Here is a 70,459-nt window from a genome sequence, read left to right on the forward strand (position 1 = left end):
CTCAAAAGACAAACGACTTAACTCACCTTTAATGCTAACACAGAAATATGGAAAGACTCCTAAACTGCTTAGGAACTAAACTGCTTAGGAACTAAACTGCTTAGGAACTTAAACAAAAGGTCAAAAGATTAATGCAAGATAATGATCATAACTTAGACTAGAAAACATGTGCTAATGTAAATCAAAAGTCAGCTGACTTTTGACCGCCATCATTCTCCCCTGCTTGAGAAAAACTCGTCCTCGAGTTAGAAGTCACTTCTTTCCAAATTGCCTCATCAATTTTCTTCAATTCTTGCTCTGAAATCCACGCATCTTCTAATTCCGTCTTTCCGTCCCAATGGACAAGGTATTGAGTGTATGTTCCTCTACGAGTAGTAATCGAACGCACATCCAAAATATCGATCACTTCCTTAGGAGTGTTTGATGTAATTTCAGAAAAGTCCCCAACTTTTCCTTGTGTATCTTCCTCATCACCATAATAAGGATATAAATCACTTACATTAAATACAGGGCTGATTGATAAACCATCGGGCAGTTCCAAACGGTAAGCATTTGGACCTAGTTTCTTTAGTACTCGACAAGGACCAAATTTCTTTGGTTTGAGTTTGTTGTAAGTAGCAGTTGGGAATCTTTCTTTTCGGAGATAAACCATCACCGAATCTCCTTCATTGAACTCTTGAACTCTTCTACGAACATCCGCCTTTGATTTGTAAAGTTGAGAAGATTGTTTGAGGTTTTCACGAACATGTTCATGAAGGTTCTTGATGTGAATAGCAAACTCCTCAGCTTCCATGCTAATTCGTGCATGTTCGTTTAAGGGCAAAAGATCTAGCACTTGGTGGGGTTTTCTTCCATAAATAATCTCAAATGGTGCTTTCTTTGTTGATCGATTGAATGAGCTGTTATACGCAAACTCTGCCTGAGGGATAATGACGTCCCACTTTTTTGGATGGTCGCCAACCAAACTTCTAAGTAAATTCCCAAGCGACCTATTAACCACTTCTGTTTGACCATCCGTTTGTGGATGATAGGCACTAGAAAATTGTAGACGAGTTCCCAAAAGCTTCCAGAGTGTTTTCCAAAAGTGACTCATGAATCTAACATCACGATCAGATGTAATAGTCCTTGGGATACCATGTAAACGAACAATTTCTTTAAAAAACAGGGCAGCAACATGTGAGGCATCAATTGAATTTTTGCATGGCAAAAAATGAGCCATTTTGGAGAACCGATCAACAACCACAAAGATACAATCATACCCTTGTTTTGTCTTCGGCAGTCCTAAAACAAAATCCATAGAAATATCTTCCCAAGGATAATTAGGAGTAGGTAAAGGTTGGTACAAACCTATGTTTTGGACAGCTCCCTTGGCCCTTTGACAAACGTAACATCTTTGAACAAAACGAGCAACATCACGCTTTAAACATGGCCAGAAATATCTTTCTTTCACGAGTGTTTCTGTTTTGTCCCTGCCAAAGTGGCCACTTAGTCCTCCACTATGCAGTTCTCTAATAACAAACAACCTCAACGACCCCTCTGGTAAACATAATTGGTTGCCCTTGAAGAGAAAACCATTCATAATCATAAAATTGCTAGGTTCCCCATCCTCCAGCCCTCGGATTATCTTTGAAAAGAAGGGATCACTGCTATAGCTTTCAGGCAAAAGATCAAAACCAACAATGTCATATGAAAGAGTGGTTAACAAACAGAATCTCCTACTTAAAGCATCAGCAACTTTGTTAGAAGTACCAGATTTGTGCTTCAAAACAAAGGTGAACTTCTCCATATAAGCAACCCATTTAGCATGTCGCGAGTTCAGCTTCTTTTGAGCTTTTAGGAATCTTAACGCTTCATGGTCGGAAAATAAAACAAACTCCACGCCTATAAGATAATCTTCCCAATGTCGCAAAGCTTGGACAACTGCATAAAGCTCTTTGTCATAAGTTGAGTATGTAACCTTTGCTTCATTTAGCTTCTCGCTGAAATAGGCAATTGGCCTTCCTTCTTGCATAAGGACAGCACCTATTCCCACCTTTGATGCATCACACTCAACTTGAAATGTCTTAGAAAAATCAGGCAAAGTTAATACCGGGGCTTCAACAAGTCTAGTCTTTAAGAGTTCAAAACTTTCCTCCGCATCTTTGGTCCATCGGAAATCTTTTTGTTTAATAACATCCAACAATGGAGCAGTAATGGAGCTGAAGTGTTTAATAAATCGTCGATAAAATGACGCTAGCCCATGGAAACTCCGGACTTCCTTAAAGCTTTTAGGTGTAGGCCAATCAAGAATTGCCCTGACTTTGTCTTCATCCATTTGCAATCCTCCAGCAGTGATTACATACCCCAAGAAGACAACTTTATCAACCAGAAAACAACACTTCTTAAGGTTAATAAATAACTTGTTGTCATACAAAACCCCAAATACTTTTTCCAAGTGTTCGAGGTGTTGAGTTTTGTCTTGACTGTACACCAAGATGTCATCAAAATACACAACAACAAATTTGCCCATAAAGTCTTTCAAGACTTGAGTCATAAGCCTCATGAATGTGCTAGGCGCATTTGAAAGCCCAAATGGCATAACAAGCCATTCAAACAACCCATCCTTGGTTTTGAAAGCCGTCTTCCATTCGTCACCCGGTTTTAGTCGAATCTGATGATACCCACTACGAAGGTCAATTTTGGAGAAAATCTTTGCTCCACATAGCATGTCAAACAAATCATCCAACCTAGGTATAGGAAACCTATACTTAATAGTAATCTTGTTTATAGCCCTACTATCAATGCACATTCTCCAAGTCCCATCTTTCTTTGGGGTTAAAAGAGCTGGGACTGCACAAGGGCTTAAGGACTCTTTAATAAGTCCCTTATGGAGTAACTCATCCACCTGTCTCTTTAATTCAGCATGTTCCATAGGAGACATTCGATAATGTGGTAAGTTTGGGAGAATAGCACCTGGAACAAAGTCAATTTGGTGTTGGATGTTACGAAGTGGGGGTAAGCCGAACGGAAGTTCTTCGGGAGCTAGACCACCAAATCTGTCCAACAACGCAGAGACTTCATTAGGGACAGCGACTGCATGGTCTTTCTGATCTCCAATCGCTACTAATGCATAAGTTACTTCTTCTTCTTTGCAAACTTGTTCAAAACCCTTGTAGGACAGTAAATTAACAAGCTGTCCACTTGGAACACTTCTGGGAACATCTTTTGCAGGAGCTAAAACATACTTTGTGCCGCCCGTTATTAGAGAGTAAGTATTCTTTCTCCCATCATGATGAACATGCTTCTCAAACTGCCATGGTCTTCCAAGAAGCAAGTGACAAGCATCCATGGGTAAAACATCGAAATAAAACTTATCTTCATACTTGCCAATAGAAAATTTGATTTGACACCGCTGATTTACCATAATTTCTCCCCCTTTTTTGAACCATGACACCTTGTAAGGGTTTGGGTGACTCTCACAACTTAGCTTCAGTTTATCAATCAAGGTTTTTGATACCATATTCTCAACACTACCAGAATCAATCATTAGGATGCATTTCTTACCGTAACATAAGCAATATGTCCGAAAGATGTTGTGTTTCAGCCATTGATCATCTTCTTGGACAGTCATTACGCGTCGAATTACAAGACTTTCAGCATCATAATCAGGTTCACAATATTCTTCTTCTACATCTTTTGATGAGTTGTCATGGATTGGGTCACAATCATTGTCTACTTGTTCATCTTCAACGATGTGAACTTCTGCTTTCTTTGTGGGGCATTCATAAGCACGATGACCATATTCTCCACATCTAAAACACTTCGAGTTGGACGATGAGATACCTTTACCCTTATCTTGCATACTTTCTCCCATTCGTGAGTTCTGTGCGAGTGACCCTTTGTCTCGATATCCAGATTTTTCAGCTGAAACTTTAGAATTTTCTCCCTTCTTGAAGGCTCCCCACTTTATCTTTTGCTCCGCCTTAAGTGACATTTGATATGCTTCTTCGAGGGAATGAATGGAATGCATTGTCAACTCTGCACGTAATGAATTCTTCAGTCCGCTTGTGTATCGTGCTACAAGATGATTGTCACTCTCATTCAGATTTAAGCGACTCAATAGTTTATAAAACTCTTCAGTGTAATCAGCAACACTTTGGTCGTTCCGTTGACGAAGTTGATGGAATTTTTGGTACAACGATTGAAAGTAGTCCAATGGAAGGAACTTCTCATCAAGCTTGAGTTTCATCTCTGCCCAAGTGTTGACTCTTGGAACTCCCCTTGTATCCCGACCCCGCTGGTATTGTTGCCACCAAACAAGAGCATGACCCCTCAACTTTGTTGCTACGAGACGAACCTTACGTTCATCAGAGAGGTTCTTCCATTCAAAAAAAGCTTCAAGTGCGGCAATCCAGTCGCAATATCCATCGGGGTTGAGTTTACCTTCAAAATCAGGCACATTTACTTGGATAGTTCTGTCCGCACCTTCAAGAACCCTAGCCAAGCGTTCCAAGCCCCCATGGCCAACCCGTACTTCTGCACCTTCATTCAAACTCGAAGAATCATCGTCCCTTCCAAGAGTATCATTAGCAAAGACGTTTGAAAACATGGAAGCATTTGAGTTACTTCTTCGGCTTCGCACGGGCGAGGTTGAAAGTCTTTGAAGCAACTCAGTCACTTGTTGTTGCAAAGCTTGATTAGCATTACGCATTTCGTTGATCTGATCTTGCAGACCAACTTGTTCAACATTCCTCCTCCTTCTTGGTGGCATTTTGAAAGGTTGCAACAGCAAAAACACACGACAACTATCTCCTTAAACAGAAAAAAAAAGGAACCTTTAGCTCTGATACCAATTTGGTGCAGGCTGTATCCTGCAATTAGGAAGGTAGTTGACAATAAAAGAGACTAAGAGAGGCAACGGATCTCACTCTACGTTGCTAATCGCGGATGCTCTCACGCGACCAAGCCACACACTTGATTGTAGAGGAATCACTCACTCGAAACAAGATAATTCTTGCAGAAAATAAAACCCAGAAAAAACTTCCTTCCATTGATTAAGAATTACAGATATATAGAGAGAGTAGAACTCAAAAGACAAACGACTTAACTCACCTTTAATGCTAACACAGAAATATGGAAAGACTCCTAAACTGCTTAGGAACTAAACTGCTTAGGAACTAAACTGCTTAGGAACTTAAACAAAAGGTCAAAAGATTAATGCAAGATAATGATCATAACTTAGACTAGAAAACATGTGCTAATGTAAATCAAAAGTCAGCTGACTTTTGACCGCCATCATCATCCATTGATGAATTGACGAAGAAAGAACCCTAGACTAACTTGGGGAGAGGGAGAACCCTAGACTAACTTTCGCTAGTGGTTATGCTTTCTTTCTGTATACTATCTGACTAGTAATTCATAGTATCTGATGATCAATACATCAACCGACTTTTAGTTTCGTTCTGCGAAAGTAATCAACTGTTATGGATGAGAAGTTTTGTTTGTGACAGCTTTGTAATTAAACTGATATAGATGGGTTAACTTTTCTGGTTTTTTAGAGACTCTTTGATAAAGGAGAAAAAGACGGGATATATTTTGTCCTGGAAAGATCTTTAGAAATTCAACGGACATCAGTTCACGCTCGTACTTCCCTCCATGAGCTTGAGCTCATTGAAAAAACTAAACGATTTTTTACCATTCTTTTTTTCTCTCTCTCTCTCTCTCTCTCTGAGGCAATTCTCTGAGAAGACTACCTTCTCGTCGGAAGTCATTACTAGGGATTGATAGACCGGCTTCACTTGATTGCAAAGTAGGTGATTAAGAACTATGGAAAAAGATAATGAAACTAAAACTATCGGAGGAAGATACAATATCCGATGAGGAGGGAAGAAGAAGCTTGGCGTTCAAGTTAATATCAGGAAAGACAATGAACTAAACATAATGCTGGAGATTCTGTTGAGATCCTGGAAACCATCAGGGAAATTATGGTTAAAAGAGTTTTATGGCACTTCATATATTTGCACCTTTGTACTAACAACTGATACAGAGAAGGTAGAAGAAGAAGGTCATTGGTAAATTCAAGATGAACTTTTGATTTATAAAAGATGTGAGAGAAACAAACTACCTGCTGAATATTCATTCACAAAGGTAGATTTCTACATACAAATTCATGGACTACAAATCGATTATCTAACAAGAGAAATGGTAAAGAAAATTAGTGATATGGTTGGCAAAACTAGATTCATTCCTGAAGAAGAAGAACAAAAGTAGTGGGGGGAAGTATGCCAGAACCAGGGTGTGTTTAGATGTTACAAAACCTCTGAAAGCAGAGATTGAGGTAGCATTGTCGAACTTGATCTAATGCACCTTGAAGATCAAATACGAGAAGTTGATAAAATGCCGTCACTGTTGTGGTAAGGTTGGACGGAGAAGATGGTGATAGTCGGAATCTGGCTAGAAGATCTAGGAAGGATCCGGGAAAATGGTGAGAAGATATTAATGAAATCGACTAATTCTAGCAAGTTGCCCAACTTATATTTTGGCACCGAACCCCCAAATTCTCACACACGGCTCTGATGAGAATAATGTAGAAAGGTTCCAAAATACTTAATTGTCGAAAGTAATCTAGTAATTACTAAAAATCAGCAATCGAGAGAAGGCAATCAGAGGAGTTTAATTTCCCAAAAATTGATAGTTGGGGAGGAGCAAAATAAGAAAAAATGTTGAACTTACCGAATCAGTTATGGAACTGTTACAGGTAGATATCTCCATGCAAGATAATAAGGTAACGGAGCATGCGCCTATGGAAATTAAAGTGGGGCGACCCCAATTACTTTGCCGGCCTATTTCCGTTGTCGACAAATAAACCCAAGTTGAAGAACAGATTTTATAAGCAGTACGCCTACGGACCCGTCTAATGGGACTCCCAAATAAACCGTGTAACCCCTTTGGAGAAAAAGACAAAACCCAATCCACTTTCTTTCTCTAGAATTGGGTTTTGTCTTTTTGTCTAAATGGGTTGGACAGTTCATTTGGAAGTCCCAAATGACGGGCTCCCAAGACTTATTCTTTTATAAGGAATAGTGCAAAGGGATACAACAGTGGTGTCACCACATGTGCAAAAGTAAGCAATACCCGAGTTCATTTGGTAGTACCACAAGTTCAACATGAGATCAAGACTCAAAGTCCAACTACGCCTTTAAATGAAGAGAATGAAGGATTGAATGACGAGGTGAATAAAGTTTCGGGAACAAAACAATTTAACCGTATAAAGCATGTAAATGGTTGTGGCGCATGGAGGAAGATGGCGAGAGAAATTAATAACTAGCAAAAAGGGATGAAAAAGTCAATTGGAGCACCTACAGAACGTGGAAAGAGTTACGAGTACCATTGATGATGAAGAGGAGCTTGTAGATGATGGAAATAAAAGAAATATATTAATGGAACACACAGATGATGTAAGGGTGAAGGCGGTCAGCCTAATAAGGTCGCTAACCCAATGATAATACAAAGTTGGAATTGTCGGAGAGCGGGGAATGCTTCGAAAATTCTGTCCTTGAATTCATTCCTCCAGAAAGTGAAACCTTCAATTATTTTTTTGTCTGAAACAAAATTATCACAAAATTCATCAGAAATCTTGATTCGTAAATTGTTATACAAGAATTATTTATTTGTTCTAGCTATTGGATTGAGCGGAGTGCTATGGTTGTTATAAGATGACGAGGTTGATATTGAGATTGTTTCTTCTTCGATGAATCACATCCATTCTAGAACCAGAGAAATTGAAAAAAGGCAGAAATGGAGTTTATTATCAATTTACGGACCTGGGACTGTTCAAGGAACTTTGGAACACAAATAGGTGAACCTTGGTGTGTCATGGGTGATTTCAATGCTATTGCAGAAGAGCTGAAAAATGGGGAGGGGACAGTCTAAATAGAAAAGTTGCGGACAATTCAGAAGTATGGTTAATGATTGCAATCTGATTGATCTTCGGTACTCTGGACCGGCTTATACTTGGGTGAATGGACGTGGAATTAATCATCATATTGGTGAAAGATTAGACAGAGTTCTTGTTAGCCCAGATTGACTTATTAGATTCCCTTATATAATAGTTAGACATTTGCCTAGGATTAATAGTGATCATGCTCTGATTTTCTTGAATACGTCAAGAGCAAAAATTAAGGGACCCATCCCTTTCCGATTTGAGGCACGACAAGTTGGACTATTCACAGCGAATTCGCAGATGTTATGAGAGAAAATTGGCAACAAACTAGTGGCAGTTTCACTCATAAACTCACACAAATGGCTAGTAAACTTTCAAACTGGAGTAAGAATTGAGTCGACCAACTCTTCACACAACTAAACGAAAACGAAAATCTTCTCTTAGAGATTCGGAATCGAACACCAATGGTGGAGAATTTAGAAGAAGAAAATCATATACTAGCCAATTTGGAGAAACTTAGAAAATTAGAAGAGGCTTTCTGGAAACAAAGAGCTAAGAAGCATTGGGTTGAAGATAATGACAAGAAAAGATTTTTCCATTTATGCGTATTGAGTAGGAGGGAAAAAAAGAATATACGTGCGATTAAATTGGCAGATCATAGTTGGTCTTCGGATCCAACAAAAATTACTAATGAGTTTTTGAATCACTTTTACAGGGCATCAAGAGCAGAGCAAATTGAAGAGTTCCCCTCGACAATTGAATTATCTGATCGAACGCTATTAGCAACATAAAACATGATGATTAGCACTGTACTTTCAAAGGAAGAAATTTGGCAAGTAATCAAGAAGATGAAATCATTTAAAGCACCAAGACCTGATGGATATTCTGCTAGCTTTTATAAACGGTGTTGGAGTATTATTGGCGATGAGGTGACGTCTCAAATCAAAACCATTTTTGAATCATGCTAACTTATAGGTAACTTGAATCATACCTTTATAGCATTAATCCCCAAAGTGCACGCAGGCACCCGAAACTCCAGTTGATTTCAGACCAATTGCTCTATGTAATGTTCTCTACCGAATCATCACCAAAATCATCACCAATCGGATTCGAACATTGCTTGGAAATTTAGTACCCGAGGTCCAAAACGCTTTTGTACCAGGTCGTTAGATATGTGATAATATAATAGTTGCTCAGGAGATATTTCTATCTATCGCTAATACGTCGGCTAAAGATGGATCTTTTGCACTTAAAGTTGATATGGCAAAGACTTAAGATAGGGTAGATTGGAATTCTCTCAGTGAGGTTCTCAAGTGGTTTGGAATAATTGCAAACACCCACTTGCTTATAATGAACGGTGTAACTACGACGTCTTTCTCAATATTATTAAACAGAAGACAGAAAGGTCATTTCTTCAGTAAAAGGGGGCTCAGACAAAGATGCCCACTTAGCCCATATTTATTCATTCTTTGTTCAGAGACTCTTACAAAATTGGTGCTTCAGGTAGAAAATAGTGGTCTTTACAATGGGCTTAAAGTAACTCGTTATGCACCAAGTATTAATCATCTTATGTTCGCGGATGACTTATTCTTCTTCGGTGGAGCCTCGGATTTCAATGTAGAGAAATTGAAAATTATATTGGATAGATATACGAATTGCTCAGCTCAGTTAATAAATTACCACAGATCTTCTACCCAATTTAGTTCTAATTGTGATCCAGTTAGAAGGGGGAAAAGCTTAAGCATAGTGAGAGTTAAGGAGGTGAAGAAAGACGATGTTTACTTGGGCAATTATTTATTGAAGTCGAAGCACAATTAGCCTCCTATGGTTTTATTGTGAACAAATAGAGAAGAAATTATCGGGATGGAAACATAGCTCTTTATCTCATGCCAGCCGAACTGTACTACTCAAAAGTGAGATCGCATCTATACCTATATACTTCCTATCAACCAATATAGTGCCTAAAGGAGTTATTGAAAAAATTGAGCAATGTCAACGAAACTTTTGGTGGGGACACAATATGTAGAAATCCAAGATGCATTACATAAATTTGAAGAAGATGTAAAAAAGTAAAAAAGAAGGGGGATTAGGCATTAGAGATATGGGAATGGCCAATCAATCAATGGTAGGAAAACGGACTTGGCACTTCATACAAGAACCAAGAGCACTATGGGTTCGACTGTTGAAGGCCAAATACCTAAAAAAAACGGAAGCTTTTGGACCCATAAAGCAAAACAGTCCAGTACCTCTACTTGGAAAAGCATGCTAGAAATGATAAAAAATTTAGAAGATGGAACTTGTTATTTTGTGGGTGATGGTCCAGTAGCTCGAATTTGGGGAGGATCCGTGGGTACCGAACGTAAGAGGCTTTAAGCCAAGTAAAAGACTACGAAATCAAGTAGTCCCAAACCTCTTTTTTGTTGGGGATCTTATACACCAACAATGAGAGTGGAAGAAGGGTATCATTGATGATATTTTTGATGAGATCTCGGTCAGAGCAATATTGCAAATACCTTTAAATAAAACAGGCATGAGCGACAAATTGATACAGGTACATACGGCGAAAGAGGAGTTTACTTCAAAATCCCTCTATACCACTATTAATCAAGAGAAACCATCTTCATCAGCTAGAATGGACCTAAGTATGGATTGTCTTGGATTGTGATATGGAAGAAGATTGACTTAGTACCAAGAGTTAAAATGTTTTTATGGAGGCTCTTACATGATGCATTACCAACTAAGATGAGATCACTAAAATTCAATCTACAAGCCTCGAAAACATGTATAATGTGCAAAGAAGAAGATGAGGATTTGGACCATTTATTTCGAAAGTGTAGAGTGGCTAGAGAAACTTGGCTGGCCTATCCGCTAAATCTGCGAGTTGACGGTGATGAAAGCTTCCCGTAGTTACAATGCCAATGGATAGTAGGTAATGAAGAAGAGGAGATTATTGCACTCCGAATTTATATAGCCTAGTGGTTACGGAAAACTCGTAATAAATGTGCGTTCGAAGGCACATTTTCAAATAACTATAAAATTATTCAAGAGGCTCTGACTTTATTAAAGGATTTCTCATGCTCGAATTCAAATCTAGAGGCACTCAATGAAGAGAGCTCTCATCAGAAAACACAGAATTGGATCCCCCCAGATCAAGGTAAACTTAAAATTAACTTGGACGTTGCTTTCATGGTTGGAAGAGCATCTCTGGCTACGGTTTGTTGGAATGGTGATGGTGAATTCATTCTCATATTTTATAGTTGTTGGAATCGAAGCCGATTTTGGATCAGTTCAAGTCATCAAACTCAGAGACGAAGCACACCACTGTGTTCGTCTCGTCGAGCTCTTAAGTTTAGAGCCAAGAATCACTCAAATCCGATTTCAGATGAATGAGATATTCAAGTTTGAAGTTTGATCGATTTTTGGTTAATTTAGGGACTAAATAGCAATAAAGAAAAGTTGGTTTGGGGGCCATTTACGCAAAGGGAACACGTCCAGATCGGACGGCACGCGTTCACTCCGCGCAAATGCACCAGATCCAACGGATCGCATTAAGCCTATGTCGGGCACGAGGTGGGATCATCCCGAAACCCCATTCAACGGCGGATCTCCTTCAGATTTCGGTATGGTTTCGGTATAAGCCCATCAGATCTAACAGAGGGCGTTTTCTCCGCGCTTTTGAGCGAGATCTGACGGTCAAAATCTCAGCCGGCAGTAACTGTTGGAACTAAGTGATCCGTCACCTCTTTCTTCCAACAGATGCGTCTCTAAAAACCAACAGAAGTGTCCCTTATGAATGCATCTATTCGAAACCTATTTATAAAACCCAAATGAACTCCAAATTTCAATCCGTTTTTTCCAGAGTGTCAAGCATTGTAAGAAGATCATATTAGAGTGTCTAAGAGAAATATTTAGTAGATTTTTCAAGGAGTTTCATAAGCAAGAAGTTTGGTCCATTTGCATTAAGTTAGTGGTTAGTATACTTTCAAGTTCGACTGCTTTCTGATTCGAAGTACCCTGGGAGACAAACGCCGGTAACTGTTTGGTACTATACAAGGCGTCAATTGTCTTAAGGAAAGAGGAATACCTCGCCTCGATTAAAAATTATTCTTCTTCTTATCCTCCGATTTTTCTTTTTCTTTTTAGTCTATCTGATTTCTTAATCAAAGACATTCTGATTTTCCAAATCAGAAGTGTGTTGATTTTTTAAAGTAATAAATCAGTAAACACAGAAGGATACAATTCCTCTTTCCGATCTTAAATCGATAGTGAGATTCGACTACGAATCATCTGTTCTGGATAACAGACATTATCGGTTAGAAATACGAAAGATATTGAGTTGTTTTATTCCTTAGTTTTTCTCCATTAATTTGGAAAGAAAGTGTTTTGATTGATTTACAAATAAAATCAAAGTAGTAACCAGTTTCACCAGTGATCCGGTTAGAGACTCATTGAGTCAACTCGTTTAATCGGTACACCGAAACCAATAATATTAAGACAATTGAAGTTTACTTCGGTATACTGAACTAATTTTCTGTGTAAGACAGAAAGAGATGGCAAGTACTGGTGAAGTTACAGTAAAAAGTGTTGGTCCTACCCATGCCGAAAACTTTCAGAATATGAACCTATGTGTGGTTGTTTCTAAAGTTAACCTAGTCGGAGATTCAAATAAATGGTGGATCGACACTGGGGCCACGAGGCACGTTTGTGCAGATAGAGCCATGTTCTCCACTTATACCAAACTTGAAGAAGGCGAGACACTGTTTATGAGAAACGCCGCAACAAGTCAAGTTCAGGGTAAAGGGAAAGTGATCCTGAATTTCACTTCAAGAAAAGAAGTAACCCTAAATGACGTCTTGCATGCACCAGACATTCGAAAGAATCTCGTGTTTGGATCTCTCCTTAGCAAGAACGGATTCAAACTTGTATTTGTTTCCGATAATTTTGTTTTATCCAAAAATGGGATGTATGTGGGAAAAGGGTACTTATGTGGGGGGCTCTTTAAATTGAATGTTGCAACTGTAACTCCAAATATTATTAATAAAGAAAAAGCATTAGCTTATGTTGTGATTCTTGTAATATTTGGCATGAGAGACTAGGTCATGTTCATTATAACTCTTTGAGAAAGTTAATGCACATGGACTTAATCCCAAAGTTTGATATTAATTCTTCGGAAAAATGTCAAACGTGTGTAGAGTCTAAATTGACAAAGACTCATTTTCATTCTGTTGAAAGAAGTAAAGAACCATTAGAGTTCATTCACAGTGACATGTGATTTAAAAATGGTTCAGACTAGAGGAGGTAAAAAGTATTTTATCACCATCATAGACGATAGTACAAGGTACTGTCACGTTTACTTGCTAAGAAGTAAAGATGAAGCAATAGAGAAATTCAAAATCTATAAGAATGAAGTTAAAAATCAACTTAATCAAAAAATTAAGATTTTGAGAAGTGATAGGGGCGGAGAGTATGAATCCCCTTTCGCTGAAATTTGTGTCGAAAGTGGCATCATTCATCGGACTACTGCTCCTTATACACCTCAACAAAATGGTGTAGCAGAGCGAAAGAATCGAACTCTGAAAGAGATGACGAATGCGTTATTACTCAGTTCTGGGTTACCTCAGAACTTGTGGGGGGAGGCAATATTGTCTGCCAACTACTTATTAAATAAGTTACCTCACAAGAAAATAGGTAAGATACCTTATGAGTTGTGGAACGGCAGAAAACCATCCTTTAAATTCATTAAAGTGTGGGGGTGTCTAGCCAAAGTCCTGGTGCCTTTACCTAAACGGGTCAAAATAGGACCAAGGACAATAGACTGTATTTTCGTTGGATATGCAGAAAATAGTAGTGCATATAGATTCCTGGTTCACAAGTCTGATATAGAAGATATACATATAAATACAATCTTAGAATCACGGGATGCCGAATTCTTTGAAAACATATTTCCATGTAAATCTATATTAGAGGAAAATCTCTAAAGAGAGTCAGAAATGAAGAAAATAAAGAAATCTCTGAAAGAGATAAAAATCTAGTAGAGGACAAGTCGGAAGAGCCTCGAAAGAGTAAAAGGACAAGGGTAGAAAAAAACCTTTGGTCCTGATTTTCTAACTTATATGTTAGAAAGTGAGCCTCAGACATACAAAGAAGCTTTGTCAACTTCAGAAGCTCCTTTTTGAAAAGAGGCAGTGAACAGTGAGATCGAGTCCATCATGAATAACCATACATGGGAGTTAGTAGATCTCCCGATAGGTTGCAAACCATTAGGTTGCAAATGGATCTTCAAAAGGAAATTGAAGACAGATGGATCAATCGACAAGTACAAAGCCAGACTTGTGGCTCAAGGATTCAGACAGAGAGAAGGTCTAGATTATTTCGACACTTACTCTCTTGTTACTCGAATCACGTCAATAAGATTGCTAATTGCGGTAACATCTATCCACAATCTAGAAATACATCAAATGGATGTAAAGACAGCTTTCTTAAATGGACAACTGGAAGAAGAGATCTATATGACTCAACCCGAAGGGTTTGTGGTACCCGGCCAAGAGAAGAAAGTGTGTAAGTTAGTGAAGTCGCTTTATGGTTTAAAGCAGGATCCTAAGCAGTGGCACTTGAAATTTGATCAAGCAATGTTATCAAATGGGTTCAAAATAAATGAGTGTATCAAGTGCGTCTACACTAAGGTCACTGCTAAAGGATGTGTAATCCTATGTCTGTACGTAGATGACATGCTTATTATGGGAGATAATATAGATGTCATAAAAACAACTAAGCAAATGTTGTCGAAGAATTTCGACATGAAAGACTTAGGTAGGGCTGAAGTCATTCTCGGAATAAAAATCTCTAGATGCTCTTCTGGGATAAAATTATCTCAGACTCACTACGTTGAGAAAGTTCTAGAAAAATTCAACAAGAATGATATGAGTTTAGCTCGGACGCCGATAGATCCGATCGTGCATTTGATGAAAAATCGTGGTCAAGGAGTAAACCAGTTAATGTACTCACAGATTATTGGAAGTCTAATGTACTTGATGAATTGTACACGTCCAGACATAGCCTATTCTGTTAGTAAATTGAGTAGGTTTACTAGCAATCCAAGTAAAGAACATTGGACGGCTATAGTAAGGGTACTCAGGTATTTGAGACAGACAAAAGAGTATGGACTATTATATACCAAATATCCAGAAGTATTAGAGGGATGTGCGGATGCCAACTGGATCTCAGATACTGATGATACCAAGTCAACCAGTGGATACGTATTCACACTGGGTGGGGCTGCCATATCATGGAAATCCTCATAGCAAACATGCATAGCTTGATCGACAATGGATTCCGAATTCATTGCTCTGGATAAAGCAGGAGAAGAGGCAGAGTGGCTGCGACACTTCCTGGAGGACATTCCTATATGGACTAAGCCGGTGCTTGCAATAAAAATACACTGCGATTATAAGGCAGCTATTGCAAGAGCACATAGTAAAATGTATAACGGTAAGTCACGACATATTCGTCGACGACATAACACTGTAAAGCAATTACTCTCAGAAGGAGTCATAACAGTAGATTATGTCAAATCTAAGGATAACCTAGCGGATCCATTTACAAAAGGGTTACCTAGAGAGTTAGTAATTGTTTCATCAAGGGGAATGGGACTTTGGCATAAAGTAAATGAGTAAAGTCATAACGTAAACCCAACCTATGTGACTGGAGATCCCAAGATGTAGGTTTAACGGGAAAACAGAAGTTATATACTGACTCGAACGGAACACTGAAAGAGATTTATCTCTTACACATTCCTAGGATGACATCAGTGTTGCTGCAATGAGAGGTTAAGCGTTAAGCTTTTAATGAATCTGAAAACTTAGAACTTGAGTCTAACGTGAGGTATAGTAGAATACCTTATTACGGATAACCTATATATGTGCGAACTGATGCCGGTTCTATGAGAAGGTCGTAATGGCCGACTTCTCTAGAGCACACATGAAAACCAGGTTGTTCAGGGCCGAAATGAACACAACCGAGAACTTTTGAAAGTAAGGAACTAGCTGTGTGATAGTTACTCGTTGGTTTACAACTCATGGGACCCAGTTCAAGACATAGTTCACTAAGGTCTTTGTAAACCCGATGGCTACTCACTACGGAAGATTCAAAGCCGCAAGCTATCTATCCCAATGCAGCGAAATTCCGCCTCTAACCTCTGTCACTGTCAGTGTGTCAGTCTAGTAAGTCTGTATGATAGGAAATCTCGAATATTCATTCATGTGGGGGATTGTTGGAATCGGAGATGATTTTGGATAGGTTCAAGTCGTCAAACTCGGAAACGAAGCACAACATTGTGTTCGTCTCGTCGAGCTCTTAAGTTTAGATCCAAGAATCACTCAAATCCGATTCCGGATGAATGAGATATTCAAGTTTGAAGTTTGATCGATTTTTGGTTAATTAGGGACTAAATCGCAATAAGGAAAAGTTGGTTTGGGGACCATTTACGCAAAGGGAACACGTCCAGATCGGACGGCCCGCGTTCACTCCGCGCAAATGCACCAGATCCAACGGATCGCATTAAGCCCGTGTCGGGCACGAGGTGGGATCATCCCGAAACCCCATCCAACGGCGGATCTCCTTCAGATTTCGGTATGGTTTCGATATAAGTCCATCAGATCTAACGGAGGGCGTTTTCTCCGCGCTTTTGAGCGAGATCAGACGGTCAAAATCTCAGCCGACAGTAACTGTTGGAACTAAGTGATCTGTCACCTCTTTCTTCCAACAGATGCGTCTCTAAAACCCAATAGAAGTGTCCCTTATGAATGCATCTATTCGAAACCTATTTATAGGACCCAAATGAACTCCAAATTTCAATCCGTTTTTTCCAGAGTGTCAAGCATTGTTATAAGATCATATTAGAGTGTCTAAGAGAAAGATTTAGCAGAGTTTTCAAGGAGTTTCATAAGCAAGAAGTTTGGTCCATTTGCATTAAGTCAGAGGTTAGTATACTTTCAAGTTCGACTGCTTTCTGATTCGAAGTACCATTGAATCGAAAGGTTAATCGTTGTATCCTGGGAGACAAACGCCGGTAACTGTTTGGTACTATACAGGGCATCAATTGTCTTAAGGAAAGAGGAATACCTCGCCTCGATTAAAAATTATTCTTCTTCTTATCCTCCGATTTTTCTTTTTAGTCTATCTGATTTCTTAATGAAAGACATTCTGATTTTCCAAATCAGAAGTGTGTTGATTTTTTAAAGTAATAAATCAGTAAACACAGAAGGATACAATTCCTCTTTCCGATCTTAAATCGATATTGAGATTCGACTACGAATCATCTGTTATGGATAACAGACATTATCGGTTAGAAATACGAAAGATATTGAGTTGTTTTATTCCTTAGTTTTTCTCCATTAATTTGGAAAGAAAGTGTTTTTAATTGATTTACAAATAAAATTAAAGTAGTAACCAGTTTCACCAGTGATCCGGTTAGAGACTCATTGAGTCAACTCGTTGACTCGGTACACCGAAACCAACAATAGTTACTTCGCAAACTTCAAAATATATATGGAATATTTGGGTCATACCTTCTTGAATTACTGTGGATTGTGGTAAGTTTCTTTGTGTACATGAATACATGATAGAAATCCCAAGCATTGAGGCATATTAGGTTTGTCCTTACCAATTACCATGCATGAGTTTTTTCTTTCTTGTCTTAAAAATGGATAAGCTGCGTATGGATATTGTGCAAATATATTCTCCTTCCCATAAATAAGGAAATGCTTTTAGGGTTTTAAATATTTCCTTATTAGTTATTTGTACATATATCTAGCTACCTATGACCATGGGCTACTATCTCAAAACCACCCATTAGAACATTTCTCATGGAGATTAAAGAAAAACCAGCAGGTTCATCTCTCTCTCTCTCTCTCTCTCTCTCTCTCTCTCTCTCTCTCTCTCTCTCTCTCTCTCTCACACACACACACACACACATACACACTAAGTAGCTAACTTACTAAGTGACTTAGAATGGTTGGTATTTTGCAGATGAAGATGATATGAATGACTCACCAATTGAGCAAGTCAGGCTAACTGTTCCAACCACAGATGATCCAACATTACCAGTCTTAACATTTAGAACATGGCTATTAGGTCCATTTCTATGCATTTTCATAGCTTTCTTCACACAATTCTTGGGATTTCGTCAAACCCCAGCCTTTATCGATCCAACATGTTTCACAATCCTCACCCTAGCAGCTGGGAGACTAATGGCAGCAGTACTTCCAACAAAACCCATTAAAATACCAATCACAAATTGGACATTTTCCATGAATCCAGGTCCTTTCAATATCAAAGAGCATTTTGTGTTGACTACTCTTGCTGTGTCAGGCTATGCAAACCCTTATGCTCTAATCATTGTTACGATAGCCAAAGCTTTCTACCACAAAAACATAAGTTTTTGGGGGTCGTTTGTGTTAGTTCAATCTACTCAGGTAAGTCACAGAATCACAATGTTAGAACAGGCTAAAAGTCAAAGTCTACCTCAGACCTAAACGAAATCAACGACTCTAATTTCAAGGTCAACTTTGTCTCTCTCTTGAGTCTTGATTACCTTTTTTACTCTCTTGATGGACGGTTGGTTCTTGTTTAGGTCTTGAGTAGGTATATTGTTTTAGCCTTTTCTACTATTTTTCTTTATTTATTTACATTACCAAAATATAAGACATCGACAACAATGGCTGAGGATTCTAGGTCAACTCTATCATTTTCAGAAATCTGCTAAAGAGTCTGAAAACCAAATGTCTAGGACCTCTGTCCATAGAGTTCATCAAACAGTTGCTTAACCACTCCAATCGAGGATTATTGGCAAACTCTTTAGTTTTATAATTATTTAGAGTTTGTAATAGAAATAGAATGACTTTTTCTTTTATAATTAGATAGACATGATTTTCAACAAAAAATAAGAAGAAGAAGAAAGGATAGACATGATCCTTAGGAATATGCATAAGATTCATTTGTTCTTAGTTTTTATGGCCATGGACTAAAATTCTAGCAATTGTTTAGGGTTTGAAGTCCTAGCTTTTCTCTTCATGTGCATAAACTTTTAATATAAAAGTCATGTTCGACACGAATGAGTCATCTGTGATTGGTAGAAATTTTTTGCTTGCGACATCAGGCCCAAGTCCATCAGTACGGGTTTTTGTTCTGGCAAAGGCTCTATGAGCCTACTTAATAGGCTTCGACACTTGCTAAACTTGTGAACGTAGATATAACCCAGGCTAAAAAGTTACCCGTTATAGATAGTGTCTTTGCTTGCGACACCAGGCCCAAGTCCATCAGTACGGGGTTTTGTTCCTGACAAAGGCTTTATGAGCCTACTTAATAGGCTTCGACAGTTGCTAAACTTGTGAACGTAGATATAACCAGGCTAAAAAGTTACCCGTTATAGATAGTGTCTTTGCTTGCGACATCAGGCCCAAGTCCATCAGTACGGGGTTTTGTTCCTGGCAAAGGCTCTATGAGCCTACTTAATAGGCTTCCACACTTGCTAAACTTGTGAACGTAGATATAAACCAGGCTCCGGGACTGGGAGCTTCCCAGACTATCACATGCATGCCCTATAGTGTGTGAACTAACTCCTTTGCTTATCCATGTTCTTTCACCAGATGGTTGGTTATGGGTTTGCTGGACTATTCATGAACTTCCTTGTCAATTCTCCTCATATGTGGTGGCCTTATAATCTTCCTGTGATCTCTATGTATAGGTCTCTCTCTCTCTCTCTCTCTCTCTCTCTCTCTCTCTCTCTCTCTCTCTCTCTCTCTCTCATCGAAAACACGAATCACGTCAATCGGTATAGGATGTCTACTTAGTTTTTCTTGTTCCCTAGCATTTTTCTTACTTACATGTTCTCTATGTAGGTTGTTACACGAAAAGGACACTAGAAGAGCGAAAAGACAACTAAAAGGACTACAATTTTTCATCATCATAGCTGTCTTAAGCTTTGCCTACCATATCATTCCAAACCATTTCTTTCCTTCTATTAGTTCTATTTCGCTTCTCTGTTTGGTATGGAAAAATTCTGTCACTGCCCAACAAATTGGTTCTGGTCTTCATGGTCTTGGGATTGGTTCATTTTCACTAGACTGGAATACTATAACCGCCTTCTTATCTAATCCCTTAGTTCTTCCTATGTTCTCGATCGTTAATACAATGGTCGGTTTCATTCTAGTCGCGTACATAGTGATTCCTATCTCATATTGGACGAATTTATACGATGCGAAAAAATTCCCTTTATTCTCTAGTGATCTATTTGATTTTAATGGACAAACTTATAATGTCTCCCGAGTTGTTAATCAAGATTTGACTCTTAACAAAAATGCTTATGATAACTACTCAAATATCAATATGGGTATCTTCCTTATCTTCTCCAATGGATTTAATTTTGCGTCTGAAACAGCTGCTTTCACTTACTTCATTCTTCACTATGCAAGGTGATTAATTACAATATCACAATTCTTTCTTGTTATTTGTTTTCTGTGTTGCATGGCTTGATTTAGTAGTATGTTTATACTGTGAAATTTCGTATCTAAAGGACCTAAGACAAGAAAATGTGAGTGTGCACTGATAGTCCTAGATTGATTGGGAGAGAGTTTGTGGCCTGGGTTATAGGTGTACGCTCAAGCTTTATAAGTGTCAAGGCATTTTGGTGGGCTCGTGGAGCCTTTGCTAAGAACAAAGCCTGATACCTGTTGTGCTTGGGCATGGGTGTCTAAAGTGGGAACAAAACCCCATATCTATTCACTTGTTTCTTGTCCCTTTAGTCATATGTCGTAGTTGAAAGGCTATACTTCGAGGTCTTAATATCCATGTGGCACAACTTTATTTACTTAAAGAAAATGCTAAAATCACAAAAGATTTTGAAAAAGAAGTTACCCAGCTTATGTGGCGGTTGTGGTTTGAAAGTTTGACTAAATCCTGAACCGTTGAGAGATGAATATCACAACTTCCACAAGTTTAGCAAGTGTCGGAGCCTATTAAGTCACAAATGTCGGAGCCACAAGTTTAGCAACCCGCCACAAGTTTAGCACGACATCAGACCCAAGTCCATCAGTAATTTCTTTTGTCAAAATCTTTTGTGTTTCTAGCACTTCCGTTTACTTAATGGATCACTTAACTTGGATGAACTTTATATGCAGAGAGAGTTGGAATGTATTAGAGCAGGCATTGAAAGGCAAAAGCCAATTTAATGATGTTCACAATAGGCTGATGAAGTCCTATAAACCGATTCCGAAATGGTGGTTTTATATAATCATAGTTGTCATGATACCTCTTGCCATAGTCAATTCAATCTATTCTGGCAAAGATTTTCAACTCCCATATTGGGGAGTTCTATTGGGATACTTACTCCCTTTCATTCTAACTCTTCCTTCAGGTGTGATTGCTGCTACCACAGGCCAAGTGAGAACTATTATCATTTTATGTGAAGTAGTTTATGCTAATTGACTTATCTTGAAATCTAAGAGTTGGTATTCTTATTCGAGTGCAGGGAATCCTTGATATTTCCTCGCTTTCGGAGTTGATAATGGGTTCACTATATCCAGGCCACCCTCTTGCAAATTTGACTTTTAAAAGTTATTGTTATTGCACCATTAGTACAACCATGACGATCATTCCCGAACTTAAAATTGGTCATTACATGAAGATTCCTCCAAGGTCATTATTCTTAGCTCAGGTAAACAAATTTACATTGCATAATCAACTAAGAAAAATGATAGAGGACAAGAAAATCCAGACATACTCTAGACATACATCCTACGTGGCTTGTTGTGATTCGTGTTTTTGATTATTCTAATTCACTAGACAACGAATCACGGCAAGCCACATATAATCTATGTCTAGAGTATGTCTGGATTTTCTTGTTCTCAATCATTTCTCATCAACTAATCCATTTTAAGTTAAAGAGAGTCAACGAATTATCAAATGACGTGTTTAAGTTTGGAATGCACTTGGTGTACTCCCTAGTACTCTGCACTTAGTATGACCGGTTGAAGTTTGACAAAATTTCTATTCAGTTTAAAAGAACGAGAGTTTCAGAAACAAATATTATGTGGAAGGTCGTTGATAACAACCCTTTTATGCTAGTAAGAAAATATAGAGATGAGAAGACTTTTGAAATAAGGTAAATATTTGATTGTTAAGTTGGACTAACAAAATATAGTGTTTGGGGCTAAGTTCTAATTATTAATTAACATATTTGTTGCTAGGCTACTTTTTTTTGTTGTTGAAGTTGTTGCTAGGCTACTTGTTAAAACAAAAAGCAATTCATTAAAAAAAAGAGTAAAAAGGCTAAGTCGCTAATTCTCAGTAGTCGACTGACCAACATTTTGTTCTGTTTTAAAAACGTTGATAGCATGTTTTATGTCTTGTATCATGACTTATATAGTCTGTATATGGTTCTGACATCTACAGGTTGTGGGCTCATTCCTCGCATATTCAACAAGCGTTAGTACAGCATGGTGGATTTTGGGCAGTGTAGACAACATTTGCGACAAAAGCAAACTTCCAATAGGAAGCCCATGGACATGTCCAGCTGAGCATAGAATGTTTAGCAACACCATGATTTGGGGTGGAGTTGGGCCGGCCCATGTTTTTGCACCTTATGGGCAATACAGGAATCTTTATTACTTTTTCGCAGTTGGAGTGGTTGTAACAGTGCTAGCTTGGTTTCTAGGGTATAAGTACCCTGAGAAGAAGTGGATTAGACTTATTAACGTTCCTCTTATTTTAGGCGCAATAGGAAACTCACCTCCTGCTGCTGCTATCCATTTCTGGTCTTGGTTCACGGTTGCTGTCATCTTTAACTGGTTTGTGTATAGAAAACGCAAAGATTGGTGGGCTAAGTACAACTACGATTTGTGTAATGGGCTTTCTGTTGGGGCTGCTCTTGTGGCCCTTTTAACAACTTTTACGCTTGGTATAGAAGGTATATATGGAGTGAATTGGTGGGGATTAGATTGGGATGATCATTGTCCTCTTGCTACGTGCCCTACTGCACCCGGTATTAACGTAGATGGTTGTCCGATCGTTCGCTAGAACATTTATAGGAACAAGATGTGCTTTGAGTTTTCAAGTTCTAACTTATGAATAGACATTTATTTCTTTTGAGGAGATGAATTTGAAGGGTTTACTTTGGAAGAGACCCACTCAGTGTATAACACAAAATGCAAGATAGGATCTCATGTGATCCTGCCATAAGGTTCTCTTTGTTAAACTTTACTTTTTTTTTTTTTTGATGAAGTTGTTAAACTTTACTTTGAATTTCAAAGATTGTGGTTCTATTTGTTAGATAAAAATTCATTTAGATGCTTCTTTAATGTTAAAGACTATTCTAATGTACTTATATATGCATGTAGTTATCGATTGACGGGGTCGCACATCGCCTAAGCAGGGTGTAACAGACTATGGTAGTGTTTGTGTTTTTACTAAGTCCGACATCATCAAATATGACTCTAGGTCGACTGGATTGACTCGAGTCAGATTTATAGTGGTGATTTTTGTCTGACTCATGAGGTTTGAGCTATCTGAATGGTTGATATAGACTGATTATAGGTCCATTTGTGTCAGAAGAAAGAGACTCCTGCAAAAATAACAAACACAACCTAAAACAATTCGGTCGGTCTAATTTTTTACTCGAAATCTAAATTAGTTCGAATTTGATTTCAAAATATTTATTTTTGTTTGATTCGTAATGTTTAATTGTATTTGACTATCATTTATTCATGATAGTCAAATAATTCTTATTAAAATTTGAACAAAGAAAATAAAAATCATAGCCTTGGGGGCCTCAAGGCCTCCAGACAAAGTGCTTTAGGCGCTCAATTGATACCCAAGGCTTCCTCAAACTTGGTTGTAAATGACACTTTCAATAGTTATGTCAAGTGTCATTAGACCTTCCCCATACCCTTTTACTTCTTTGGAGTGATGCTATTAAGCATCAATTATAGAGCACTCCAGAGGTCAAATGGTGATGTGGTCAGTTCTAATTGGTCATGTCATTTCTCTCTCATATAGGGTGACTAATTGGAGTCGACCACATCACCATTAGGCATGTGGGTAGCTTCAAAATTCAGACCAAATAACATTTTTCGATTTCTTTTCAACCAGGTCCACCACCCCCATCACCAGTCCCATTCCTTCTCTGTCTCTCTATTAAGATCTCTCTCACTTTCTTTATCTCTAAAATCTCATTATTTCTCTCTCTTGAGCTAAGAAGAAGGTGGTAAATAAAAAGGAAACTTTTGTTTTGATTGTTATAAATAAATCTTAACATTTCCAGGGAGGTGAATATAAAAGAGGAAATGGTCGGGTCCTTTTTATAAAATGAGGAACAGAGAGATTAATTAAGGATTTAATCGATTGATTATACTATTAATTAAGTTTAAGAGAAGTCAACAATATCGGCTTAGTGCTAAGACTATGGGTTATTTTGTTTTAGCTTTTACAATTATTTTAATCACAAATATTAGCCTCTAACTCTAACTTATTAATTTAGTTGAGGAAGAATCGAATTTTGAATTTTTTAAATGTCATTAAAAACTAAGTAACCATCATTAGCTTCGAAAAATCAAACTAATGCCCTTATTATAAAATCCATAATGTGGTAACATCGAAATGAAAAACCATTATCTGACACTATCGTCATAAAGTAATATAGATAGAAAATAGTAACAGAATATATAAATGACTACACGAAACTTTAAAGACACCATCTAAAGAGACCTAGGTTGTTACTTGTTAGGCTGTGTGTTTTTTTTTCGATATTTGTACCTAGCTCGTCTGAATAACTCAAGTGAATCCAAAATCAACCCCAATCAGCAATTCAGACAATTTAGACATTACAAGCTAAACAAAAACAAATATTCTAAAATCTGACTCAAGTCAATTTAGACCTCAAGCCGGACTTCAGATCTAACTTCGAAAAAAAAAAAAAAATAGTGTTACATGTACAAAGTCTTTGACAAAATTCTTGACTTAATGACTCATTTTCACTAAAAGACAAAAGTTGATCAAAGTTTTTCAAAGTTTGACTTTGATCGGGACCGTTCGATTAACATTTTCTCAAGAATCTTGTCAAAGATTCTTTGTACATTTAGCATTTAAAAAAATATCGATAAAGAACTGCAAAATAATTAATAATAACAGAGATTGTATTTCTAAATTCACCCATTTATTCATCAACATTTGTGCATAAACATAAACTATTTTTCCATAAGTTTCAGACTGCATTTTTTGCAGATATCAGGCTGACTGACAACTATTGAGACATGTCTTCTAACTTTCAGTTCAAAATAACAAAACATATAACAAAAACTGAAAAAAAAATTATCTATCTTTCTTGAAACTTCCTGATCTACTAAAAGGCCAAGGAACTGTTGGAGAAGAACACTTTCTCCCCCTCTGAAATTTCGATAAAGTCGGTAAAAAGGATTGCTAAGATATGGGTGAGCAAATAGAGAGAACATTGCTGCGAAAGCTCAGAGAATTGGCCGACGATATACTGGGCCTACAGAATTACTTCCAGGTTTTGCCGGACTACCCGCATTACCTCTTGGGCAGAGCATAGGATAAGTTCCTGCGAGTGATTCCCTCTGTTGAAAAGAGTTATCTACTGATCGGTGAGAATAGAATGGATCATTTACCTGTCTCAGATTAGGACTTGGTTGTGATGAAGGAAGAAAACCACCACCACCAAAAGGAGAAGATATATGTCTCCTCCTGGACTCTTCTGTATAGTTTCGGCTTAAATCCGCTTCATTCTCAGGAGAACCATTAAGGGCTATCAACTCATTCATGGGGTTAGCAGAAACATAACCAGCAGAAGCAGGACTCTGGTTGGCTTGTGAAGTAGCAATGCCGCTTCTTCCATCATTGTATCTGAACAGAGAGTTTGATCTTTCAGGGAGACTATCTTGAAGAGTCTGAAACCGACCATTCATATTGTTCGAACCATTTGATAACAAGGACGATGGGAAATTTCTCATATGGTGATTATCGCTATAATTCACTTCTTGAGGTTGCGAGCTGGCATTTGGGAAAGACATCGGAAAAACTCCCATTTGATGATTATAGCCATGATTTCCTGCTAGAGATTGAGAGTTTGTAAACTGGTTACCTGAGGAACTACAACTTCCAGGAGTGTTTGGAAGATTGTTATCAAATCGATTCAGAAGTGGGTTATAGATATCATGGTTGAAGATCACAGAACCATCAGAAGCCATTCGATACAGAGAACTGCCATTTTCGCTCGTCATATTGGCAGTAGAAAAACCGGGAAGTATCGAATAATTTGGATCTGGATCAACTGGTGGAGACTCTTTCAGCTTCGATGACGAATCTTCCACCTTGTTTACCACCATAAAAGTCTTACCCATCAACCTTAGCACAGGATTTGAATTAGACGGAACAGGAGGAACTTGCTGAGATAATTTAGCAGAACCAAAATCATCCACATCTCTGGCCTTATGAGCACCGTATGAAGATGTCTTCAGAGCATCAGAGTTGTTAGGTAAATCCAATTCGCGAACTGCTCTTTGGTTGAAGTTCGAACTAGAGAACCCACTAGATGAAGCAGATACTTCAGGTTTTAGTATCGGGTTATTGTTTAATGGTGCTTTCGTCAAAGTAGGCACTGACGGCGCCAAGTTTCTCTGTCTCAGAAGTTGTATATCTTGATATGTTAAGGAATCATCCCAAGGCATCCTCTCCTTCCTTGAGCATTGACATGGAGGGTCATCAGATACTTCCATAGATTCCTCCACGAGAGATTCTTTAGTAGTTTTTATGCTCTCCATTTCCGAATTTATCCTTTTTGGGATTTGTACGTTCTTTGCACTTGAAAATGCAGTATTATCTCCTCCTAGCCCAAGATTCTCTAGAACTCGTGGAGGTCCTACTAGTGAATTTGGCTCCATACTTGCTTCAGGCATTGCTATACGCAATTGAGAGATGGTTGAAGTTGCAGAAAGAGGAGATTCTGAAGAATCTCTATCAACCATCAAAGATCGATCTCGAGAAGATGGTAGCTTGTTCGAAGTTAATGATGAGCTTTCAAAATGAACCTCTGAACTAATATCCCCGGGACTCGGCAAGAAGAACCCTGGTGGTCCTGGGATTGATATTGTTTCATCTCCACAATCTGTGTGTGCGGTTTCAGCCCGAGATTTTCCTCCAACCCTATAATCCACATCCTCGCGACCTTCAGGATTGTTGCTTATACTTTTGGCAGAATATGAAGCTTGAACATCAGATAAATGTCTCTCGTTTTGTTCGAACGACTGGAGGCAGTTGGGTTGGGTAACGGTAAGGGCACATGCTTTCCTAAACACTGGCATTAAGCTTTCACAGGATCTAGAAATGGGGCGTCGAGAAGTATATTCTGTGTCAGACTGCGTCTGCTGCATAATAGTGTCTACCCCATTAAGTCGAACCTCTTCAGAAGCATATGCCATGCTATTTCCGGAATGGGTACCTGCACCAGAATTTGTAGTTGAAGTTCTGATTCCCACCTCAAAACCTTGTGAAGCTTCATAACTTCTCATTCCCAAGGATCTCGAAGATTCTGTTCCTCGTTCATATACATATGCCTCATTTCTAGGCATATCTTCATTTATAAACTTATCTTTTCTATCAAACTTACGGGTAAGTCGAATTTGATCCACATCCTGTCGCATTTTCCCAGCCCTCTCAATTGCCTTTCTCATGCATCTACGGATGCGAGATTTTGTTAAGGGACAACGATTTCCATCGTCATTTAAGTTCGGCTTTGAAGATTCATCAGACATAACATTGTCCATTTGAGCAGAGCGTTTCTGACCTCCTAGTAAAATTCGATTATGATTCTTAGGTTGGTTTGTCATTCTCCTCTTGGGCGAGCCTTCACCTTCAAAGTTTTCATTGTTCTGAATTTCTGATCTCTTGCTCCTGGAAGAAGATGCATGACTCTGGGAAGACCTCGAAAATTTAATCATAGACCTAGAATGCATGGGTGAAGTATGATTCTTGTCTGACAGATTGAGATTCTCCTTTCTTTTTGGAAACTTTTCCTTGTCAGCTTTCTGACAAAGATTGGGACTTTCTGATGGTTTAAGAAATTCTTGGACATATCTTGTGTCAGTAGAACTGTGGCTGACATTTGACTGATTACTTCGAATGGATGGATCACGCTTCATTAGTAGACCTCGGCGTGCATGCTTCTCATTTGGCTTCTTCAGCATATCAGTCCGTTTGGCACATACCCACTGCCCCAACTTAACATGATTTGCCGAGTCAGAACCTTTAGAAAGTCCAGATGGTAAGTCTTCTTTCTCACAGTTTTCATCAAGTCCATTATTTCTTCCAGGAACCCCGGGTACCTATTAAAAACATGACAACATTGTGGATTAGATTCCTAGATAAATTTGAAACTTCCAGATTTTCATACTTGTACATGATTTAAAGAACACACAGAACGAAAATCAAATCGAACTAACCAGACTGATAACCACCATATCTTAAGAGAAAATACAAATTATATGGCCAAAAGAAAAAGGGCAGAAGCCTACCTTGGTTACGTTCGACTTGAGAGAGAGTAACTTTTTCTTATGAGACTTGAATTTCTGATGCTTCGTATCTTTAGCTCCAAGATGTTTCATCTTACCATTCAACCGCATATTGCTTTCTTTGTCCTCATTCTTATGTTTCTTTGATTTGGAGTTCTCTCCTGATCTTGGCACCGATGAATCATCTAATCTCGATAAAATTCGAAGTTTTGTACCATTTGAATCAAAATAAACTGCACTTCCGATATTGGTATCCTCAAAATCATCTCCTCCGGAAACCCTTTTCCTTTTGCCATCAGCGCGAACTTCAGCATCTGCAGTTGGCGAGCTTAAATCTGCAATTGGCGAGCTTAAATCTGCAATTGGCGAGCTTAAATCTGCAATTGGCGAGCTTAAATCTGCAGCAGGCGAGCTCAAATCTGCAGCAGGCGAGCTCAAATCTGCAGCAGGCGAGCTCAAATCTACAGCAGGCGAACTCAAATCTACAGCTGGCAAGCTTAAATCAGCAATTGGAGAGCTTAAATCAGAAGCCCAGTTTGTACCATTTCTCTCATCAAGCTCTTCAAGTGTGCAAGGTTTAGCTCTTGAATAGATATCTGCCATCGTCTTATACTGTGTCGGCTTTATTTTATGTGTGCTTAATCTAGACTTCTTAGTCGTCTTCAAGGTAGATGGCTCAACTAGGCACTGGTCTATGTGAGCATTCAAGGTGGTATTTGAAGTCGACAAAAATGTTTTACAAACAGGACAAGCTTGTGAAGCCATGGGTTCTGAGATTGTTGTTGTATTCGACACAATATCTTCAACTCCGTGGGTATCAGATAAACCCACTTTCTCTATAGATTTGGACTTCTTACTTTCTAATTCAATTGGAATAATGTTCTTCTGTGATGCTCTTGGATTAACTTGAATTTCAGTAGCGGCCCGTGAAGAAGCTTTTGCTCTTACTATATTATCTCCATCGCTAGTTATTGCTCGAAAACCTTCTTCTCCAATCTCATCCAGATCTGGTATTGTCGATAATCTACAGACAACGGTGCCTGAAAGACCCTCTTTTGTTTTTTCTTGCTCTTTCCGAATAGATTGAGTTTGATCCGGAATATCTTTTACTGACTCATCAACTGGTAAGCTAGAACTCGACTCGTTAAGCTGTGATTCTCCATCTGAGCCGATATTTACCTCGTTGTTCGAATTGACAGGGACAGTTTGACTAGTTTCAGTATTGTTTTTAATCAAATCAGGAGGTTCGAAAGACGGTAATGGAACTTTATGACCACTCTTCAAACAAACTTGAAGATACTCTTGAGGGAAAGGCCAACTCTTCTCAATACCTTTACTCCTTGATTTAAAAGCATAATCTCTGCAAAAGAAAGCATCTTTGAATTTAGAGAGTAAACACTAACATATAGCAATAACTAAGATTGTCAAAAACAGTGAAGACTAGAAAAGGAAATCCATTAAGAAAAAATATTGTATGATATCCTAAAAAAAAAGGCAACCTATTAATCACAAAATCAAACAAATTCAATAGTAACAAAAGTCATAAGTCTGAGTGAACAATTTGCTCAATCAAACCAAGATAAGGAAGAAATTCATCACAAATAGTTTTGATGGAATCCAAGACCAAAATGGAACATGAAATGATACAAAAAAAAATCAAAAGTGAAAGTAAAATCAAAACATCTAGATTAGTCATTAATAGTAAAAGAGAAGAGACCAAATAGAAGAAGAAAAAAAAGAATTACAAAAAAAAAAATACAGACCCAATGAACTAACTCATCATATGATAAGATAGACAAGAACAAGAAGTTTTTCGAAAAATCTTTCATAAAATCAAACACCATGGGAACATTTTTTAGATCTGATTGAATAAAACCCTTATAAACATCAACCCAAAGAACAAGAATAGAACAAGAACAAGAAAAAGAAAAAGAAGAGAGATGATGATAGTAAAGAAATTACCTTATAGAGAAGGAAGGAAGATGGTTATCATCAACAAGAGAAGAAGGGTTTAGTAGATCTACCCTTTCTTCTAAGGCAACAACAGTAGGAGTAGTAGAAGAAGAAGAAACCCTTTCATCATTTTTCAAACCTGAAAAGTTAGAAGAAGAAGAACATGGGGGATCTGATGGATTGTTTTCAATAGATGATAACAACATCTGAAGAACAACTCTCTTTTGATCTTGTGCTGTTTCTTAAACAGACACAAGACAAACTTCTTCTCCTCAAACTTATCTTCTTACCTTTAAGCATAACAAATTCAAATTAACTCCTTAAAACAAACCCTCACTTATATATACTTGTTTCAATCTTTCAATTTATTACCTGCAAAAAAATCAAAAATGAAATCAGAAGTTTTAAAGAAGAATCCCCCCACACACACAAAAACAAGCTTCCAAAATCGTTATTTTATGTGCTCAGAAATGATTCTATTAAGTACCTTAAATAATAGTTGAAGAACAAAAAAAATCTATAAGATCAAGAAGATCAGACTGTAAAAATATTATTTCATGTGATTACTTTTACAAGAAAATAAAATCTTGTACGGATTATGAACAGTACTAGGAAATAAATTGAAGAAATCCAGTAAGATTTTAGATGTTTTTTTAGAATCTAAATCACAAGATCATAAAGAGAAGGAGAAGAAGAAGAATTTATATCAGAAGTTAGGGTAAATAGAGAAAGAACATAAAAATTAGGATTTTTTTTTAAGAAGGAATCCAAGAAATAGAGTAGAGAGAGAATTGGATGATATGATTAAAGATTTCAAAATTAAGTGAATACCCTTAATCAGAATCTCAAAAATAATAAACCCCAAAAAATCAGAAATCTAAAAGAAAACATGAAATCATAAAGATTTGGTAGAAAATCAGCTTAAAACTGAGAAAAAATAAACAGATTTCATGAAAAGAAACTAAACCAAAGGGAGAGAGACTGAGAGATGGGGTTTTCATAAGTAATCAAGAGAAAAAAAATACCCATGAAGAGATTCATGAAATCAACCCAAGATCTCAAAAAAAAAATTCTAATTATCAAAAAAAAAACATGAAATCACACACAAACCTTCTCTTATGAAGCTATTTCCCTTGATGGGTTATGAGAGAAAGTCAATATCTAAACAAGAGAGAAAAAAAATTCAGACTTATGGACAAAGAAGAGATGAACCAAGAGAGAGATAGAGAGAGAAAGAAATATAGAGAGATAGAGAGAGAAACAGAGTGAGAGAGAGAGAGAACCACCCACTCACACATCAAAGGAGGCATCAGGTTCTCCACCAAAAGCAGGTTTGTACAATTAACCTTCACAGTGCTTCATACAATCTTCTTCCTTATCAAATGGATAGAGAGAGATAGAGAGAGAGAAATATAGAGAGAGAGAAATATAGAGAAATATAGAGAGAGAAAGTTGAGAGTGAAACTAGAGAGGGTGAAATTGAAGGGTTTTTTTTTCTTTTTCCCCCACAATAAGATCTGTCCCATCCCACACCCACTCTCTCTCACTGTTTTTTATACTACTTTTTTGGTTTCATTTTTCTTTGCTTTATGAGTTGTTTGCCTTATTTTTTCTGCATTTAATGTATGTTATGTGTATATATGCATGCATATATGCAAGAATTTAATTGGTACTTTCCTCACACTAGTCCCTACCTTTTCTTATAATTACAATAAACTCCTCTAATTTTTCAAGTTATGTCCCTTTCTCAATTTACAAATGACCCATTCTTGCAAAATTAAAAGAGAAAAAAAGAAATAAAAACAAGAAAGTTACTTGTCATAGTTTACCCCTCCAAAGTTCATTTTATGCCCCCCCATATATTTATTTTATAATTACCTAGCTGTCAAATATGTACATTCAATTTACTAAAGATTGTTTCTATTGTAATTTCAAACACAAAATAAGTTATATTTGTTAATGTTATTAAAGCATTTGCTCATTAATTCTTTCTAATGGTTTGTAGCTAAAAAAGGTACTACAAATTAGAAAGATTTAGTATCATGAAATTCAAATATATTTTATTTATTTCCCTTTATCTATTTCATTATTAATTAGCAAGCCATATTTACATTAAATTTAATAAGAAAAATCTTTTCTTTTATTTTAAGAAATAAAAGTAATTGGTATTGAAGCATAAAGTAACTCATTAATTCTTTCTAAATTCAATAAGTAAATATTCAACTCTTAAATTGTGATATTTAAAAATATTCACAATTGAAAAAGGAAAAAAATTAATAAGAGAAAATAATTACATTTTGGTATTATAATCAGGGTGTTCCACTATGTGATAAATCATAAAAAAAAATTCTACTTTTAACGAGTAGAATTTCAACTTTCAACAAAGGTTGTACAGATTCCTATTTTTTGATTATTTAAAATAGAAAGAAATTATATATTATCATGAGCCTGGGGATAATTGTTATAATCTTACCATATGTTAAGTAACTAATTCTTTTTAAATTTGACAAGTAATATGTTCAACTATCTTCCAATAGTTTATTATTTTCACAATTTTATAGTTCGGAAAAAAATTATGTCTTAACATTTGTTTAAGAGCATGTATAAGTAAAATCATTATTACTATTAATTTCAATATATTTTGTAAGGACCATACCTAAAAGATTATGGTCTTAAATTGCATTGTATTGAGAAGTCAAATTTCTTTTGAATCATGGCATAGAGATATGGGTGATCTTCTTCTAAGTTGGTTTCCTTCTTTTATGATTGACTTAAGTTCACTAAGGATCTTAACCATTAATTTGTATTATGATATTGTGATAATTAATTAAATAATTAGATGATTTTGTAGTTTAAGTATGGTATATAACTGGAAAAATCATTACTATTTCAAAATGACAAAAAGGAAATGGTGAAATTACCAAAAAGGCACCAATAATCCAAAAATAACATTTATATCCTACTCCTTATTTACTTCTACATCTTCCACTTTCTTAGTGCTTTTTCCTAAATGTTTTTTTTGTAATTGTTTTTCTTTCTTAGTTGTGTTAGAGAAGTTTTAGATGCAATGTCCAAAATTATTAAAGACAGCGTATTCATCCAAGAATTGGTCAAAACAAATTGACGAAATAGGATTATAATCAATGCTCAAGTTCAAAAAAAAATTGTTCTTTCTTCTTTTCTCTCTACACTCTTTCTCTCTCTCTAGACAATCCGCGTGAAGGGGCTCCCCTTTGTTGAATGTCTGGAGAACTAGACAAAGGGTCTGGTTTTCCAGTCCTTCCATCTAGATCTAGAGCGTCAGATCTACACGAAGGTCTAGTTCTCCAAGGCTCCGATGAAGAGGCCACATCACCGGAGAGCGTAGAGAGAGAAGAAGAAGGAAGAGTAAGAAATAATAAATTTCTATTATTAAGTCGCAGTCGGAGATAGTCGGTCGCGACAACCTAAGAAATCAATTGTGTTTTTAGGTCAAATATGAATTGAGGGATCTCCACTTATACACACATTGCCTTTAACGATTTTAGAGAATGCCTTTAGCGAGTTTGTCTTTAACAACTTTGGGCGTAATTTTTTGGGTGGTTTTATTTCTGAAACAGTTTTTTACTTCGAAGTGTTGTTTTTTACTATAATTTTGTTGTTCTCTAACAAGTTTTCCACCGCTTTTTTATTTCTTACGTTTGTTATAGTTTTTTTTCGGAAACATATCGAACAAACAAACAATGGTTTGTATCAAACAACTACTTGTTTGTATCAATGTAACTCCAATTTGCCCGCAAATTAAACATCTATTTTGGCAAATCTGAGATGTAACGAATAAATAAACAATAATTTGTATCGAGAAAAACAATTTGTATCAAACAAACACATGTTTGTATCAACGCAACACCAGTTTGCCCCAAGAAAAAAAAAGCAGTACACGTTTGTACCAAATAAACACTAATTCGTACCACTGAATCACCCGTTTTCTCCAAACAAACCAGTTTATCACGAACCAAAATCTACTAGAATTTCCTATTGTTCTCAATCTAGAATTTCAAACCAAAAACAAGAGAAATTAAAGTTATTTCCTCTTTAAGATGAATCTATATATGTTAATTCATGAATACACATGAATATGTCCCTGGGAACAAATGAAAAATGACCAATTTCTCTCATATATATATATATATATATATATATATATATATATATATATATATATATATATGCGCAAGGGTATTTTTGTCATTAAAAACAAAGGATATTTTGTTCACCCACGCCGTGTGGGTAGACAAAATAGTAGGGGGTTTACTGAGATCAGACATTATTTTGGCTTAAATTGCCACCCACTCAAATTGTTTGGGCCTAAGTAGCCATATTGATATTCTAGGGAAGCGTGACAGTCCAGGGAAGTCGTTAAGATTTATTCTATGTAATTAAGACAATAAGAAAGTAAAGATAGAGATTGATGGGCTCGGGGTTCTGATGACATTAAAGAATCTTTATATGACATTTAAGGCCCAAGATATTTTAGTGATGACGGACTGACCATTAAGAAGCTCAGCGGTCTAACATAAAAAATTCTAGCAATTTTTGTGGCCACTAGATTAATATTTTTCATCTGAACTACTATTATTTCTGTTATTAATTTAGAATGAAGGGAAGTTTCGAAACTACTTAAAAGTTTTGAATTAAGCCCATAAAGTTTTTCTCTATTTAGGTTCAAATTGTTTATTGATCAACCCATCTAGATGATTTGAAAACGTAATCATCTTAACTCCTAAGTTATATCTTGAAGTCTTCCAACAAAAAAAAAAAGTTATAGTTTGAAGTTAGAACCCGTGTTCCTGGAATTTTTTTATTTTCTAATTACAAAATACTTAAGGAATAATGACTGTTTTTCAAGTCAATCATAAACAAAATTTATTTATATTTCTCATATATTCCTATTTGTATTTAATTAGCCACTTTTTAGTAACCAGGCTCTATCTTTGTAACCACTATTTCCTTACTAATATCACCCGATATGGTATTAAAAAACAGCTTCGATTACATAGACAAGTCTGGTTGTCCAATTTTATTGGGAGTTTGATAAAGTTCACACCCGACGTCTGGTATAAATTCACTTTTTCTTAAAAACTTCGACACGATTCTCGACACGATTCCCTTTAACCATTTATTTTATGGTTATTCTTCTTTTCGAAAAGAAAAAAACTAACCATCATCATTCTCATCTTATTTCTTTAATATAAAATCATAACTAAATGTGATCTACGGGCATTAGCCAAGAAGGATATGTTACAACACAATGAACCATTTTATATTCGATCTGTCCTTTTCTTAACATTATTAATATAGTATCATTTTGATATAGTGATGGTACGTGAAGGTTATACAACCCAACATGTGCAAGTGGCCTTAGGGTGATTATTGAACAAACTTATGGTAATGTATTAATGTGCAGAAAGACTCATGAATAGTTAAAAAGTAAATGATCTGTCAAATAGTCCTCTATTTGTAGTTTAACTCTTGCTGAAAAACCAAGAGAAGCTGCATGCAGACTGTGTCCATGAGGCCTACCAAGAGGTGGACAAGATTAATTTACAAGGTTTTTATTATTTTGTAAGAAGGTGAGATGGTACTAGAGTAAGGCCCTGTAGAATTTTCTTGATTGATTAGCTTTAATTGGGACGGCCCCATGAATGGGCTGTTAATCCTACTCGTTATCACGAAAAACAAGCAAATCAAGAAAAACAATAATTAAATAAACAATTACACAAACACACGGAATAAGATATTTATGTAATTCGGTTAGTGAGACCTACTCCACGTCAAATAATTAATAGTGCTGTAATTAAATAAACAATTACACAAACACACGGAACAAGTGTTTCTCAAAGTTTTTATATTCGTTCAAAATGATTAATGTATCAAATGAGTGTTGGGTGATTGCCTTCCTATTAGTATAATTTGTGTCGATGAATTAGCGATCGTGGTATGAGTAAGAATTATCTAATATCACAACTCATTACAAATTGAGTAGTACTAGATAATAAGAAATTTCAGACAAATTCTAGGCAGAAATTCAATGTAACTTTCTATTTGGAGTTTTCAGTGATTTGTATTTACTTTTACTCCAATCACAACAGGTATCTGCCTAGAGTCCGTCTAAAATTTTATATTCTGTCATTTTATTTCTTGGAAATTATATTTTCTATGAGGAAATACTTGTTCCGTTTTTAGATATCTGTAAAGTAGGAGATTCTAAGTCCTTTGATGACAGCAGATAGGAGGAAAAAAAATGAATTCAACTTGTGTAGCTCAAATATACCATGCCAGTCATGGGAGCAAGTTTGAGGTATAATTTTGAATAGTCTTTTTGTATGAATAAGGGGTCTACATAAAGTACTGTGTAATTTCCTTGTGTCTGTCCATTTGACTGAGTATATATTAAGAACTTGGGGTGCTTTTGGAGCTTCCCTTTGTTTCTCCTATTTTCAAATGTTCACGGGCTTTAGGGCATAAAGAAAAATTTTCGGAGTATACAGACTTAATCAATCGATATTGACTTAAGGGGTATAATTATCTTTTAGCCCAAAAACTTATTGAAAAGTGTCCCTTAATCTTCATCTCTCAATGCCTTTCTCTCTACTTCTCTCTTCCTCTCTCCCTCTCTCCTGATGCTCTCACTGACTCTCTGTCTCTCTCGGCAATTGTGGCTCGATCATGTAACTTTTCAAATACAATATTGGCGGGTCGTGGCTCGATCATATAACTTTTCTTCATAGACCTAAAATTTTAATTTTTGGATCAATAATTATCGCGTTCCTATCTTAGGAGTTGTTATTGTTTTCTTTTTTTTTTTAACACTTGTGTCAAAATCTAAGTATACAGTCATAGTCTCACATATGAGGAAACCATTTGGAGCCTGAGATTTATGTTGGAACTCAGAGTTTAGCAAGTACTGGGGTCTTCTGGGTGAACTCGCGGACGCTTAACGTTTATTGATATTTTGCCGCTTTTTAACACTAGGCGCAACATAGGATTTTGTTTCACGGAAAAGCTCCACTATTCCTCTCAAAAGAACTCAACCGTTACTGAGTTTGAGCGCACACATATAACTCTGGTGGTGTTGGACGTTTCTCTTAAACGGTACGTGAGACAGTAACTTATCTTCCTTATTTTATGTAACAATAATTTGGTATAGACAATCAATTATTTGTGGCCCAAGAGGGCCTGCTGATTAAGGCATGATAGCTACTGTGTTTTTTAAGTATAGTATGTATAATATGAATGTTCAGCTTATTACATGTGTTCCCTTGTTACCCATACAAATAATATATAGCAATTCATCCATTTCATTTGATGTAATGTCAGAGACGTGGCTGAGAATCTGAGGGTCCGGGATCAAACTTTATGGGAGGCACTCTAGTACGTTAACATAAAGTTGAAATGTATTTAACATATCAATAAATAAATATTCAAATTTATTGAATAATATAGATGACATTAAATTGTTCACGAAACCATGAAATAACAGAGATATCCATGCTCACGGAGTCTAATTTCATTTGTACTAGTATAAAAAACAAGGTTGAATTGTCCCTAAACATATGAAATCCTAGAATATTTGAAACCTCGTTAAATACAACAAGAACTTGCGGAATTCTTAAGGGTCCCGACAACAATAAGTAAGGGAGCATATAGAACCACCGTAAAAAAACAAAAATAGTCTTCATTGGAGTCGAACCCATGACTATTCACGCATGGGAAAAGTTGATTGTAGTGTTAATATTATTTAATACATGAAAGTTGAGACTGGGCCCATGTTTGGTGGGGGGGTCCAGGGCGGACGCCCTGCCTGCCCCCCTCAAACACGACCCTGTGTAATATGATTTAAAACTTTTTTAGGCATAAATTTTAAGTAACATTAATGTATCTGTATTGTTTTAGTTGGACATTGTTATATTCATTCAGAGTTCAGCATCCATCGGGTCGATATTGCCCAATAGAACTATTATGCTCAATATTCGTCCGACTATATGGATACGCCCTACCATTTACAAAAGTATTATTTAACTCTGATTAAAGGTGATACTTGTTTATATCCTATTAATTTGTTTTTAATTAAATTGTTAATATAGATCAATACCATATTGTTTTATTGATCGCAAACATTTCATTCTAATCTGTCAAACATAGCCTAAGTGTGGTGTCTTTAACCTAAACCTCCACCCTTCTTATTGGTGGAGTTTATGTCTTCTAAACATGTTAGTATTTGGTTTGAAATTGGAGGTCGACCACATACAAAAGGCTGATGTGGCCGGCTCCCGTTAGTTGGATCATGTGAAATAGGAGAATAATCCAACCAATGAGAATCAGCCACATCAACCTTCGACTTGTAGTTCATTATACTTTTGAGCCAAATAAGGGGACTCTTCTTCTATAATTATTTATCAAAAAAGTTATAAACCTTAATGAGTAAGCAAAGTAGTTAATTAAGGCTAAGTCAAAGCCAACAATAACCGTTATATTAAGGAGAAAGCCCCTGGGCATTTGTTTTCAAACATAGGGACCACCAATACGTTTTATGTGGTCGATTTATTCTGAAGAACCATTACCAAACAAAAACCCTTGCATCATGGAATGGCCAAGTCTTGGAGAATTTCTTCTCATATCATATTCTATCACTATTACTAGTGGATGGAAGTTTTTTTTAACCCCGTTTGTGTATCGAATTATCTCAAAGAAATAGTAAACCGTAACGCTACGTAGCTCAACTCAGGTGTTCGAAAACAACCCGAAAAAGGCAACAGTTGAAATATGAGCGTTCACATGAATTGTATCTTTTGCTTTCTCAAACTGTTTTCGGACACCTTGGGTCGTATCATGCAGCATTTTCCAATAGTAAAATACATGTAAGAGTTCTCCGAGATTTTAAATTACCACAAAACTTATCTTTGTTATTAAGAAGTTGACATGTACTCTCTTATTAATGGTTTCACTGTTTTGGGACAACGACCTATTCACCACTAGCTTTAGCGCCCGACAACATGAGTTCTTTTTCAATAAAAGCTTTTATTTTGAGGATCGAAAATAAAAAATTAATTCCTGACTTATCAAAATTAGACAAATAATTTTTCGGAAATGACAAGATTAACTCTCGTATCTACAATAAGAAAACATGTTTTTTTTCGTATTAGAAAGACACATATATATTATTACCACTTAACCAGCTTAAGAAGGAGATAGAAAAACAGATTACTTATTGAGAGAGTTGGATATGATAAAATAGATTAAAAGTTAAAACCTTGTTGTGAGGGGTAATAATGGTAATTGTAGTTTTCTAAATTCAACTTTTTAGAAATGGTCCAGTCCTCAATTGTTATTATCTAGAAAAGGGAGAGCAATCTTTGAAATCAAGGATACTGATGCAAACGTGCACATACAATATTTCATTGTAAGTACATATATTTTATTTTAACCTCTCAACAAAAAAAAAAAAAAAAAGTACATATATTTTAATAATACTTTGTTATTACCGGCATAAGTGGCCACAAGATGAAAATATTTTTTATATTTTTAAATTTCCATCCTATCAATTATATAATATTTAACCGAGTCAAATTATTAATAATTATTTAAAGTTGATCTCTCTTTCGGTAATATATAAATAAAATTGAGAATAGTTTTTGTCGCATATTTTTATCGTCATGTACATTTTGTCATAGAATTAAATGTTATTCTAAAGTTTGTAAGTTACATGTATAGATTTTGCAAAGTCATACGATTACTGATTGTGAGTTTATCATTCCAGACATTTGATGAATTGATTAAGATCGCGTTTGTTATTTTGAATATTATTAAATTCGAAAATAAAATATAATTAAACGAAAAATTCAAATCTTTTGTATATTTCTATCTTTATAATAGAATTAGTAATATGAAATTTTATGAGATGGTAAATTATCGAGTAGATATTACTGCATTAAAATTATGTCATAGAAGACAACCCAAATGGACCCCTACATGAACATGTATGATGATAAAATGGACTTAATTTAAATATTATCTAAAGGAAGGACCAAAATCAAAATTATCAAAATTTAAAAACGGTGGGGAAGAATTTCAAAACATTCATACAATCATACCCTACCTATAAAGTGTTAAACTACAGTGCTTTTCTCTTGGTCAGTTAATATCCATTGGATTTGGTCAATTCTTCGTGAGTGTTTGGTGGTGTTTGTTTTTTCCTTATTCAGATCTGACTCGTCTAAATGAGTTGAACGAGTCAGATTGTCGTAGTAAGTTAATAATTTTGGGTTATTTAAGTAATTCAAAACCATACTCTTAGTACTTCGTATTTTCTTTGTTTTTCTAAGTAGCTTATGTCCATAGGAGAAATTCAGTCGAACGCGTTGAATGTCTAATCTTTTTAAGAAAGAATATTTTTGTGAGTCATGTCTAAATATCGTCATAAATAATCTTGTTAACTTTGTAAAAGCTATCTGTATATTTAATTTCAGTAAGGGTGTAGATTTACCTCATACTATAGTTGTTGGATTCCAGTATGTGAAGAGATTTTTGTTGAATGAGATAAGAGATCCCTTCTATCAAAAAAAAAAAAACCTATAATCTCTTCATCTATGATACTAGTTAGACTCTGACCGAAGATACGCCTCTACTACGTGGAAGTACATGAAAAGCTTGTATGTTGTACCAAGATTACTAAAAGCAAAATAACAAGGCATAACGAAGTGTTTTCAAATAGAGTGAGAACATGTGTTTTTTTTTTTTTTTTTTTTTGTTGAAAGAGTGAGAACATGTGTTGTTGTCCACAACTTTGTCCGAAGTTCAATATTCACCCGTTATCATTTTTACATCTCTATTTGAACTATATTGCGCAATATTTGTTTGTTTGTAGCTAAATGGCCCACCTTGAAGAAAACAAAAGAATCCATGAAGTATAATATATTCTATCATATCTTCTTCATTTCATGTCTATTTTTCTTCTCTTCCAACAAAAAGAAAAAAGAAGTCTTCGTGTAAAAAAAAAAAGAAAAAAGTCTTCTTATTCCTAAAAATGACATGTTATCAAAGAAGAATAGATTGTTGTGGAAATATGTGGTTTTAGTTTCTTGACAATTATATGATCATTAATAGATTATACTCCGTACAAAACAGAATGAGTTTTGTTGTGTAACTCGTGTTTGTGTTTATGTTTCATCGTGACCATCAGATCAATTAGATTCATTATTACATTAATTTCTTCTATACATTAATACTAATTATCGTTAATATCAATTATCATTATCTACACACTATCATCCTATAAAAGTTCTTATTTAAACGGATTAAAAGACAAAAAACAAATTCATTAATCAAAACGAAATACTGTAAGAACAGGAAAAAATAGTTATGACCACCGTACTAAAAAAATATAAAAATTATTATTATATTTGTGCATATTTGATTTTTAACTCTTTTAATCAAAATTTGGTAAATTGTACATTGTATATGGTGATAATAAAATTATAGTGGGAAAGAAGGTTGTTGATTTTTAGGTGTAATTTGGTTCATGTATTCCATTATTTTCTTCCCTTTTCTAAATAAACAGGCAGGCCCTCTATGGCTCTTTCTTATTCATATTTAAATTTTAGAAATTTGAAATGACAATTGGGTCCCAGTTCTCAGATGTAAACCCTTAAGTAAGATAATCAGTAAGTTCCCCACTTGCCCTAATTTATTAGTAATAAAGCAATCCAAAGTTAGCTTTAATATGATAATCCTCTTTTGAGATAGATCAGTATTAGCTCCCAAATCATGTTCAACTCCACTCAACTTATTTATGTATACAACTCTGAAATTATGTTATATCACTGTTCCTAGACAAATTTCGACTCCGGAAAAAATTTAGAAAAATAAATTATGTTCTACGTACCCCAACCCAACCGAGATTTAATTGGGATAGTGGCTAGCTATATGATCGTTTACCTGTCTATAACTCTATATTATTCTTTTCTTTTCTTTTCTTTTCTTTTCTTTTATTGAGAAATCGGCTACGATCTACGTTAGTAAAAGAGGCCTAAAGCCCGATAAATTTATTTCATTATTTATACCTTTAACAACCCAAGTACAATAAACCATGAAGTTCATCTGAGAATCAAATTTGGGACCTCCGGAGATTTTGAAATTTATGTCGACACTTTCAACCACTCGAACAACTCTACTTTATTCTTATACTCACCTAAAGAGTTCAAGAGATTTTGAATACATGCATATATATATATATATATATATATATATATATATATATATATTAATGGAAAAAAATATTATTTCGTGTTTGAATTATTAAAATTTAACTCAAAGTCTTGCTTGATACATTGATGACACAATTTGTACTTTAAATGTAAATTATTGACATATATAAAAAAGATAATAAAAATACGTTGCAACAAAGATATCACGACGATTTCTGAATCATTCTGAGTAAGACTCTAAAGAAATGAAGTATTTCTCTATGTTAAATGTATTATATCAAGAGGCATTGGAAGGTGTTGATCCGTAACCGCGCCAGACTGATTATATGGTAGCTCGACAAGGCCCGGCCTAATGGACCAACATGTCTTGGCAAAGCGATTACCTTGAAGATGATCTTATAGAAATTATATAAAATATCAATGCTTCTATTTTATGGTCTCTTTTTCTAAGAGTACAAATTTACATGAGAACTATATCGAATCAATCAATAAATGATGGATTTCAACCTCTACGGAATATCAATAATGTCCTCTTCAGATTTTCGGAGTACATACACTGCATCTTATTTAGGAATATTTTCTCAGAGATCGACATCAACATTTATGTGATTGTTATGTAAGCCAAAGGGACTGATGTAGATGGCATAAAAGTAACACATTCAAGATAAGAAGCATATGGGTTTCCACTTGGATATTTATCACTATAATCAACTTGTTTAAGTTAAAAGATGAATCAATCAAATGAAAAAAAATTGTTTAGTAAAAGTCTAATTTAACCAATTTAATAAGTTTTCTGCAACAAAAAGTTGTCTTTCAAATTATCCCCATATGATAAGAAATTTGCTTAAACAACTAAGGACTAAAAGGCTTCAAATTTACAGCTAACAACAATTTGATTCTTCTCTCATTAGAATTGCAGAAAGTGATCTTCAATCACCCTCATCTACCAAATGGAGAAGATCCACCAAAAACTATATAGGATAGTGCAACAAGAAGATATCTTAAGATTTAAATGAATTTTGTTATCTTAAGGAAGGATCTTACGTCGTCGTTTGACTGTTTCTCTTTTAACATACATCTTCTCCATTTCGTTCAGCTCTCGACTAGACCCATCTGGCAAGCTAACAAATTTCCATCCACCACCACCTCCACGCTTTCCACGAGGTCCTAGTTTCTCGACAGTGAAGGTCCATCCTTCTGGTGATCGTCTCCTGCTATATTTGTGGCATTTCACCTCTCCAGCCATCTATTGACAAGAAGAAAGAAAATCATCATTCATTCGAAAGATTCCACAAGGAAATTAACAAGAAAAAAAATCTTGGGGGACAGAAAGTAGGTCATATAAAAGTAGATTCTTCTGCAACTAGGCATCACAGATTAAAACTAAGGTTCATTGTTGACAGTTCTTTGAATAATTTGTGGGCCCAATTTTAAGAACATCATGGGTATCACTATTTTACGATAAGAAGAAAGTGGGTTTACTTTTTTCTTGTTAAAGTTCATCCTTTGAACGAATTCTTGATATAGCATTTCATCTTCCTTCATTGATATTTCATAGTGCACTTCATCTGGGTCTCTAGTTGTGCCATCCCAGCCCTCGGGCATTACTTTGAAATCAGGTTTGTAAGGAAGGGAAGCAACATGAAATTCTCTATCATGGGAATTGAAAAACCTACAAAAAGGAAGGAAATTAGATACTAATGGAAGTTCTCATAATATTAAATCAAAATTAAACTGAGCATGAATCAATCTTAATACTAATGAATTCAAACTCTCATATTTATCAACATTCGATAGAACTATTAGCAATAGATCAACAAATCTTAATGCTAATGAAAGTTGTAAAATCTTAAATCAAAATTTAAGTGCACTATTAACAAAAGATAAATCCATCTTAACAGTTATGGTTTCAAGATCTCACATTTATCTGAAGTTAGATAGCACGATTAGCAATAGATCAGAAATCTTAGTGCTAACAGAAACTCTCACATTTAATTGCATTACTAGCAGTAGATCAATCATTCTTATAAATCGCCTAATAGAAAAAGTACTGGTGACCCGGTGAGTTTCTTTACACGCTTTCCTGATTTCTGGTTTTCATGGTTTCGCCTTCCAAAGACTTACCAAAACGTTCATAACTTTGAAGAATGTTTAGCTAAGAAGCCTAACTATTCACAAGAGCAAGTCCAATTTGAACATCTCGGTATTTCTTATTTGTAATAAGCACCATAAATTACAGTATCATCTTCTATAAATCGTACAGAAAGCGCTAGAGCAGCCCACTCACTGCCCATTGAAATAGTTTTTACTAACTCCTAACATGAAAATGGACTCTATTTAGATACAATTTCAAATATACAGCGAAGTCATGAAGATAAATTCAATGTAAACCCATTATATTCATCAACTATGCGGAAAAGATCTTTTATACATAAAATAAAGTTCGTGAGTGTTGATTATACTGATGAGACATTTACGGTTGAAGTACAAGGCTCCTTGAGTTTTACCTATGTAACCTATATACACCCTTTCAGTACCTCTTTCCTCTCTAAGATAGACTCGGGTAATTGTGGAGTAATATTCGCTTCAATGGGTATAACGCGAGAGAATTTTGTATTAGTCTCGTGAGTTATTACCGTATGTGTTTGGCCCATAAAATACCATGTTAACATATTTCGTGTATTCTGTAACAATGGTTGATCTACAAGTAAGATATTTAAGTAAAAGAAAAACAAAGAACCTATTAAATAAGAGATGAAATATATGTCTACGAACGACATATACCCGCTTTGCCTTTTTCCACATACTATCTATGTTGGCAAAGGTGACACTTAGGTGCGCCTAGGCGACCAAAGCAACGGGTTTACAAGGGGGTCTCCTTTGGAGGCGCACCCTCCTTGTTTCCACGGTTGGCGACTGGCAGCACCAATACGAGCGCCTTTTGTCGCCTAGGAGAAGCAATATTTCGCTCTGGTGCCTACTGTCGATAAATATACTTGCTGCCATGTTCAATGTAAAACATTGGCCATGTTACATACATAGGTTTAGGGACAGAAACATACAAGTGCTTGTTTAAAAACTCAACCCGCTCGATGCACAAGAACCGACACATATAGCAATTATAAATCATTCATAGTTCTTACAAAATTTACAAATACCATTACTCACTACTTAAATCAAATCACTCCAAATATAAATTCTATACTGAAGAAGAAATAGCAGATTAAAGCAACTAAAGAATTAATAATATTAAAGCAATCAATTAGTTCTAAAATAGTTGAAGAATGATAAAAAAAAAGGCTAAAAAGGTGAGATTTTTTTTTACTTACTCAGGACAAGTATCAAGCAAAACCTCAACTGAATCATCCAAAGGATGCCCTAATTTCTTCTCCTCTTCTTCTTCAAGTTCTTTCAACCACAATATAGCATGAACCCTTTGTCTCATAATTCGATAATCTTTCGCTAATTTTTCGATCGTATAAACTTCAGGGTTCTCCTTGTGCAATTTATACATCTCTGATTTCTCTGAATCCTTCAGATATGATCCTCTTGCACCAGGTTCAGTTACTTGTTTCAATAGAACATTCACTTCTTTCATCTTCTCTCCCCATCCATTCACAAACTCTCTACTCCTTCGATTCTCTTTCTCAAGCTCTGATATCTCATCGACTTCATTCTCTTCCGGCGAAGAAATCGGAGAAACCATTTCTCCGGTGAGACGACCCACAGCTTCACCGTCGAAATGTTCTTTAGTTAGTCCTGTAGACCAAGATGAAACCGAATCCCAACCCAAATCAGTGCCTGGTTGAGATTTACCCTCATTTGAAGTAGAAGATCCAACATTATGCCATCCTTTCCCCCAAGTTTCATCATTTTCACCGTTGCCGGATTTTGATGAGAAAGTTCGCCATGAAAGTGGAATCAGAAGTGATTCATCACTGTTTGATGTGATTTTTAGGTTATTCGATGAGGTTTCTTTCAGAGATCTAGTGATTATTGGAGAAAGAGAGATTCGAGATAGAATTCGATGGAGATTTTGCATCATTGCATCACACCGCAACAAAAAAATTAGGGTTTTGTAATTCTGAGTTATAAACCCCCGAGAGGCCGAGAGGGACGACCGAAGTGTAGAGAGATAGTAGTAACTACTGATTCATCTTTGGGTTTTCTTACTTTACCCCCTCAATACTAACTGGTAATTGAGTTTACCCCTCAACAATTTGCCCCCCTCGACAATTGGTAATTGATCCTTAAACTTACTAGTATTTTTGTTAAGAACATTAGAACAACATTAGACGTGCGGAAAACTTATATGACTACTAAAAAGACGATCTGATAATTTGAGTTTCGCAATTGTAACCTTACTATAGGGTCGGGTATAGTCAAAAATATGATTCTTAAAGACTTATTTTGTCTGTGTGTTATTTAATTTATGCTTCTGATTCTCTTGTGTTAAACATAGCACTAACGTTTTACCAAAAATATTAAGTCCAACTAGCCAAGGAAGTAAATATAATTACTAAATGTTGAGGGGGTAAACTCAACTACCAATTATTGTTGAAGGGTATGTCAAACCTTCATCTAGTTTAGTTATGGGAAGTTTTCAGATGTGGAACAGGTCATTTGTTTTGAACCGGATGTGGGTATTCTAAATCAATATATGAATGCAGAGTAGCAGACTAGAGGTGTGCAGGAGCCCGAAACGCCGATAACTGCCGAAGTTCGATTGAGTGTGTGGATGTCCAATCTGTGAGAGGACATTACCCGACAGGTCCGCTAAAACTCCTGGGCAGACACATATATAATGCCTTACTCGACAATTCGACATATACCGTCCAAGTCTACTTGCTTAAATGCTAGTATATAATACATATATATAGTATGCACATTCCTTAACAAAAAGAAAATAGTATGCACATTGATTCATACATGTATACGATAATGTACAGCTGCGAATATGTGGCACATCCAACCCGAGTGGTATTTGCTTAACATGATCTGCTTATTAAAGCTTCATTAAGCTCGAGTGACCTACTAGGCCTTATCATTCATGCGCTCATGCAAATAGGGTCAGGAGGTGTCGCTCACTTGAGATAGTGCGCAAAAGGTGCCCTTCTTTTGAATAATGCAAACTCGAATCTAGACCGCCTGATACACGATAAATTCAAAAAACTTGATGAACTTGGACAGATTGTGGATATTAGAATTTTAAAAATCTATTTGTCAGAGTATGTCCAGTAACTTCAAATAACATCGTACGCACAGTGTCGGATCGATCCGTTTCTGACACGTCCGGATAGAAAAATGGGCACGAACGGGTATTTTGATTGAGAAAAGTCGAAATGCCCGTCCGGTTTGCCCAGTTGTCCTAACCAACAGTATGAGTTGCGTGCCTTCCGCGCGGACCAGATGGTTAGTTGTGTGTGGACTGCCCTCCTGGCCTAGTCCGTCCTAACCAACAGTATGAGTTGCGTGCCTTCCGCGCGGACCAGATGGTTAGTTGTGTGTGGACTGCCCTCCTGGCCTAGTCCGTGGTCAACCGACCGGGTCCCTATAAGTAAGGCTTATATATGATTTTAATTTCTTGTCGGCTCAAAGAGAAAGAGAGAGAAAGTATGGGCGCGGGAGAAGATCTGAGAGAAGAAAAGTATTCAGATTATCAAATTCTTCTCTTCAATTTTAATGGAAATCTGAACTGAATTGAAACATAAAGAGGGAAAAAATGTCTGGTTTGGGAGGAGACTTTAATGACAGTAGTGATAATGATCATCACATTCTTCTCGGATCGAATTCATCTTCTTCTTCTTCTTCTCCTGAACAAGATTTAGAAGCATATAGATTTAAGAAAAAGAAAGCTTTAATAGATGTTTTGAAGCAATTAGATCGTAGATTTTCAGGAAGAAAAATGGGTAGTCGAAAGAATTTGGATAACAATAGAGATAGTAAAGATATTGATTCATTATCTTCATCAACATCTGATGACTCTCTCTCTGATGGTGCCCCACCTGAATGGGCTTTGCTGTTAATTGGTTGTCTTTTAGGTCTTGCTACTGGTCTTTGTGTTGCTACATTTAATCATGGAGTGAGTTCCTTTGATTTTTTACCTATTTTCTTAGTTATGGGTTTTAATTTCTTATACTAATGGAATCAAAATGTTTGAATTTCTTGAATCATTTTCTTTTGTCATCATCTATAAGCTTGACTTGTAATAAAGTTTGAATTTTGTTGTGATGTTGACTTATATACAGATTGTTGGTAAGGTTAAACTTCAAGCTTCTACAGGTTTTCGAAAGAAAAGTTGTTTGTTTTCAAATTTCTTAAATGATGTATTCTAATAGAGAAGCGTATAACCATAGAGCCCTTGGGTAGTTTTCTAACTACTAGTTACTGTTCTTTGATTTATGTTATGTTGTAAGTATATGATTTACTTGTAGGAATTTTGCTTTCCAAGATTCATCTTATGGGTAATTTGAATTTACTCATCTAAAGAATGTGAAAAACTCGGTTAGGTCGATGAGCCATTGGTGGTTGGTTTTTGTCAAAACCATGTCGGTCTTGTACATATTCATGTTTCATACCGGTGGCGTAGTTCATCCAGGAACTTATTTTCGAGCTAATCATTACCCACGTGTGTTTTTTGCTAATGGGTCTTCGAAATATTGTATTTCTTTTTTTTTTTCTTGTCTTCGTGACTCTTGGGTTCGTATTTTCCTTTATGTGTTTTCTTAACTCTTTCCCAAATTACTGCACAAATCCAACAAATTTGGTTCTCCTTTTGTTTATAATGTTCTGTCTCAACATAGACTTTTGCAAGTCCTGCTTTCTCTTACTTATCACACACACAGTCCCATTCAGTGGAATGTTTCTGATCCATATTAGTTCCTTATCTAGGTTCATGTGATACATGAATGGGCCTGGGCAGGTACTCCGAACGAGGGTGCTGCCTGGCTTCGTATTCAAAGACTAGCTAACACATGGCATCGTATATTGTTGATACCTGTGACGGGAGGAGTTGTTGTTGGCATGATGCATGGGTTGATTGAAATCTTTGAACAAATAAAACAGTCCAGATCCTCTCCAAGGCAAAGCTTCGATTTGCTTGCTGGAGTACTCCCCACGGTAAAAGCAATTCAAGCTGCTGTAACTTTAGGTACTGGTTGTTCTTTAGGTCCTGAGGGTCCAAGTGTAGACATAGGAAAGGCATGTGCCAACGGATGCTCTATAATGATGGAAAACAATACAGAAAGGAAGATAGCTCTTGTTGCTGCGGGTTCAGCTGCTGGAATTGCTTCAGGTATCCAGGCCCTCAATATGAAAATTTATGTACGTTAACAATATTAACTATTGCTGACTTTCATACGTTTTTAATGATTAAATTTTCCACCTATTTTTTAAGTTATGCACCTCCCACCACTTTTTGATCTTCGAAAGCAATAAGCTCATATATGTCAATATTCAGTAGAAAGGATATTCTTGTTGTGTTTACGAGGTGAAACACTTAAGATCTTTTGTTTGGGGTATTATTTATTGTGATAGAGTAATCTAGAATGAGCATGATCAGGATGATAATATAGTAATATGATACACTAAAGTGGAAAGAGTGGAGGGGAAATTAGAAATGAACCCATCCAAGTATCCAACTGAGTAAAGGCTTAACATGAGTAAATGATGGTATAAATTTTCTTATGGACATCATTTGATTTTTCCAAGGGCTGCCACAACGAGATGGACTATGCCACTCGAACGAAAAACTTAGAAAATGGGTTAATGTAATGGCAAGAGCATTGTCACACCCATAAAATTCTTAGGTACTTCATTTGGAAGTCTCTTGGGTGATTTTGCCACCAAAGGACTTTGTTGCCTTTAGTCGTGGTTACTTGGCAAATTAGAAGGAAAGGCCGACTTGTGCTCGACTTGCGCAGCTCTTGAGCATAATTGCTGCACGGGTATTAGGTGATAGTGCCGAATCACTCTTTACTCCGTGACAGCATGCTCTAAAACATGCTCCAAGTAAATGTGAAGGAATACTAACAGTGTAGTAAGAGTGAGGCAGATGATAGTGATTCGATATTCTTTTCCAATAGTCACTTTTTAGTTACTCGGTTCCTCCCGTCAATTCAGTGCTATTAATTTTTTACTTATCTGTATCAGTTTCTTCTATTAATTTTTAGCTTGTGATGCTCTTTTGGATGTATAGGATTTAATGCAGCAGTTGCTGGGTGCTTCTTTGCCATAGAAACAGTTTTAAGGCCTCTTCATGCAGAAAACTCTCCTCCATTTACAACCGCAATGATAATATTGGCATCTGTTATATCATCAACTGTATCAAATGTTTTACTCGGAGAGAGGCCAGCTTTTATTGTGCCTGCATATGAATTAAAATCTGCTGCTGGTATTCCATCTCAACTCATCTTAACTTTTGTAACAAAGGAATATGTTTTGGATTTTGAAGGGGGCAAATTTTTCAGATTTTTTTTAAGTTTCAAGAAATAATTGTTTGCTCCTGATTAAATGTTCATCTTCAACTCCGGAGTGTTATAATTCAGATAATGCAAACTTCATGGTCGCTAAGTGGCAGAGCAATGCATTAGTTGTCGCCAACAGAATTTGGATAACACATTGAATCTAATAGTTTTGACTAGTCAGCGAGTTATTATATTAATAGGTGCATACATTATAATGTTTTTGAGTTGGAGCACTCTTTATTATGCAGAACTGCCGTTGTACCTAATACTGGGTATGTTATGTGGAGTAGTAAGTGTAGCATTCACCCGCTTGGTTAATTGGTTCACCAAGTCATTCGAATTTATCAAGGAGAAGTTTGGCCTTCCTCCTGTTGTTTGCCCTGCTTTAGGAGCCCTAGGAGCAGGAATAATCGCATTGAGGTATCCTGGGGTATTGTACTGGGGTTTCACAAACGTTGAAGAAATATTACACACAGGGAAGAGTGCTTCCGCACCTGGAATCTGGCTATTGGCTCAACTAGCTGCAGCCAAAGTTGTGGCTACAGCTCTGTGCAAGGGATCCGGGCTTGTTGGCGGCCTTTATGCTCCTAGTCTGATGATTGGTGCAGCGGTTGGTGCTGTCTTTGGGGGTTGTGCTGCAGAGCTTATCAATTCAGCCATTCCCGGCAACGCTGCTGTTGCACAACCACAGGCTTATGCTCTGGTAAGATTTCCTCAGTGTCTGATTCAGATGGTATTAGAATGTAGCCAGCCTTTGATTTTTGAAGGTTTCAGTACTAAAATTGGCTTCCGTTTTCTAGCTGATATAAGTTTCAACCTCTAAGTGCAGGTAGGAATGGCTGCTACACTGGCTTCCGTTTGCTCAGTTCCCTTGACATCAGTACTTCTTCTTTTTGAATTAACAAAAGATTACAGGATCTTGCTTCCACTCATGGTAAGTTCTTATCCACCTCAATCTAAAACTATTTGAGTGAAACCCTTTAATTTTCATGTTGCATAAAATTTCAAAATATACATGGAGTAAATCCATTCACTCATGCTAGTTTTTGCGCCAAGTACTCAATTTTTTAGCCAAATTTTAGTGTTCGGGTTACATGTTGAGGCATATTTAGTGGTTGAGTGACATGACTACACAAGCTCTTGGGTTAACTTGGGATATGACATCAGTGAATAATATGAATAGATCCTAGAACTTTGTATTCTCTACCTTCTCTTTTCCCCTGTGGTTGCGTATGGCACTAGATTCTTGGAACTTTCTTCCAATCTGAAAAAGTTAGGCTAGTTCATTAGAATTTACTTATACTTGCATTCTCCCTTCCTGACAGGGAGCAGTTGGATTAGCTATATGGGTGCCCTCAGTTACGAACCAACCCCAAGAGAGTGAGGTGTCTGATACAAGGGGTGCATCACGAGGTTATTCTTCTATTTCAGCTACTGAGGACAAAAATGAAGATATCTGGAAGCAGTCTAATGATGAAAATGATTTAGAACTCTCTGCTCTAGGAACTGGTGAAGTCCACGAAGATGTGCTTTTGGAGGATTTGAAGGTTCGTATGTTTTTTGAATACCATTGTAGGAATATATTTACACCTAATTGTTATCTTATCATGTTTGAATTCACCCTTATCCCATCCATTAGCATTTGAACATTTTGGCTTGTGCTGAACTCCATCCACAACTTTTATCCTTCTGTATTGCAGGTCTCCCAGGTCATGTCACAAAACCATGTGAAGGTTGCACCAACAGTAATCATGAACGATGCGATTAAACTTATGCAAGACAAACGACAGAGGTGTGTCCTTGTTGTTGACGCCGAAGATCTTCTTGAAGGAATCCTTACTCTTGGGGATATTCAGCGTCACGTCCCCAAGATGTATGGTGATGCTTCCAAGGGTGATCCAACAGTTTCAGATGTATGTAGTTTTGATGTTTCTAGTTGATCGAAAATTCTTTTCGTGTGATAATGTAGGGGTATAAAGCGGAGGATGGAACCTTAAGAATTATACGAGTCTTTGACGTATCTGAATAAGTTGAGAAATGTTTAACCTAAATTTCTCACCCACCTATTAGTTATATCTAGATATTCACATTAATATAGATGGGTGACCTTCTTTAACTGGTTGTGGGACTTTCAGGAGTAAAAATATGTTCTTCGTAGATAAAATTTTTGTTTCTCTCTTATTGAGTTCAGTATCGTGGTTTTCTAGACTAACAAGTATACCACTAGGGAAGTAACTTGAAAATGTTTTGGTTCTCCGTCTAATTGAAGTTAACCTAATGAAAATTCTTTGTCTAATTGAAGTTAACCTAATGAAAATTCTTTGCAGGTGAGCAGCTGTGTTGTTTCGTCTGTCTGTACTAGAGGAACACACTATCGTGGGCGTCAACGTGGACTTTTCACTTGTTTTCCAGACACTGATTTAGAGATTGCAAAGGAACTAATGGAAGCCAAAGGAATCAAGCAGTTACCTGTTGTTCGACGAGGTGGAGACCTCAGAACACGGAAGCGGAGAGTTGTCGCTATTCTTCATTACGATTCAATTTGGCGCCGTATCAGGTCAACTTTGATTGCACTATCTGTTTATGTAATTCTTTATCGTACTTTAAACCATCTATTAATTTCCCATGACCAGCACTGTGTATAATAGTCTCTAACAGCTACTACATTTTTATTCTTTTGATCGTAGAGGTTGCCGTATTCATCACCTCAACTGCTAATCTCAATTTGACTAGATCGGTATTAGCCATTAGGCTATTAGCTAGTTATCGCAACGGTCGTGGCGATAGGTCCAAAATAAAATATATATATATATATATATCGGGTTTATGGCCCAAACTTAATAAAAATAGATAATAAGTCCATTTTTTTAATCTCTGTTGTTTTCTCAAGCAAATACACAAATTCATCACTAATGTGGTAACTCTATAGTGGTGTATATATGTGTAGGAACATGTTTGTCTTTTACGCAACACAAACTAAGTTGCATGAAATTAAACAGTAAATGGACAGTAAACGGCGTAGGGTTATTTACGTTTTGTTTAATGTAGTAAGATAGCGGCGTACAGCAAAAACGAACGGTGCCATCCAAAAAATGATTTGTTTGCTGAATCTCAAAATTGTACACTTTTTGTAGATTTATGGATAGATGTCTTTATTGGTCAATGAATTGCTTTGGTTGGTAAATACTGGTTGTTCTATTTTGGTGAAGCAGAGAGGAGATGGAGCACCATAAATGCATGCAGCAGCAGAAGAAAGAAGAGCAGAAGATAATAGGGTTTTGAGTGGTGAGAAAGATTATATCACAAAGTTAGCTCTCATGAACACTATGGAATTGAAATCACCTTAATGGCATCAACTCCATTACTCTTTCAACAGTTTGAGGACATAATCTCAGGTTATCCGGGCGTCATTCTGATGGATTTCGTCCGAGCAGAGAAGATGAATACGATGTCGCTGTTTATTATAAGCGATTACAACACTGTAAATGTAAGTCTAAAGTGATCAATAGTTTTACGAAAAATATAAAATAAGGCTGATAATTACCACGAAGAGTTACATAGTGATCTGTTAGATCTATTTTTTCATGTCTTTGATAGTGAAGAAACAACTTATTAACATTTGAATCCACAATAGCATTTATCCCTCTCAAATAAATAAAAAAAACTAAGGTTAATGATTGGGGAATTGAAAGGAATACATGAAATTCTTATTGAACAGTTGATGGTTAATGATTCTGGATGGGAGAAAAGACTTACCAGTCTGGTAGGTGTTACCACCACTAGTTAGATGCTAATGGTGGTTATACCTAAGCGTCGGTATATCGTACCGATGTTTAGGCACAACCGCTAACTACCTACCACTAGCACAATGCTAACAATGTTTGAGGAATAACGACGGTCTACCGGTGAATGCCTACATGTTAAATCCTTACCTTACCGGTGCCGTATTCTTTGGTACTTGGTAGCATAGCATTGGTAGGGTCCTACAGGTGAAGTTAAGTAGGGTCCTACAGGTGAAGTTAAGATTTTTCAGATGCTTTACTTTACTGTTTAGTGCGAGAGGGGGAGATTTGAAGGCGAAGTCCCATGCGGAGTTTTGTCAGGAGAAGGCTTGTCGGACACATTAGCAAAAGAAAGTTTATCGTGTGTGTACAAGTAATGTGTCTTTCCACAAGAAAATTATCTTGCGCATTAGATGTGGTCTTAGTAAATTGACCAAGTCAAAGGTTATGTGTGACAAAAACGTCGGGAAAGGCATCCAACTGTTGGGAAAGGAAAGTGTTAGGGACCTGACGAGACCTGACGAGTTTTCGGATTGGCACACCCAGTTTTTCTTTTTGAAAATTTAACTATTTGCAGATGCGCAAGATATTTAATTTTGTTACCATTGCACATGTGACGCCCCCTGTTCTGAGACATGACACTTTATAGAAAAAACTTGATCGAAGTTCCACTTAAATAAGACTGAAATATAACCCAAACCAATAATCTCATCACTTCCATCGTTTGTGTCTAATGCCCCTGAATCTCACCACCAACTATAGTCAATAAAAAAAAGTGTGTATCGCTATCATATGACTCTCTTTCAACCAGACCAGACCATACATTACCTATAATCAAGCTGAAACGATACATGTTCGATACAAACCGGTCAACCTCAACTATCTCTGGACTCTGAATGACCAACTCTCTCTGATTGAAGGCATCTAATAAGATGAACCTAAACCTACCATAAATGCAGTTCGTACCATGATAATGATCAGTTTATCGTCACAGCTATTTTCCGCAGACATTGTACTCGCAAAACAAAACCACAATGTAAGTGACATACCGTCAAATAAACCTTACTCGCATTATGATATACCTGAGTGGTCCTTCATGCAGGTACCTAACTCAGATTTGCTGAACACATTAAAGTCGACAAGGATGAAATAAAAATCTTAAATCTCAAATAAAAACAAAAGAAAATCAAGAAGATTATTATCTTTTCCATATTTCCATATGCTGTCTTAAAGCCTTTACGAATTAACAAGCCTTGGGGTTCTTAGTTACCTCCCCATTACTGTACAGAAGTATATTCTGATGCTGACTTGGCTAATGCACGTACTCATGCTCTGATACCAACTGTGACTCGAAACACAACGCGCACATCACCACTATTTGCCTTCTCTTTGGTTTAGTATGCGACTCTCTCTATCTCTATCTTTATCTCCCCGTACCGCATTATTCTCTCCCTATCGCAGCTTTTTTCTCTCTTTATCGGGACAAATATGGTGGACGTGGGGATTAGGGCGAACAGTTGTGACTGTCTAGGCTGACAGTGGTAGTGGTGGTGATGTCACACATCTCTCTACAAATGGGGCTAGGGTTTTAGCAAGTGACTTCACCATACCGTAACCGTTGTCCACCATACACTTGTTAGAAGGTTTTCGACAAGTGAATTAGGGTTTCGGTAGGTATCAACATTCAACAAGATGGGACCATGGGTGTCAACTGTCAAGGAATACGTCGATAGGGACAGGAACATACGGACAGATGCAGACACCTATTGGGTTGGTGCCATTCAGTGTCCCCAAAGGAGATTCTCCCCCAACTCCCCCACCACCAATCGACACACTCGCGACAAAGAGAGAACACCACAACCACTAACCACCACCGTCACTACAGTAGAGAGAGAGACACCCATTTTCCCACTAAAAGCTACCGCCAAAAGTGGGAAAGGTGTGTAAATAGTACAAACGTGTTACCAGTGTTATGAGCGTATAACCTTGTATGTCTAGTAGTTTTCATGTATATAAAACCTCCCAACTTTATATGAGATGCAATCAATGACCCAAGCAAATAACAAGACCCAAAATTTCATAAGAATAACAAACAACTGTCTAAACCATAGTAGGAACTACTAGTTTATGATCGGTTAATCACTTTGATCTATTCCTTAACCTATTCGACTGATAAAACCTCCGATTTTCCCCTAACAAGCTCAATTACAAGATATAACATTATGCAGAAACTCTCGAATTTTATAATTTCAGCAGTGATCACTTAAAACAATAATAAGAACACAACCATTTATAGAGACAAATGGATATAAAACATAAGATGTGTTCTAAACTAAACCCTCAGTCTGTGCTGGAATTTATGCCACATTTCAGAACTAAAATCATAAGATGAGATAATGAGATCAACCCATCTTCTCATTTGCCAAGAAAAGGTGAAGAGAACCAATTTGCACTTATAATCTGCAATGTCATCTATAAGACAAGGTGGGAAGTAGTGAACAAAAATGGCTGTTTCGAACATATGATAAGATAGCATTTGAAACGAACAATCATCAAGTTTACTTGAAAAATGAAAAAGGAGGTTAAACTAGGAAGATAACTACAACATTAAAACCTCCATTACTATAACTTAAGCAGTATTAATTACCATAATATATAACTAAAGGTTTCTCTATCTAGTTAGATAAAATCAAATGCCTGGATGGAAGTGAAACAATTACATGATTCCATGAGAAGGATGTTATCCAAGTCTTGGCGCATCTTGATGTTTTCCATCAGAAGGATTTGTCGTTCCAGACTCCCTGAAAACCTACGAAAAAGACATGTAAATTAGAGAGAGAAGGTGCACAAATAAGTGCTTGATATAAATGAACGCAATATCGTGGTAACTTACTCTGTTAAAAAACAAAAATACAAGGAAAAAAAAAGCAATTAAGAAGGTCAACTTTCACAACATAGCAATATTTTGTCTTGTATAAGACAAGAGTAGTAGCATGAAAAAAGATCAGTTTTTCAATTGAGTTCAGCATCCAGCATATCGGAATAACCCATATTTCTCATATATAAATTCGACTTGAAACATATTCAAGACACGTATTCACCGAACAAAAGTCATTAGCCAACCAAAGCATCACAAGTAGTGTATAATCATGATGCCTAGCGATGGAACAAGAGAATAACTATTTCAAGAACGCATCCTTCCACATACGGTAAAGTATGTCCCACTATGCCCTTGATGTAAAAAAGAAGACATGGACGCAACCACGTTAAGATTTTATACGAGAACTATACATCATAACTTGTAATACTCTCTACTGTAAAACTACTTTCCTAATGGTACCGGTATTGGAAATCATTACAAGGTGTCAGATACAAAAAAGTGGAAATGACCAGTACGAGGATACGATTTAAAAAATATATATTTTCTTCTCAAAGTTATTAGGTCCTTCAATTTCCACTGACCGTCTCTTTACTTTTGGACCAACCAGTTACACTAAACACAAAAGATGTCAACCTACAATCTCTTAGTATCCTAATACGAGTATAAGTTCACATAGTATCCCCTAAGAATATCCGAGTGTTTGTTGCGGGTACCTGAAGTATTGAGTATCCAATGGGGAGGCAAATTGCTAAAAAGGAGTTTCCCGATATGCTGGATGCTGAAATTGAATAATCACTAAGGATAGAGGCTGGATTCAGTTTTTTCTTGTTTTGCAGCATAATGGTATTGAATGAAGAAACGAGGTTAGAATATGTTATTACTCAATACTCATTAGTATTACAAGAATTTAAAATATGCAAAGTAGTTTATGAGGACAAGTTATTTACTAAGCCATTCAGTTAGTTGAATTGCAGGCGCATCGCGTTTGCACGTGTGCTAGTTTATAATAAAAACCGAGAGTCATAAAATTGGAAACCAAGACCTGCAAGGAAAACCTATCATGGATAAATAACAAGTAAATCGAAGGCTTAGCGGATACCCATACAAATACGAAATAGAAAAAGGATCGCACAAACCAATTATGGATGTAACCACAATTAACATCACTATAGTTGGGATATCAAACACGGCCCGAAGGTGATTTACATGTGCTAATCTACAAATAGGGTGAGTTCCCCTTCTAAGCAATAATGTGGTGGTGAACCTCTCATCTTAATCCAGTGTCCTGCGCACCGTGCGGGAAGATTTCCCATCAAAAGACTCAGCAACTTGGTTTTATGGACGATCTATGTCGGAACAAGCATAGGCTACTGGTGCTTCAAAAGAAGAAACTTACGTTGTACTTTGGCAGCCTCAAGGAGCGGAGAACATATCAAAGAAAAGGATTGACAAAAACCGGAGAAAAATGCTAATCATATATACAAAGCAACGAACCAGATGTTTGTAGCTTCTTCCTATGAATAGCTAAGATTGTTCTCAAAGTGGTCCACGGTGGTCCTAATCCATTTTCTCACACACTTTTTACAAAAAATCATTCATACCCTGGTCATTGGTGGAAGGGAACCTAAAGTGTATGATCCTAATAACACAACGTTGGCCAAAAGCAACATGTGTGTTTGTGTGTGATACTCTAAAGTACATCATTGGCAGAGGTATACTTCACCCCGTTGCACTTAAAATCTTTGAATTTCTCTGTTTGTATAAGCAGTCAGATAGTTTCCGAGTTGACGTCAAAGTTTTATAGTTTCTATGTTCATACAACTTATATTCCACAAACTAATTTCCTCTCTGGCTCTCTGCTAATATATTTATGGTAGATAATTCCCAAGTGAAGTAGTTTTTCTGTTTCTTTTGTTGCACAATTCCAAAAATGAATTTTTAGATTTTATTTAGTATACGGATCTTGTTCTTGTTACCTAAAAGGGTAGCACAAACATTTACAATTATCGTCTTAATCTGTTCTTGTTTGCTTAATATAGTTTCACATTGGAAGTGAATGATTTGCAGCTTTTGCTTACAAGGGTTTCAAAGAGTGTTTACTGCTGTATGTTTTCTCAGTATTATTCACATCTATTAAGGCAGCACTCAGTAATCGAATAATGACTCTGTAGGACACATGATGAGAAGTTGCTAGACTACTACCTGCATTGACTTCTAATATTTCTATTAAATTGTATGTTACTAAAGGAATACTTCTTTTGTATTTTTTGTTTATAATATCAGAAAACAAAAACCATAACCCATTATTATCACCAGTTCGCCCACTAATTTAAAAATTTTGTTTTTAATTATTTAACGCATGTGAGAATACCTGTAAGCCTTTAAATGGACTATTAAAAGGTTTTGCATCTGAAATACATCTACTTATCTACTGTAGATCATAGGATTGTATGCCTGGGATGTAAGCAAAGGCTAAAGAGGTGAATGAGAGATCAAATAGTAAAGTTTATTCACAGAGATAATAGATTACCCTAGGCAAATGAAACCATAAAGTATAATGATAGAAAAGGAAACTAGATCTTAGGCATACTTAGTGCCGGTATATCTCCCAGAGATAGGTATATTGGATCATCATCACAAAGAATCCCCTGAAAATGTGAGAAATGACCAAGAAAAATGATCAAACTTTTGTCAATTCCTAGAACCAAGTAGAAACAAAAAAAAACTAAGAAATTTTTGTGGTTGTACTATACCTCTTCATTATGAAGACCAATGTCAGTTTGCAGTGCATTCATGCCTGTTGGAACAGATGAACAAGGTGGGAGATCACTTCCAAGCAACTCAGAGATCATAAGTCCATAACCATCCTGACCATCGGGAAGGTCACTAGTATTTCCAGTGTTGTTTGGGAAATTACCCATGCCTGTATAAGCACTTTCATTCCTGTGTAGTCATATTTTTCGATTTATTTGTTAGATAACATTTATGTAGTCAAATGCAAGAGCGTCATGGCATATCTACTGGATATAACTCAAAATTCAAAAAAAGAAAAAAGGTATATATAATTAAAAAAATTAATATTTAGGTATTTAAATCATCAGTACTGCATGATGAAGTAAAAAAAACCAGTTAATAAGTGTCCATGACGAAATCACTGAAGCACAAATAACAAAAGTGGGTGATGCACCCGACTACCCGAGTTGGATACATAATCGATGTGGGTATTCTTGGATATTCACATCCATTTCAGCAAAAAAATTCCCTTGTTCGATACTACAAAGAATCCCTGGAGTTCAATTCTAAGGAACTTTTGGCAAAGAATTCCTTTAACTTGAAGAAGATTGCGACATGTTTCCTTTAACTGATAATTCTAAAAATGCAAATTTTTCTTTCACAACTATTATAATTTATATCAAAATGTGTAGAAATGCAGAATCATCAGTATATCGCACACATCACAAATTTTAACAACATGCAAAACTTTATCGTTATAGGTCATGAATCCCCGAGACCTGCATCTTTGTAACCGCATCCCCAAGATAGGTGCTTGACAGGACAAAACATAATAAATAATGTTGACCGAAAACTAAAGTAGCAACCAAAATTCAAAATTGAAGGACACCAATAGAAATACGGTAATTAAAAGGTGAAGAGGACAAGTTATTTATACAAAAAGATTACCTTCTATTTGAAGTATCAAAGGCTGCATTTTCACTTGGAGAGTCGTCTTCCAAATCAACAATTATAACCTCCTTACCATTAATTGTTTGTCTACTGTATTCGTTGGATCTAGTGCAGTTATTATTTATTGACTGATCAATATCCATTGGTACTTCCTTTTTCACTTCCAAAGTAGAAGGAAGGTCAAGAACTGGATCATTATCAGGATTCTCAGTCATATCAGAAGATTCCATAAGGTTAAGGTCACAAATCTTAAAAGAATTTTGAAAATGGTGGTTTTCTTCTTTCAAGTCCATACCTGATTCAGCTTCACTTTTTGGAAAAAAGGCAACATCCACCAACTTCTCTTGATCAGTGGGCTTGACCATGTCTTCTTCATGGGTAAACCTCTCCTGATAAGCATTAGAAGGCATTGCATCAAAATTCTGATTACTGAAGTACTCATCGGCATCTATAACAATAGATGAAGACCATTCTCTAGGTTTCTTGGTCACCTCCCTTTCTGTATAATTTTCAATAGCACGTTTTTCACCTCTCTCCTTAACTGGAGAACTGCAACTCCGAAACTCATGAGCGTCTGAAACCAAAGATGAAGACCACTCTCTGGGATTCTCAGTCCCTTCCATATCTACGTCGTTCTGCATAGAATTTTCACCTATATCCTTAACTTGAGAATTGGGACCCTCAACGCCAGAGGGACTCAGCCTCGAATCTTTGTCGTAAATGAATGATCCACCAGGTAAAGATTGTTCAACAATTCTATTGTCACTCTCCACTGCAAACTGAGCATCCACTTCTCTCTCTTCTTCCTTAGTCTGAATGGACTGTGGTTTAGAAATCTCAGGTTCGATGAGTTGTGAATTTTGAGTTTGATTTTCCAATGAAGTTGAAGTTTCTTGAAAATTGTATTCTTCAATGGGGGCTTTCGTATCTTCTTGTTGAGCAATATCAGATTTGTTCTCATCATCAGTTGGGGGAACTGGATTGACCTCTGAAGCCTTGCACGACAAAGAAGAACGAACTCTAGTCGGTACCTTGGCAAAGCCAGATAACTGTAATAAATCACTGCCACTTTTGTTAGTTGATTCACCCTCCATTGAAGTATACTGCACAGCAATATCCTCCGCAACTTTCCCTTGTTCACCTATTTCTTCGTCACTCATCTTATCCTCCAATTCTGCATTCTCCATATTCAAAACTTTAGAATCATCAGAACCCTTAGAAATCTCACCATCTGTCTCAGTATGGATTTCTTCTTTTGTGCTGGATGAGCTAGTCTTTGAACCCATGCCACTGGCGAATTCGGCATTTTCTCGTTCAGATTCTGACTCACCTCCATCTTCACCTTTCGGAGGAGTACTATTGAACTCGACAAGGCCCTTAATACTAGTATCCACACCAACTTGCTGTTCTTCGTTTTTCGCAGAACCAATATCACTCTCGCCCTCAACATCAGAAAATGACTTAGTTTTTTCCAGCTGAGGTGCAGCATTTCCATTTTCTCTGCTCCAATCTGAGCTATAACTTCTAAATGATCCAATCTGTTTCCTTCCTCTTCCAGACCCTGCATCTGTGAACTCATCCTGTGATGTTTTCCCACCCAGACCTGTTTCAGGATTAACGCTTCCCAAACGACCAAGAACTGGTGTTCTGCTCTCGGCAGGAATATCTTGGTTCTTCAAATCCTGAGACTCCCGAATCTGATTATTCAGACTACCATTTCGGGAATTTTCAGAGAGCACATTAGGAGGTAAGAGACCCTGGGAAACCAAGTATTCCGCAGCAAGACGGCCAGCTTCCATAAAAATGTCAGTTTTTCGAGGTGGCAATGGTGGTTGTGGTGGTTGTGGTGGTTGAGCTGGTGGGAAAGATTTGTTGGTTGAACCACGGCCAAAGCCACGGTTAAAGTTTCGATAATCTGCATTATACAAGCCTGGTGCCCTAATTGAACCTTCTATTCCAAATGAACCAGATCTAACTCCATTGCCGGGGTTGCGGAATCTACCGTGCATTTTTAAGAACAAAAAGTTGTGGCTAAGCTGAAACTGCACAGATCTGTTTACTGCTAGCAAGTCATCACTTTGAAAAGAACTAAACCAAAATCCTGAGGTATCAAAGAAACAGGATGAGTCGAACTGCATCTAAGCTTGAGATTAATAATCAGAAGAACCCATTAGAAACGCAAAAACCAAAATAACCTTAAAAAATTTATGAAATCAGTTTTATAAGGAAAGACCCACAAGTTTGATTAGAAACTAGCTCAAAGCTCAAGTTAATTATGAAAAACAGCTCTCAATATCCAGAACTTAGATGGCTCTTCAATGCTTTCATGTAATGTCTAAACAAAGACATCATGTATCCAGCCAAGTAAAACATGATATGTACAGAAAAGAATATGAGCATAAAAGTTCAAGTGTTTAAAACAGAGCCTCGTTCAAAAAATAAAAATAAAATATTGAATTTTGTTCGAGCTATGTACTAATAAACATTATATTTGAACTAAGCAGCACTTAACACAACACAGGTTACATGTAGTATCAACAGAGTTTTACATAAACTTGCTAAAAGCAATCACCCGGGCATCATTTCTAGGACTCTGATAACCTACTACCAGAGTAGGAGTGAAGGAGATAAATAAAAAATATGGTGGATAAAATAGTAATCAAAGATTCCACGTGGAGATAGCCATCGGGACAACATGATCTATATGTCTATATGATGAGAATCACCTCAAGAAAATCGTTAGCCATATAATGCGACTACGCAAGCAGAACAACAACCCAATGGATTTCAAATATGCCGCCCCATCTATTCAATGTTGTAAAACATCTTAGACAAGAAGAATTCTAAGCTTTCACTATTCAGCACTCAGAACTTGGGCATGTACTTACGCCTTTACGATATGGCTAATGTTGAAAGGCGCTTACTACTTAGTCTTCCGAGTCATCCAATTTATAACTTCATATAAACTGGAAACCCCAAAAAAGGTGAAAAAAATGTCAAAAACAATAACAAGCTTTGATTTGTCATGAAACGTGAAAGGAAATGAGAAACTAAAATCTGCAGTTCTAATCGGCAAACATAATTTATAATACAAACCCTCACAAGAAAATGCAGATCCACAAAATTCTTAGATATTATAGAGATATAAAACACACCCATGAAGCAATTTACTATATTTCCCCCGATTTCATACTCTAGTTCCATGAAATGAAGATGAAAACAAACAAAATACCTAAAATTACTTAACAAAATTAACAATAAGAACTCCATCATAGAAGGAAAACCAGAAACTCATTTACCTGTAATAAAAAATAAGAGAGGCTAATCAAATTAGGGATTTTGTTTATTTATTGCTTCAATTGGGAACCAAAGACTGAATCTTTTTTTTGCTTGGTTAACCTAGGGCAAGTCCAGACTGAATTAAACGAAAACCCACGTAACAGAATCCAAAGACTTAGATGATTTTTCAAGCAGATATCAATTTTAAGTAGAGTAAAAGAGAAAGATAAGCAGTTAACCTAACAAAAACGAGAAAAAAGAGGAAAAACCCCATGAATTTAGTATGATAACTCGATGATTACCTGATGAGATCAATTTTGAGTTAGGGAAGATCAGATTCCGCGAGAAAGAGATGATCTAATAAGCTATATAGGTAAAATGAAGAAGATAATAAAACCTAATTCGATCCTTTACCCAACTTTTGATGGGAGATTTTAGAGAGAGAGAAAGTGATCGAATTTGGAGATATTCTCAGTGGTAAATTGGTGATGATGAGATAATCTGATTTGGGCTGGTAAGAAATGACCTACTTTTATTATTTTGCGAGATATTCATATTTTGGGTCTGAACAATTTTGTTAGCTAACTTTAATTATCAAGATAAAGTATAATTAAATGAATATTTAGGATTAATTTTAATTTGGAAGGGGCTAAAGGCCCCCGCCAAAATGATGTAATATGTGACCAACTAGACTATTGGCTCTCAATTTATGACCATGATCTCGCCAGTCGAACTCAAAAATCAATCATATATTTCTTACCGGTCATTTCAACAAAAAATCATCCATGTCTTTTCTCTTTTGTATTTGTCGAAAAAGACGGTCAGCATAGGCTAGCCATTGGCACCATCAGAAAAAAATTTGTACTCTGAAGTTTTAGAACAGGGAGCTTTGAAGAGAGATGATTATAATGATTACGATGATGATGGTGGTGGTGTTGTTGAGATTGTTGTGTTAAGAAGAAGAACATAAACTTTTATTCAAACAAAAGAAGATTAAAAGAAAATTGTTGAAGATCATCTAGACATCTACATTGGTCAGTCGGTTGTTACCTGCGACACATTTCGACTATTAGATTAAAAAAGGACATGAGATAAACAGTTTCAAGAGAAAGATAAAAGAAAAATAAAACAATGATTGTTAAATTTTTCACAACCGAAGTCATGGTCTTAGAGTGCCAAAATTGAATGTTTGACAAATATAGAGGCCAAATTTCTAGTTGCTCGCAAATTGGGGCTAAGTTGGAACTAGCCTACACTTAAGAAAATTTATTAAATATATGTTTGCAAACTCTGATATCCTGGTCTCCCTAGTCGATAGACACATACAATATACTACCAAAGGAAACTCGAAGTATTGGTTTTTATATGGGTGGGAATCCCAATAAATTTATACACAATTGAGATCATCGCAAACATTAAGAAAAATGAATCAGCTGAAGTTCGAAAAAATAAACCCGCCCATCCCACCAAATTAGATGGGATACCAATGGACCACAAAGATAAAATAAAAAAGACTTATCCCAACATGTAGCCCGTATGTGTGACTCGATTAGTTATGATCATTAGATAAGGTTTTAGGTATATTTTATCATTCAATGTATATCTTGTATTCCATAAAAAATTAGAATATAATTCCAAGGTCATCTTACCCCACTTAGAAACATGGAGATACTTTTTTTTTTTTTTAACTTGAGACATTGAGATACTTATAGTTATAGACATAAATAATTGACGACAAGAGGCTCATAATTACACATTCATTTTCGTATGAGGGTGACAACGTCTTTTGTGAGATCTTAACAACATCATGGCATATTCAATACATTTTGTGTGTACCTAACTTTGTCATGGCCTTTAGGATGAAAACTCCAAAACAATACATGTGTGACTATAGATAAACTACTTTAGGAACACAATATAAATGCATTGGCTTTTAGCTCGGCACATCTTATAATATACAAGAAGTCATAGATTCAATTTTTTTTTTTGATGAATCATAGATTCAATTTGTAACACTTCAATTATATGTTCTTGGATCCTTATTGAGGGAGTACAATTTAGATAGCTATATGAGTACAATTGAATTACATTTAAAAAACAATTAGTTTTATAAACAACAAGTCGTTGTAGTATAGTGGTAAGTATTCCCGCCTGTCACGCGGGTGACCCGGGTTCGATCCCCGGCAGCGGCGATATTATTTTTAGTTTTTTTTTTTTTTTCTTTATTTTAAACATTTTGATTTATATGTTTAGGCAAAACCCTAAAGCCCCATAAATGTATGATCTTATACCCACTCATTCTCTCACATTATGACCACAGATATTGGGTAGTGTTGTTTCTCTCATGTGTAGTTATTTTTTTTCAATTTTAATGGAGAATTTGAAACAATTGTATATGCAGTTTTTAACATAAAAAAGAAACAACACAAAAATCAAATTTGAAATCTGACTCAAGGTGTGAATTGACTTGTTAAAATTTTAACAAGTTTGTGTTTTATCTGAAGCGGTGATAATTGAGTGTTTGATTTCGGTTGATTTTAGGTCTCTTTGAATCAAGACGAATCGAATTCAGACAAAGAAAAAAAAGCCACCATTCGTCGTAGTCTTCTCATTTGAAAATGAAAAAAAAGCATGTTTAGATTCACAAATTTTGTGGTTTTTTTATTGTGTTTGGAAATGTCTATCAAAATTTATAGCCCCACTAACAATTTAATAGTGATTCAGAGGTTCCCATTAAGATAAGTCTGATTTGTTTAAGTTTTTCAATGAAATTTTAATCACTTTAATATATTTGTGGGTTCTTTTCTTTAATGTTTACTGAAATTTCAAGTATTGATTTTAGTTGTGATTTCAAAGCAAAATGACAAAACTTTCATATTCTATTGATACTTTTTTGGTTGAAGTTAATGAACCCATCTCTATAATGTTTTGACTTTCTTTATCATTCCCAAAATCAGTGGAAAATCCATGTGCATTAGTCCTAAAACTTCCTCAAATCTCTCATTAACAATCTTAACTTCATCTCTCTCTCTCTCTCTCTTACCCATCTTCATACAACCTCATTAGTGTTCATCAATGGCGAAAGATCAGTCGTCGACTTGTCCCGGTTTTCGCCATTGTTGTTACATTCTCTTTGTCATCTCTCTCATCTCTTCCATTTCCTTGGTCTATTGGTCTCACTTCTATCCTTCTTGGTATTCATTTAATACAAATCTAGCCCAAGATCAAATCTTACCACCATTACCCATTAATCTTCTCACATATACTTCAGCTTGGAATCATCTTTCCTTCTCATCTTGGAACAAATCACCACCTCCAAAGCTTCTTAAAATTGCGCTCTTCGTCAAGAAATGGCCTCACAAGAATCTCGCCGGGGGACTAGAACGTCACGCCTTAACTCTTCACCTTGCTCTAGCTAAAAGAGGACATGAACTTCATATCTTCACTGCAACTTCCTCTGTGAATGCTTCATTTCCGACGTATCCGAATACTAATATGAACTTCCATCTCTCTAAGCCAACATCAGCTGGTTATCTAGACCAAGCAATAGTCTGGAAGCAATTTCAGATTCAGAATTCATCTGGAAAGCCATTTGATGTGGTTCATACGGAAAGCGTTGGTCTAATGCATACCCGAGCTCGAAATGTTACTAACTTGGCTGTTTCTTGGCATGGGATTGCTTATGAAACCATTCATTCTGATATCATTCAAGAAATGGTTAGATTACCCGAAGAACCACGTTCGTATGCATTAACCGAAAGATCTATCCGAGTTGTTGAAGAAGTGAAGTTCTTTCCAAGTTATTCACACCATGTTGCCACTAGTGATCATTGTGGAGATGTATTGAGAAGGATCTATATGATACCAGAAGAACGAGTTCATGTTATTCTTAATGGGGTAGATGAGGAAATTTTCAAGCCAAACTTCAATGATAGGAAGGATTTTCGACAGAAGTTTGGGCTTCCTCAATCTGAAGATTTGATTGTATTGGGTATGGCTGGGAGATTAGTAAAAGATAAAGGACATCCAATCATGTTTGAAGCTCTAAGTCAGATTTTCGCCGAACATGAGAATTTTCGAAAAAGATTATATGTTTTGGTAGCTGGAGATGGACCTTGGGGTGCTAGATATAAAGAAATCGGATTGAATTTAGTAGTTTTGGGTCCATTACAACAAACCCAATTAGCTAAGTTTTACAATTCACTCGATTTATTCGTTAATCCTACTCTTAGATCTCAAGGTTTAGATCATACATTGTTAGAAGCGATGCTTTCGGGTAAACCAGTAATGGCTACGAGATTCGCTAGCATAACGGGCTCTGTGATTGTTGGGCCGGAAATAGGTTACACATTTTCACCCACGGTTGCTTCTTTGAAGAAGGCGATTCTTCGGGTTTTGAGAGATGGGATAGGAGATTTGGAGAAGAAAGGGGAGATAGCTAGAGATAGAGCTTTGAAGTTATTCACAGCTACTAAAATGGCTTCGGCTTATGAAAGACTTTTCCTCTGCATTTCCAACTTGAACGATAAAATTCAAAAACAAGATGATGTAAATGACTTCTGTAAGTACTACCCACACATGTCCGATTGAAAGTTAAAGACCGAACTTAACTTTTTCCATATAGAGGTGAAACAAATGGGCAGGGGCCTAGTGTTTCAGTGTTGAGCTAGAGATATATGTGACCATTCCCAAGCACCTCAACTCAAATATCGGTCCATGGGCTACAAGTGCAAGGCTCGCACCCCACATTGTGGATGTAAGGCCTCTTTGTTCTTTTCTCATCAGTTTCTATCTAGGATGTTTTTTGTCTGACTCGTCTCAGTGACTGATTTGGGCTGATTTTACATCCGCTTAAATCAAACAGTTCAGGCTCAGTCGAGTCAAATTCAGACAATGTGAGAAAGACAAAAGCAACTTTAGTTTCCCACTGGTTTTGCAGGTTGCTACAGAATGGAAGTTGAGTGAGGTAGGAAAGGAACCAAGGAAATTCAAGAAGAATCGAAATCTTTGAGACGTCCTATGATCAACTATTCTTTTTTTTGTTTCTTCTCAAGTTTTCATATGTCTCGTTCGATTTTATGTTGATTGAGAAGCTATGACCTTCAAATTATAGATTTTTTTGTTCTTTTGAAATATAGTGACCATTTTCGGTGTCTCCTTGGTGATGATTGCTCTTAACAATTATGCAAACTCTTCGTTGTTGAAAGTACATCAAAAGAATAAGATAAGTACATCAAGTATATTGCTTGTATAACTCATGTAAACCTCTTCAGTACAAAAATAATTGTAGAACCAACTCGATTATGTTCAATCACTTGACATGTGAATCAAAACCACAACATTGTTCTTGTTTTCTACCACTTTTCACCGACGAAAATAACTATCTAGAATAGCATATCAAAATTTTCACCCAAGAAGGGTGGTGGTCATGGTTCTATAATTCTAAGTTAGATTTTCAAAAAGAAGATGACTGTGTTTGTACAGAGACTTGGCAGGGACAGCAGCACAGGATAAGACTACAACCATCATCACCGTCGCCACAGCTATAACCATCGTTATCGTTCTCATTATCAGCAGCAGTATCACCATCGTTATCGTTCTCAATATCAGCAGCAGTATCTGACCGAGTCATGAATATTTTGTAGGATAACTAGTAATTCAACCATCATGAGG

At 36.3% G+C, this 70,459-nt stretch overlaps 7 protein-coding genes and 1 non-coding gene across 44 annotated transcripts in view; 4 read left to right on the forward strand and 4 right to left on the reverse strand.

The window, feature by feature from the left end:
- Positions 1-10,843: 10,843 nt before the first annotated feature.
- Positions 10,844-23,253, forward strand: LOC147536436 (oligopeptide transporter 5-like). Of its 2 annotated transcripts, none has more exons than XM_086640980.1 (8): positions 10,844-11,177; positions 17,443-17,809; positions 17,948-18,393; positions 19,567-19,664; positions 19,819-20,391; positions 21,097-21,358; positions 21,447-21,632; positions 22,370-23,253. In XM_086640980.1, exons 2-8 carry the CDS (start codon positions 17,785-17,787, stop codon positions 22,991-22,993), a joined length of 2,214 nt encoding a protein of 737 aa, XP_086497106.1. In that variant the 5' UTR covers positions 10,844-11,177; positions 17,443-17,784; the 3' UTR covers positions 22,994-23,253. The 2 variants fall into 2 exon arrangements, with proteins under 2 accessions (XP_086497106.1, XP_086497107.1); XM_086640981.1 differs by having other exon boundaries at positions 17,443-17,511.
- A 1,857-nt stretch (positions 23,254-25,110) lies between these two features.
- On the reverse strand, positions 25,111-32,075 carry LOC147536437 (uncharacterized). Of its 8 annotated transcripts, none has more exons than XM_086641267.1 (6): positions 31,745-32,055; positions 31,561-31,611; positions 30,741-30,822; positions 30,460-30,589; positions 28,501-29,857; positions 25,111-28,311 (listed from the first exon to the last, which is right to left on the reverse strand). In XM_086641267.1, exons 3-6 carry the CDS (start codon positions 30,748-30,750, stop codon positions 25,435-25,437), a joined length of 4,374 nt encoding a protein of 1,457 aa, XP_086497393.1. In that variant the 5' UTR covers positions 30,751-30,822; positions 31,561-31,611; positions 31,745-32,055; the 3' UTR covers positions 25,111-25,434. The 8 variants fall into 8 exon arrangements, with proteins under 8 accessions (XP_086497393.1, XP_086497396.1, XP_086497394.1 ...); XM_086641270.1 differs by having other exon boundaries at positions 31,741-31,979; XM_086641268.1 differs by lacking the exon at positions 31,561-31,611 and having other exon boundaries at positions 31,745-32,075.
- An 11,375-nt stretch (positions 32,076-43,450) lies between these two features.
- Positions 43,451-46,933, reverse strand: LOC147536438 (protein GAMETE CELL DEFECTIVE 1, mitochondrial-like). The gene is made up of 3 exons (XM_086642855.1): positions 46,025-46,933; positions 44,178-44,367; positions 43,451-43,941 (listed from the first exon to the last, which is right to left on the reverse strand). The coding sequence occupies exons 1-3, from the start codon at positions 46,738-46,740 to the stop codon at positions 43,723-43,725; spliced, it is 1,125 nt and encodes a 374-aa protein (XP_086498981.1). The 5' UTR covers positions 46,741-46,933; the 3' UTR covers positions 43,451-43,722.
- Positions 46,934-48,261: 1,328 nt separating this feature from the next.
- On the forward strand, positions 48,262-54,845 carry LOC147536439 (chloride channel protein CLC-f-like). Its single transcript, XM_086641284.1, has 9 exons — positions 48,262-48,777; positions 49,587-49,989; positions 50,893-51,087; positions 51,409-51,863; positions 51,990-52,094; positions 52,486-52,707; positions 52,861-53,073; positions 53,488-53,717; positions 54,373-54,845. Exons 1-9 carry the CDS (start codon positions 48,418-48,420, stop codon positions 54,440-54,442), a joined length of 2,253 nt encoding a protein of 750 aa, XP_086497410.1. The 5' UTR covers positions 48,262-48,417; the 3' UTR covers positions 54,443-54,845.
- Positions 54,846-57,451: 2,606 nt separating this feature from the next.
- Positions 57,452-65,513, reverse strand: LOC147536440 (uncharacterized protein At4g26450). Of its 27 annotated transcripts, none has more exons than XR_015225449.1 (8): positions 65,089-65,465; positions 61,803-63,608; positions 61,505-61,694; positions 60,577-60,766; positions 60,354-60,471; positions 58,771-58,865; positions 58,537-58,647; positions 57,452-57,751 (listed from the first exon to the last, which is right to left on the reverse strand). XR_015225449.1 is itself a non-coding variant. In XM_086641279.1 (6 exons), the coding sequence occupies exons 2-6, from the start codon at positions 63,514-63,516 to the stop codon at positions 57,717-57,719; spliced, it is 2,187 nt and encodes a 728-aa protein (XP_086497405.1). In that variant the 5' UTR covers positions 63,517-63,608; positions 65,089-65,503; the 3' UTR covers positions 57,452-57,716. The 27 variants fall into 27 exon arrangements, 8 of the variants coding, with proteins under 8 accessions (XP_086497405.1, XP_086497408.1, XP_086497406.1 ...); XR_015225444.1 differs by having other exon boundaries at positions 60,414-60,471; positions 65,089-65,394; XR_015225442.1 differs by lacking the exon at positions 58,537-58,647 and having other exon boundaries at positions 60,414-60,471; positions 65,089-65,509.
- A 1,278-nt stretch (positions 65,514-66,791) lies between these two features.
- LOC147536441 (UDP-Glycosyltransferase superfamily protein) overlaps positions 66,792-70,459 on the forward strand; it is a 4,041-nt gene continuing 373 nt past the window's right edge. The window contains exons 1-2 of the mRNA XM_086643561.1: positions 66,792-69,542; positions 69,726-70,459. The exon at positions 69,726-70,459 is cut by the window's right edge and continues 373 nt beyond it. Coding sequence (XP_086499687.1) covers positions 67,862-69,376 — 1,515 coding nt within the window. The 5' untranslated portion in view covers positions 66,792-67,861 and the 3' untranslated portion in view covers positions 69,377-69,542; positions 69,726-70,459. The remainder of the gene's footprint in view (positions 69,543-69,725) is intronic.
- TRNAD-GUC (transfer RNA aspartic acid (anticodon GUC)) lies at positions 66,907-66,978 on the forward strand. The gene has a single exon. It is a non-coding gene; the product is annotated as a tRNA-Asp (tRNA).
- Positions 70,007-70,459, reverse strand: part of LOC147536443 (uncharacterized) — a 5,900-nt gene continuing 5,447 nt past the window's right edge. For all 3 annotated transcript variants that reach the window (XM_086643563.1, XM_086643565.1, XM_086643564.1), the window contains one exon: positions 70,007-70,459. This exon is cut by the window's right edge and continues 249 nt beyond it. In XM_086643563.1, coding sequence (XP_086499689.1) covers positions 70,445-70,459 — 15 coding nt within the window. In that variant the 3' untranslated portion in view covers positions 70,007-70,444.

Source organism: Eschscholzia californica, unplaced genomic scaffold (genome assembly GCF_041429995.1).
Source record: "Eschscholzia californica isolate CP2 unplaced genomic scaffold, dmEscCali1.0.p SCAF_5, whole genome shotgun sequence".
In the NCBI taxonomy this organism is placed as follows: Eukaryota; Viridiplantae; Streptophyta; class Magnoliopsida; order Ranunculales; family Papaveraceae; genus Eschscholzia; species Eschscholzia californica.

Excerpts from the sequence above, each read along its gene's own strand:
- LOC147536437 (XM_086641266.1), bottom strand. The coding sequence starts at position 30,656 with ATGTTGTTATCATCTATTGAAAACAATCCATCAGATCCCCCATGTTCT. Across the intron at positions 29,858-30,459 it reads CTTCCTTCCTTCTCTATAAG|AGATTATGCTTTTAAATCAA; the intron begins GTAATTTCTTTA and ends TTTCTTTTGCAG. Across the intron at positions 28,312-28,500 it reads TCAAGTCGAACGTAACCAAG|GTACCCGGGGTTCCTGGAAG; the intron begins GTAGGCTTCTGC and ends TGTTTTTAATAG.
- LOC147536439 (XM_086641284.1), top strand. The coding sequence starts at position 48,418 with ATGTCTGGTTTGGGAGGAGACTTTAATGACAGTAGTGATAATGATCAT. Across the intron at positions 48,778-49,586 it reads TTGCTACATTTAATCATGGA|GTTCATGTGATACATGAATG; the intron begins GTGAGTTCCTTT and ends TTCCTTATCTAG. Across the intron at positions 53,074-53,487 it reads GTGATCCAACAGTTTCAGAT|GTGAGCAGCTGTGTTGTTTC; the intron begins GTATGTAGTTTT and ends AATTCTTTGCAG.
- LOC147536438 (XM_086642855.1), bottom strand. The coding sequence starts at position 46,740 with ATGATGCAAAATCTCCATCGAATTCTATCTCGAATCTCTCTTTCTCCA. Across the intron at positions 44,368-46,024 it reads TTGCTTGATACTTGTCCTGA|GTTTTTCAATTCCCATGATA; the intron begins GTAAGTAAAAAA and ends TCCTTTTTGTAG. Across the intron at positions 43,942-44,177 it reads TGAACTTTAACAAGAAAAAA|ATGGCTGGAGAGGTGAAATG; the intron begins GTAAACCCACTT and ends TCTTGTCAATAG.
- LOC147536436 (XM_086640980.1), top strand. The coding sequence starts at position 17,785 with ATGGAGATTAAAGAAAAACCAGCAG. Across the intron at positions 18,394-19,566 it reads TGTTAGTTCAATCTACTCAG|ATGGTTGGTTATGGGTTTGC; the intron begins GTAAGTCACAGA and ends TTCTTTCACCAG. Across the intron at positions 19,665-19,818 it reads CCTGTGATCTCTATGTATAG|GTTGTTACACGAAAAGGACA; the intron begins GTCTCTCTCTCT and ends TTCTCTATGTAG.
- LOC147536440 (XM_086641275.1), bottom strand. The coding sequence starts at position 63,516 with ATGCACGGTAGATTCCGCAACCCCGGCAATGGAGTTAGATCTGGTTCA. Across the intron at positions 60,767-61,504 it reads TTTGATACTTCAAATAGAAG|GAATGAAAGTGCTTATACAG; the intron begins GTAATCTTTTTG and ends ATGACTACACAG. Across the intron at positions 57,752-60,413 it reads GGGAGATATACCGGCACTAA|GTTTTCAGGGAGTCTGGAAC; the intron begins GTATGCCTAAGA and ends TCTTTTTCGTAG.